This window comes from Triticum aestivum, chromosome 7B (assembly GCF_018294505.1).
Source record: "Triticum aestivum cultivar Chinese Spring chromosome 7B, IWGSC CS RefSeq v2.1, whole genome shotgun sequence".
In the NCBI taxonomy this organism is placed as follows: Eukaryota; Viridiplantae; Streptophyta; class Magnoliopsida; order Poales; family Poaceae; genus Triticum; species Triticum aestivum.
The window spans coordinates 633,897,347-633,969,435 of NC_057813.1; the positions used below are offsets into that span (position 1 = coordinate 633,897,347).

Consider the following 72,089-nt stretch of genomic DNA (forward strand, 5'->3'; position numbering starts at 1 on the left):
GAGGCAAACACTTTGATTGAGGGTGGATAAGTTGAGTAGGTTTTTAGGGGTACAATCGATGGCAATTCGATTGGTCGAGATCCAGCTCATCTTTAAAATGACGTCTGAGCCGGAAGGATGAATTCTAGGACCTGATTGAGGATTGCGAACATTCGCAACATATTGAATCAAGGGACCCAAGATGATAAAGGCAAAGAACGCCAATGGATATTGCTAGGCATTTGGAATTAACCATAATGCAGGCAGACAAAAATTTCAAGAGCCATAGTCTGCAGAGGATCCTCGAAAGATCGGATAGTATTTCAAAGAATTTTGTGAAACACCAGATCAACTAGGGATGGGCGGATCCCCGGTAAGTGCGAGGAATTTTTGTGTGGGTGTTAATGCGGAAAAGAGCTGCAAAGCAGTAGGCTCAAAGGATCCTCGGAATATCGGAGAATTTTTCAGGGTATCAAGTAATAACAAGGGCAATTGGGAACTAAGGTATGAACGACAAGCGTAAGTAATTATCCATAAGGATTTATCCATGGTCGGGAATAGCAGAAGCGGTGGGCACAAAGTCTTGAGAGAACATCAAAGAGTGTCTTTGGAATCTACTGGTGCAGCAGGCGATCATCTGAAGTGAGGGGCTCTCCGGGAGGAAGTATTTTCGAGAACCTAAAGTTAGTTTTGTTTTTAGCAAAATCATTTAACCCGAATATAAGAGAGATCAGAAACCCAGAGTATAGACGAGGAATAAAAGATCCTAATACCACCCAATGGCGACGTGGGCCCGTAAGGCACACAACCATGTTAGTAAAAGTTTTGCAATGACTAGACTCGACTTTGGCCAAGGAGTTTGGAAAGGGATTCCTACAGGCAGTCGGCTCTGATACCAACTTGTGACGCCCCCGATTAAATCGTACACTAATCATGCACGCAAACGTGTACGATCAAGATCAGGGACTCACGGGAAGATATCACAACACAACTCTAAAAACATAAATAAGTCATACAAGCAACATATTACAAGCCAGGGGCCTCGAGGGCTCGAATACAAGTGCTCGATCATAGACGAGTCAGCGGAAGCAACAATATCTGAGTACAGACATAAGTTAAACAAGTTTGCCTTAAGAAGGCTAGCACAAACTGGGATACAGATCGAAAGAGGCGCAGGCCTCCTGCCTGGGATCCTCCTAAACTACTCATGGTCGTCGTCAGCAGCCTGCACGTAGTAGTAGGCACCTCCAGTGTAGTAGTCGTCATCGACGGTGGCGTCTGGCTCCAGGGCTCCAGCATCTGGTTGCGACAACCAGGTAGAAGGGAAAGGGGAAAAGAGGGAGAAAAGCAACCGTGAATACTCATCCAAAGTACTCGCAAGCAAGGAGCTACACTACATATGCATGGGTATATGTGTAAAGGGCCATATCGGTGGACTGAACTGCAGAATGCCAGAATAAGAGGGGGATAGCTAATCGTGTCGAAGACTACGCTTCTGGCCACCTCCAACTTGCAGCATGTAGAAGAGAGTAGATTGAAGACCTCCAAGTAGCATCGCATAGCATAATCCTACCCGGCGATCCTCCCCTCGTCGCCCTGTGGAAAAGCGATCACCGGGTTGTCTGTGGAACTTGTCTGGGTGTGTTTTATTAAGTATCCGGTTCTAGTTGTCATAAGGTCAAGGTACAACTCCGGGTCGTCCTTTTACCGAGGGACACGGCTATTCGAATAGATAAACTTCCCTGCAGGGGTGCACCACATAACCCAACACGCTCGATCCCATTTGGTCGGACACACTTTCCTGGGTCATGCCCGGCCTCGGAAGATCAACACGTCGCAGCCCCACCTAGGCCTAACAGAGAGGTCAGCATGCCGGTCTAACTCCTATGGCGCAGGGTTCTGGGCCCATCGCCCATTGCACACCTGCACGTTGCGTGGGCGGCCGAAAGCAGAACTAGCCCCCTTAATACAAGAGTAGGCTTACGTTCCAATCCGGCGCGCGTCGCTCAGTCGCTGACATCTAGAAGGCTTCGGCTGATACCACGACATCGAGTGCCCATATCTTTCCCGCGTAGTTGGTTAGTGCGTATAGGCCAGTGGCCAGACTCAGATCAAATACCAAGATCTCGTTAAGCGTGTTATTATGAAGCAACCGCGAATGCCGACCAGGACCAGGCCCACCTCTCGCCTAGGTGGTCTCTACCTGCCCTGTCGCTCCGCCACATAGTAACAATTGGGGTCCGTCGGGAACCCAGGCCCACCTCTACCGGGATGGAGCCACCTGTCCTTTAAGCCCCCTTATCTGAATCACTTCCGGGTACTCAACGAGCTGACCCGACTTTAGTCACCATCTGTATAGTATGTATGTATAGTATATACCCGTGATCACCTCCCGAGTGATCACGACCCGATAGTATAGCAAGGCAGACTGACAAGAATGTAGGGCCACAGATGATAAACTAGCATCCTATACTAAGTATTTAGGATTGCAGGTAAGGTATCAACAGATGTAGAAACAATGTCAGGCTATGCATCAGAATAGGATTAACGGAAAGCAGTAACATGCTACACTACTCTAATGCAAGCAGTATAGAGGAGAATAGGCGATATCAGGTGATCAAGGGGGGGGGCTTGCCTGGTTGCTCTGGCAAGAAGGATGAGTCGTCAACACCGTAGTCGAACTGGGGGTCGCCGACACTCTCAGGGTCTACCGGAAAGAAGTAACGGTGAGGGAACACAATAAATAACAGAGCAATCAAAGCATCAGAAAGCGTAACAAGGCAATACGCGGTGTTCGGTGTGCCCTAACGCGGCAGTAGGTGGTACCTGCGAAAGGGGGAAACATCCGGGAAAGTATCCCCAGTGTTTCGCGTTTTCAGACAGATGAACCGGAGGTGAAATGTTGCAGGTTCACTATGCTATGGACGCGTGGCGGACGAACGGGCTGCGTATCTGGATTCGTCTCGTCGTTCTGAGTAACTTTCATGTATAAAACTTTTTCATCCGAGCTACGAATTATTTTATATGTTTTTTTGAAGATTAAAACAATATTCGGAAAACCCTGAAATTTTGCTAAGTCTGAGAATTCGACAGTTTTAAACATTACTTGGCTGTTTTCAAAACACTACAACTATTGATCTGTAACTCCTATGATTTTGTGCCTTATATCAATATGGAGCATTTTTCTGTGGTCTATAAGATAGTAGCACTTTCTTCTCTGTTAGACTCCATTTGATTGATCATTAACAGCTCTAAAGTAGCTATGAAATTAAAGCTGTTTTCAGCTTTTCTATTATCAGAACATTGGAATTTGTGATTTTTGTAGGAATTAAACCATACATCAAAAGGATTTGGTCGAGTGGGATAAAATGGAGTTTGTCATGTATGCTTTCTACTCATATTATTTTTACCCATGTTAACCGCTGGTTAGACGTTGTTTAGAGGCTGTACAGAGGGTCAGACAATGTCAAATTAGAAAAGCTAGCACTAGCTACAGTAACTAAATGTTATTGTACCCGTGTAGCATAGCAGCAGGCACCTGCGGGAGCAGGAAAGCAGCAGCGAAGCGAGCGACGTGCACGGGGCCGCGCATGTTGGGCACAGGGCGGGACGGATGCAGGGACTACGGGCACGACCAAGGGCAGGGCTGGTGCGTGCGGGCGTGGTGACGCGCGTGTGGCGGGTCGGCGAGCGCCGTACGGGGCGGCGTTGGAGCAGTTGCAGGCGAAGTAGCACTAGACCACGGCGAGGCCGGCGCGCGCGCATAGAAGCAGCCACAACACGCACGCACGTACGTGTACGCGGCAGCTCGGACGAGCTCGGGGACGGCGGCCTACGGCGCAAGAATGGGAGGGGAGAGGATGTGCTCACCGAGCAGGGACAAGGAGGCCCATCGAGTGGCTTAGGAGCAGCAGAGGTGGCCGGTGTTGGCGACGGCGGCGACGACCGAGACGGATGGAGGTTGAGGACGGGGAAGCAGCGGGCGTCCCGGTGGCTTCCGGCTCGATCTCGCCCATGTAGTCGAAGCAGTGGACGGCAATGAATCGCGGGGACAAATTCTCATGTGCCCAGGAGCTCGGTGAGCGCGAGAACAGTTAAGGCCATGGCGGTGCTGGTTCGGCCTGGCGGGGGCGGGGAGGTCGATGGCAGCGCGAGGAAGGGAGGGGAATGGAGCTAGGGTTCGATCCAGGGGACAAGGGCGTCTGGGGGCTCTTGTAGCCGTCGGGGAGGCGAGGATGGCCGCCACGGCGACATGCCCCGGCCACAGCCGGGGGATCTCTGCCACGATCCCCCCTCTGTGAACAGGAGAAAGGGGACGGTGGCTAGCTGGGCCGGCCGGTGGCTTGGATGCCCAGTTGGGCCGAACGGCCCAGGGGAAGGGGGGCTTGCCCCTTTTTTTAGTTTTTGTTTGTTTCCTTTTTATTTATTTATTTCTTTTCTGTTTTATTACATTCATCAATTTATTTTAGTTTTGTAAAATATATTATTAGTACCTAAATTAGTTTTACTAATTACACATGGCTACAAATGTTTAAACCCCAAATAAAATAGTTTAATATTTTATAATTAACAAAAGGCATTTATTTAATTGTTCAAGCTGTTGTTTTATTTATTTTAGTGTATTTCAATAATTTATTAAAATGTGGTTTCACCACAATAATCATCTATGATTTATTTTCTACATTTTGAACACTTTAGTTTTAATATTTAAAAACTTTTATTGTTTTTCTTGATTCTAGATTTGAATTTGAATCAGTTTCGAACTAACGGGAGATTAGCAACAGTACCCGAGGTGACGTGGCATCGTTAACGCGGGATTACTGTAGCCTAATTATTCGGGCGTCACATCGTCATACTGCTTACCACCAATGTCTTATTTTGATTCGGCGGTATTGTTGGATGAAGCGGCCCGGACCAACCTTACATGACCACGTTCATGAGACTGGTTCCACCAACAGACATGCAACTAGTTTTGCATAAAGGTGGCTGGCGGGTGTCTGTTTCTCCTACTTTAGTTGAATCAAATTTGACTGCGGCCGGTCCTTGTAGAAGGTTAAAACAGAAAACTTGATAAATCACCGTTGTGGTTTTTATGCCGTAGGTAAGAACGGTTCTTGCTAGAAGCCCGTAGCAGCCATGTTAAACTTGCAACAACAAAGTAGAGGACGTCTAACTTGTTTTTGCAGGGCATGTTGTGATGTGATATTGTCAATACATGATGTGATATACGTTGTTGTATGAGATGATCATGTTTTGTAAAGGTTATCGGCAACTAGCAGGAGCCTTATGGTTGTCGCTTTATGGTATGAAATGCAAACACCATCTAATTGCTTTACTTTATCACTAAGCAGTAGCGATAGTTGTAGAAGCAATAGTTGGTGAGACGACTATGACGCTACGATGGAGATCAAGGTGTCAAGCCGGTGACGATGGAGATCATGACGATGCTTTGGAGATGGAGATCAAAAGCACAAGATGATGATGGCCATATCATGTCACATATTTTGATTCCATGTGATGTTTATCTTTTATGCATCTTATTTTGCTTAGTACGACGGTAGCATTATAAGATGATCCCTTAACTAAAATTTCAAGGTATAAGTGTTCTCCCTGAGTATGCACCATGCGACAGTTCTTCGTGCTGAGACACCACATGATCATCGGGTGTGATAGGCTCTACGTTCACATACAACGGGTGCAAGACAATTTTGCACATGTGAAATACTCGGGTTAAACTTGTCGAGCCTAGCATGTACATACATGGCCTCGGAACACTGGAGATCGAAAGGTCGAATGTGAATCATATAGTAGAGATGTTCACCATTGATGACTACTCCATCTCACGTGATGATCGGACATGGTTTAGTTGATTTGGATCACGTATCATTTAAGTGACTTGAGGGATGTCTATCTAAGTGGGAGTTCTTAAGTGATTCAATTAATTGAACTTAATTTATCATGAACTTAGTCCTGATAGTATTTGCATATCTATGTCGTAGATCAATAGCTCGCGTTGTAGCTCCCCTACGTTTGTGATACGTTCCTAGAGAAAACTAAGTTTAAATATGATAGTAGCAATGATGCGGACTGGGTCCGTGACCTGCGGATTATCCTCCTTGCTGCATAGAACAATTATGTCCTTGATGCACCGCTAGGTCACAGACCTATTGCAGGAGCAGATGTAGACATTATGAACGTTTGGCAAGCTCAATATGATGACTACTTGATAGTTTAGTGTGCTATGCTTTACCGCTTAGAATTGGGGATTCAAAGACGTTTTAAATGCCATGGAGCATATGAGATGTTCCAAGAGTTGAAATTGGTATTTCAGACTCATGCCTGTGTCGAGAGGTATGGGACCTCTGGCAAGTACTTTGCCTACAAGATGAAGGAGAATAGCTCAGCTAGTGAGCATGGGCTCAGAATGTCGGGGCACTACAATCGCTTGAATCAAGTGGGAGTTAATCTTCCAGATAAGATAGCGATTGAAAAAAATTCTCTAGTCACTATCACCAAGCTACTAGAACTTCGTGATGAACTATAATATGCAAGGGATGACGGAAACGATTCCCAAGCTTTTCGCGATGCTAAAATTGGCGAAGGTAGGAATCAAGAAAGAGCATCAAGTGTTGATGGTTAACAAGACCACTAGTTTCAAGAAAAAAGGCAAGGGAAAGAAAGGGAACTTCAAGAAGAATGACAAGCAAGTTTTCACTCCCGTGAAGAAGCCCAAAGCTGGACCTAAGCCTGAAACCGAGTGCTTCTACTGCAAAGGAAATGGTCACTGGAAGCGGAACTGCCCCAAATACTTGGCAGATAAGAAGGATGGCAAAGTAAACAAACGTATATTTAATATATATATATATATATATATATATATATATATATATATATATATATATATATGCTATTGATGTGTACCTTACTTGTGCTCGTAGTAGCCCCTGGGTATTTGATACCGGTCCAGTTGCTAAGACTAGTAACTCGAAACAGGAGTTGCAGAATAAACAGAGACTAGTTAAGGGCGAGGTGACGATGTGTGTTGGAAGTGTTTCCAAGATTGATATGATCACCATCACACACTCCCTCTACTTCCGAGATTAGTGTTGATCCTAAATAAATGTTATGTGGTGTTTGCGTTGAGCATGAACATGATTAGATCATGTTTATTGCAATACGGTTATTCATTTAAGTCAGAGAATAATTGAGGCTCTATTTACATGAATAAAACCTTCTATGGTCATACACCCAATGTGAATGGTTTATTGGATCTCGATTGCAATGATACATATATTCATAATATTGATGCCAAAAGATGCAAAGTTTATAATGATAGTGCAACATACTTGTGGCACTGCCGTTTAGGTCATATTGGTGTAAAGCACATGAAGAAACTCCATGCTGATGGGCTTTTGGAATCACTTGATTATGAATCATTTCATACTTGCGAACCATGCCTCATGGGCAAGATGACTAAAACTCCGTTCTCTGGAACAATGGAGCGAGCCAATGACTTATTGGAAATAATACATACCGATGTATGCGGTCCGACGAGTGTTGAGGCACGCGGAAGGCATCGTTATTTTCTGACCTTCACAGATCATTTGAGCAAATATGGGTATATCTACTTAATGAAACACAAGCCTGAAACATTTGAAAAGTTCAATGCATTTCAGAGTGGAGTGGAGAATCATCGTAACAAGAAAATAAAAGTTTCTACGATCTGATCGCGGAGGTGAATATTTCAGTTACAAGTTTGGCCTTCATTTAAAACAATGTGGAATAGTTTCAAAACTCACCCCACATGAAACACCACAGCGTAATGGTTTATCCAAACATCATAACCGTACTTTATTAGATATGGTGCGATCTATGATGTCTCTTACCGATTTACCACTATCATTTTGGGGTTTTGCATTAGAGACAGCTGCATTCACGTTAAAAAGGGCACCGTCTAAATCTATTGAGATGACAGAGTATGAACTATGGTTTGACAAGAAACCTAAGCTGTCGTTTCTTAAAAGTTTGGGGATGCGACGCTTATGTCAAAAGGCTTCAGCCTGATAAGCTCAAACCCAAAGCGGAGAAGTGTGTCTTCATAGGATACCCGAAAGAAACTATTGGGTATACCTTCTACCACAGATTCGAAGGCAAAAATCATTATTGCTAAGAATAAGTCCTTTCTAGAGAAGGAGTTTCTCTCTAAAGAAGTGAGTGGTAGGAAAGTAGAACTTGATGAGGTAATTGTACCTTCTCTCAATTTGGAAAGTAGCTCATCCGAGAAATTCGTTCGTGTGATGCCTAATGATGATGATGATCATGAACCTTCAGATCAAGTTAATACTGAACCTCATAGGTCAACCAGAGCACGATCTGCACCCAAGTGGTATGGCAATCCTGTTATGGAAGTCATGTTACTTGAACATGATGAACCTACAAACTATGAAGAAGCTATGATGAGCCCAGATTCTGATAAATGGCTTGAGGCCATGAAATCTGAGATAGGATCCATGTATGAGAACAAAGTGTGGACTTTGGTGGATTTTCCCGATGGTCGGTGACCCATAGAGAACAAATGGATCTTTAAGAAGAAGACTGACGTTTATGGTAATGTTACTATCTACAAAGCTCGATTTGTTGCAAAAGGTTTTTTGACAAGTTCAAGGGGTTGACTACAATGAGACTTTCTCAACAGTAGCGATGCTTAAAGTCTGTTTAAATCATGTTAGCAATTGCCAAATTTTATGAAATATGGCAAATGGATGTCAAAACTGCATTCCTTAAATGGATATCTCTAAGAAGAGTTGTATATGATGCAACCAGAAGGTTTTGTTGATCCTAAAGGTGCTAACAAGGTGTGCAAGCTCCAGCGATCCATCTATGGACTGGTGTAAGCCTCTCGGAGTTGGAATGAATGCTTTGATAGTGTGATCAAAGCATATGGTTTTATACAGACTTTCGGAGAAGCATGTATTTACAAGCAAGTGAGTGGGAGCTCTGTAGCATTCTTAATATTATATGTGGATGACATATTGTTGATTGGAAATGATATAGAATTTCTGGATAGTATAAAAGGATACTTGGACAAGCTTTTTTTCAATGAAAGACCTCGGTGAAGCTGCTTACATATTCGGCATCAAGATCTATAGAGATAGATCAAGATGCTTGATAAGACTTTCAATGAGTACATACCTTGACAAGATTTTGAAAGAGTTCAAAGTGGATCAGTCAAAGAAGGAGTTCTTGCCTGTATTACAAGGTGTAAAGTTGACTAAGACACAAAGCCCGACCATGACAGAAGATAGAGAGAGAATGAAAGTCATTCCCTATGCCTCAGCCATAGGTTCTATAAAGTATGCCATGCTGTGTACTAGACTAGTTGTGTTCCTTGCTATGAGTTTGGCAAGGGGGTACAATAGTGATCCAGGAGTGGATCACTGGACAACGATCAAAATTATCCATAGCTAGGTACCTAAAGAGGACTAAGGAAATGTTTCTCGGTCATGGAGGTGATAAAGGGTTCATCATAAAAGGTTACGTCAATGCAAGGTTTAACACTGATCTAGATACATATTGAACGTGGGAGCAATTAGCTAGAGTAGCTCCATGCAGAGCATTGTAGACATAGAAATTTGCAAAATACATACGGATCTGAATGTGGAAGAACCGTTAACTAAACTTCTCTCACAAGCAAAACATGATCACACCTTAGTACTCTTTGGGTGTTAATCACATGGCAATGTGAACTAGATCATTGACTTTAGTAAACCCTTTGGGTGTTGGTCGCATGGGGATGTGAACTATGGGTGTGTTAATCACATGACAATGTGAAGTATTGGATTTAAATCACATGTCGATGTGAACTAGATTATTGACTCTAGTGCAAGTGGGAGACTAAAGAAAATATGCCCTATAGGCAATAATAAAGTTGTTATTTTATATTCCCTTATTTCATGATAAATGTTTATTATTCATGCTAGAATTTTATTAACCGGAAACTAGATACATGTGTGGATACATAGAAAAAATATTGTGTCCCTAGCAAGCCTCTACAAGACTAGCTCGTTAATCAAAGATGGTTAAGTTTCCTAACCATAGACATGTGTTGTCATTTGATGAACATGATCACATCATTAGAGAATGATGTGATGGACAAGACCCATCCGTAGCTGAGCATAATGATCGTTCAGTTTTATAGCTATTGCTTTCTTCATGTAAAATACAAATTCCTCCGACTATGAGATTATGCAACTCCCGGATACAGGAGGAATGCCTTGTGTGATATCAAATGTCACAATGTAACTGGGTGATTATAAAGATGCTCTACAGGTATCTCCTAATATGTCTCCAACATATCTATATTTTTTGATTGTTCCATGCTGTTATATTATCATTCTTGGATGTTTTACAATTGTTTTATATCATTTTAGGTACTAACCTATTAAAAGGTGTTTGTTGGGTTGGCATAGATCGCGATTAGGATTTGTCACTCCGAGTATCGGAGAGGTATCTCTGGGCCCTCTCGGTAATGCACATCATAAGAAGCCGAGCAAGCAAAGTGACTAATGAGTTAGTTGCAGGATTATGCATTACGAGACGAGTAAAGAGACTTGCCGGTAACAAGATTGAACTAGGTAATAAGATACCGACAATCGAATCTCGGGCAAGTAACATACCAATGACAATGGGAATAACGTATGTTGTCATGATGGTTCGACCGATAAAGATCTTCATAGAATATGTGGGAGCCAATATGATCATCCATATTCCACTATTGATTATTGACCGGAGAGGTGTCTCGGTCATGTCTACATAGTTCTCAAACCCGTAGGGTCCGCACGCTTAACGTTCAATGATGATATTGTATTATATGAGTTATGTGATTTGGTAACTGAATTGTTGGGGAACGTAGTGATTTCAAAAAAATCCTACGCACACGCAAGATCATGGTGATGCATATCAACGAGAGGGGAGAGTGTCGTTTATGTACCCTCGTAGACCAAAAGCGGAAGCGTTAGAACAACGCGGTTGATGTAGTCGTACGTCTTCACGGCCCGACCGATCAAGCACCGAAACTACGGCACCTCCGAGTTCTAGCACACGTTCAGCTCGATGACATCCCTCGAACTCTGATCCAGCCGAGTGTCGAGGGAGAGTTTCGTCATCACGACGATGTGGTGACGATCTTGATGTTCTACCGTCGCAGTGCTTCGCCTAAGCACCGCTACAATATTATCGAGGAGGACTATGGTGGAGGGGGCACCGCACACGGCTAAGAGATTAAGAGATCAATTGTTGTGTCTATGGGGTGCCCCCCTCCCCGTATATAAAGGAGTGGAGGAGGGGGCCGGCCAAGGGGGGTGGCGCGCCCTAGGGGGGGAGTCCAACTCCCACCGGGAGTAGGATTCCCCCCTTTCCTATTAGGAGAAGGAGAGGGAAGGAAGAGGAAGGAGGGAGGAAGCAAAGGGGGGGACGGCCCCCCTCCCAATTCAGATTGGGCTTGGGGGGCGCCCCCTCCCTTCCTCCTTTCCCGTCCTTTCCACTAAGGCCCAATAAGGCCCATATATCTCCCGGGGGGTTCTGATAACCTCCCGGAGCTCCGGTATTGTCCCAATCTCACCCGGAACCTTTCCGGTGTCCAAATATAGTCGTCCAATATATCGATCTTTATGTCTCGACCATTTCGAGACTCCTCGTCATGTCCGTGATCACATCCGGGACTGCGAACAACCTTCAGTACATCAAAACTCATAAACTCATAATAAAACTGTCAACAAAACCTTAAGCGTGCGGACCCTACGGGTTCGAGAACTATGTAGACATGTCCGAGACACGTTTCTGGCCAATAACCAATAGCAGAACCTGGATGCTCATATTGGCTCCTACATATTCTATGAAGATCTTTATCGGTCAAACCGCATAACAACATACGTTGTTCCCTTTGTCATCTATATGTTACTTGCCCGAGATTCGATCGTTGATATCCCAATACCTAGTTCAATCTCGTTACCGGCAAGTCTCTTTACTCGTTACATAATGCATCATTCCGTAACTAACTCATTAGCTACATTTCTTGCAAGGCTTATAGTGATGTGCATTACCGAGAGGGCCCAGAGATACCTCTCCGACAATCGAAGTGACAAAACCTAATCTCGAAATACGCCAACTCAATATGTACCTTTGGAGACACCTGTAGAGCTCCTTTATAATCACCCATTTACGTTGTGACGTTTGGTAGCACACAAAGTGTTCCTCCGGTAAATGGGAGTTGCATAATCTCATAGTTATAGGAACATGTATAAGTCATGAAGAAAGCAATAGCAACATACTAAATGATCAAGTGCTAAGCTAATGGAATGGGTCATGTCAATCACATCATTCTCCTAATGATGTGATCTCGTTAATCAAATGACAACTCATGTCTATGGTTAGGAAACATAACCATCTTTGATTAATGAGCTAGTCAAGTAGAGGCATACTAGTGACATTAAGTTTGTCTATGTATTCACACATGTATCATGTTTCCGGTTAATACAATTCTAGCATGAATAATAAACATTTACCATGATATAAGGAAATAAATAATAACTTTATTATTGTCTCTAGGGCATATTTACTTCATGAATGTTGGTCCGGGATGACATCAGAGACATGACGAGGAGTCTCGAAATGGTTGAGAGGTAAAGATCGATATATAGGACGATGTTATTCGGACACCAGAAGTGTTCCGGAGGGTACCGGGTACTTATCGGGTCACCGAAAAGGAATTTCGGGCATCCCCGACAAAGATATGGGCCTTATGGGCCAAGAGAGGGAACACACCAGCCCACAATGGGCTGGTGTGCCCCTATACAGGCCAGCCCTATGAGGAGGTGAAGGAAAGAGGGGAGGGCAAGGAAAGTGTGGAGTAGGACTCCCCCTTCCTTCCCTCTCTCCCCCTCTTTCCTTCCCCCTTGTTTATACAAAGTAAGGTGGGCGCCCCTTGGCTACCTCTCCTCCCCTCCCACCTATATATATGTGGGGAGGTGGGCGCCTAGAGCACACAATATCAACTGTTAGCCGTGTGCGGCGCCCCCTCCACAGTTTACGCCTACGGTCATATTCTCGTAGTGCTTAGGCGAAGCCCTGCGTGGATAACTTCACCATCACCGTCACCATGTCGTCGTGTTGCCGGAACTCATCTACTTCCTCGACACTCTGCTGGTGTTGGAAATATGCCCTAGAGGCAATAATAAAAGTATTATTATATTTCAATGTTCATGATAAATGTCTTTTATTCATGCTATAACTGTATTATCCGGAAATCGTAATACACGTGTGAATACATAGACCACAATATGTCCCTGGTGAGCCTCTAGTTGACTAGCTCGTTGTGATCAACGGATAGTCATGGTTTCCTGACTATGGACATTGGATGTCGTTGATAACGGGATCACATCATTAGGAGAATGATGTGATGGACAAGACCCAATCCTAAGCCTAGCACAAAAGGTCGTGTAGTTCATTTGCTAGAGCTTTGCCAATGTCAAGTATCTCTTCCTTTGACCATGAGAGCGTGTAACTCCTGGATACCGTAGGAGTGCTTTGGGTGTATCAAACGTCACAACGTAACTGGGTGACTATAAAGGTGCACTACAGGTATCTCCGAAAGTATCTATTGTTTTATGCGGATCGAGACTGGGATTTGTCACTCCGTGTAAACGGAGAGGTATCTCTGGGCCCACTCGGTAGGACATCATCACATGCGCAATGTGACCAAGGAGTTGATCACGGGATGATGTGTTACGGAACGAGTAAAGTGACTTGCCGGTAACAAGATTGAACAAGGTATTGGATACCGACGATCGAATCTCGGGCAAGTAACATACCGATAGACAAAGGGAATTGAATATGGGATTGATTAAGTCCTTGACATCATGGTTCATCCGATGAGATCATCGTGGAACATGTGGGAGCCATCATGGGTATCCAGATCCCGCTGTTGGTTATTGGCCGGAGAACGTCTTGGTCATGTCTACATGTCTCCCGAACCCGTAGGGTCTACACACTTAAGGTTCGATGACGCTAGGGTTATAAAGGAAGCTTGTATGTGGTTGCCGAATGTTGTTCGGAGTCCCGGATGAGATCCCGGACGTCACGAGGAGTTCCGGAATGGTCCAGAGGTAAAGATTTATATATGGGAAGTCCTGTTTTGGTCACCGGAAAAGTTTCGGGCGATATCGGTATTGTACCGGGACCATCGGGAGGGTCCCGGGGTCCACCAAGTGGGGCCACCTGCCCCAGAAGGCTGCGTGGGCCAAGTGTGGGAGGGGACCAGCCCCTAGGAGGGCTGGTGCGCCCCCCACAAGGAGTCCAAGGCGCAAGAGAGAGTGGGAGGGGGCAAACCCTAGTCCAGATGGGCCTTAAGGCCCATATTGGTGCGCCTCCCTCTCCTCTCCCCCCTTGGCCGCCTCCCCTTTGCCATCTAGGGCTGGCCGCACCCCTTGGGGGTGGGAAACCCTAAAGGGGGTGCAGCCCCCCCTTCCCCCTATATATAGATGAGTTTTGGGGCTGCCATACACATGAGTTCTCTCCTTCTACTCGTAGCTGGTTTCTCCATAGATAGATCTTGGTGACGCGTAGGAAAATTTTGAATTTTTGCTACGTTCCCCAACAGCTGGATCAAGAGTTCAAGGGACATCATCGAGCTGAACGTGTGCAGTACTCAGAGGTGACGTAAGTTCGGTAATTGATTGGTTGGAACAAGAAGAAGTTCGACTACATCAACCGCGTTGTGAAACGCTTCCGCTTTCAGTCTACGAGGGTACGTAGACACACTCTCCCCCTCTCGTTGCTATGCATCTCCTAGATAGATCTTGTGTGAGCGTAGGAATTTTTTGAAATTGCATGCTACGTTCCCCTACACTGGGTACCTGCAAGGTCGTAGAATGAGAAAGAGACAAGAGACTATTCCATAGCAATCAGACACATACATGACATCAATTATTCAAATTCATTCCATCAATCCCTCATGCAAATACATAGGGTTGCAAGTTATGCCTCAACCATGTATTACACTAGTTGCCGTGTGCGATACACGATTACAAGTATGGTTAACTTGGGGGGAGTTGCTCTGATGGTACTGATGTCGCCTACTATGGAGATGAGATGAAAATGGTGGTGGCTAGGGTTGGAGGATGGCTTCTGTTTCTTGAATGGTGTTCTCAATGCTCTCATGTTGTGGTTATGACGGGTCCCTTTATATTGTTGTTTAGTTGGACCCTCCCCCCCCCCCCCCCCCCCGGAGATGTCAACACTTGGTATGAGCGTGTGTGCTCATACTAGATGCCATCTTGCTCTATGGTGAGACTGTTGCGCCTCTAATTCTTTCCTTCCTTCTCCCACAAGTCTTGTTTCCTTGTAAGTGATGATTTCAATCTATGTTTGATCTCCTTTAATGTGAAAACAAACTAAACAAAGGATTTTGCGATCTCTCGCATAGTCATTGATGGCAATATTCGAGTGATTTTCTTGGAAATTCCAAGATTATCAAATTTAAACAAGGGTGTGATGAGCGTAAAAATATCACCCATCAATTGCTATGGCTCTTTGATAGACGTCAAGCGAAGCCGTGAAGGCGCAAGACCGGACAATGCGAAGACGCAGGCCGCAAGCCGTAGAGAAGCATGTCGCGAAGCCTTGAGGTCCACGATATCATGCGCTCCAGACCTTAGAGGGGCACTCCCCGGAAGCACGATGTAGGGCGGGGCTTTAAGCCTAGGGGGCCTGGTGGCATATCAGCTCAGGGAGGCAGCCCAGACTTTTGGCCTATAGGGAGAAGACCATCTTGGTGTACAAGCGAAGGAACCTTCAACGTGTGGTTGGTTTGAACTTTGTAAACCCTAGTTATAGTCTCATGTATAAAGCGAGGCGAGGGGCATCAATTCCATAGACCATATCCTTGATAGTCCCATCCATCATCATCTTGTAACCCCCTCGCACGAGATGCCCCCATATCAATAAAAAACAAAGCAAGACGTAGGGTATTACCTTGCCATGAGGGCCCAAACCTGGGTAAATCCCTTGTGTGAACTCCCTTTTGGTACTTCTAGCCACGCTCGTCACCCTACCGAGGATACTAATGGTTTTCCGTACTATCAACCAATGTCATTGTCCCTCCCTCACCGGAGATGGGCTAACCTTGTTGTAGTAGATAGTCGGGAAGTCGTCGTGCTAAGGCCCTAAAGGACCAGTGCACCAGAACAACAACCACCGCATATGAAGAGAAGTGTAGGTCGGAAGGTTCCAACCTGTAGACAAGAATGCAGACGAACGGAGACTGGATCCACGCAGATCCGACGAAGACAAGCACCGACTAAATCCCGCGAGATCCGTTGGAGACATACCTCTACAAGCCCTCCAATGACACGAGACGCACCGTCGGGACGAGGGGCAACATAGGGAATATTCCATTCAAGGAGCCGCCCCGCCTCGACTTCCTGAACAACACACAAATTCTAAACAGACTAAAAACATCTAAACCGAAGTATGAGCCCTCCTGCCCGCAATGGCCGGGATCCACATCGCATCCATGGCCCTAAGGCCATAAGAGACGAGGCAGATTGACGACGACGTTGGCGGGAGGCATGGAAACCCTAGACGACTGAGAGCCTTTCTTTGTTTCTCGGGAGTGTCTCTTCTCTCTTGTCCTCCCGTGCACTCTGGTTTACTTGAATCTATCGTGTATGGAGTCGCAAAGTTTCTAGGCAAAATCAAATGAAAATATTTAGGTAGAGATTCACTTCCCCCGATGATCATTAAGAGCAAGTAAATTGAGTGACATAGGTGGGCTATAAGAGATGGCACATTAGATTTGTGCCGGTTAGAGGAGAGAGGAGATGAGAGAGAAGAGAAGCGGACTATAAACCAGTTGTAGCACGAGCCCCAACATCCTTTGTGAGAGAAAGAGACGAGTCATATATTAATGTTATAAAATACTAGTATGACTAACTATTGTATGAGTAAGCTATTAGGTTGATTATAAATGACATGACAACCGGCTTTGGCTATACTATTAACCATGCTCTAATTTTATTTATCTCGATGAAGACTGAAGAGCACAGAGAAGCTCAGCAGCATTTGTACATTTGGAGGCATTTCGGTTCGGAAGTACACTCGACTTGCAGCAGACGCTCAACCGGCCGGCGAGGCGAAATCGCAACGCGCAACAGCTCACCTAACAACCGGTCGAGGCCATGGCGGCGGCGCAGAAGCCGGCGAAGCGGCTCGGTGGCATGGCAGAGGCGGTCGCCATCGCCGGGGACCTCGGCTTCCCGGCCCCTCCCGCGCAGGTTACCTCCACCCCTTGGCTGCGTCTTCTCGATTTACTTCTGTCCCCCCAAATCCTTCTCCTGTCAATTCGTCTCTTCCGCCGCCATTTTGTGAGATCCGAATCTCCCGGCCGAATTCTTGCTCCTTTCAGGTAATTTGTAGGGTTCCGTTCCTGGTAAATCGTGGCCGGGGATTGTGAAATGTAGGTTAGGAACCGAGTGCCGCTCCTGAATTAGACCCTATCACTGCAATTTCTGCATGGTTTGAACAGGCTAAGCGTGTAGGTTCAGGGGAGTCCCGTACGCTTTGCTAGCCCTGAGAGGAACATCTATGGGGGATTATCCCCTCTTAAGTTTGGTGACTATAACCTGTAAGGTTCTTTATCTAATGAAACCTATTGTGGAGCTAGTTTTAACCCATCTAAAACTGTTAGCTGTAAGATTGCTATGTATCCCTCTGTTTTTGTTATGCTTTCTAGCTCCATGAAATTTACAGTGCTCCGTGTCACTAATAGTGATGGTGATGAAATGACAGTTCTTTTTATGTCGCAGAATATGGTCATGTGTGCTTCTTAAGTCTTTACACTTTTTTGTTGTCACTTACCATTGCAGGAAGATCAGAACACCGACAAAAGTGATGACCTGGTGAGGGTATTACGGGAGCTGACAGTCGTGCAGCGGAACATTGCCAATTTGCAAGTCGAGCTACAAGGCAGAAAGGTAATGGATCGACGACCAGTTGCTACTGTTTGTATGTTTACACCAATTCTGTGCCATGCCAATGCTTATGAAGTTTTCATTCGTTGGTTACCTTTTCAGGTCCCTTACTACACGATATTACTTTGACTTTAGATCAACGCTTTTGTATTTCTTCACTTTGCTTTGCTGTAGTTAACATCCTTTTCATTCTGTTACAGTGGTGGCGAAATTATGAAATTCCCGTGAGGTTATTCATATTCTAGGTAGAAATGAGAACATCATGGAGAATTAGAGCATTTTGGAGATACATTTGCTTATTTCAATATGTCCACTTTGACTATTACGATTTGCTATCAAAGCATATGAATAACATTGATCATTTTTTTTTACAAGAATTCTATATCTGTCTATCAATCTGATGGGTGTTCACACTTGTTTTACCTAGGTTTTGATACTTGAAAAATGAATTGCAACACCCAAGTCAGTCTAAATGTGCAAGGTTAAAGCTTTCAACTGGTGATGTATAGAACTTAAAACTGTTTACACCCTATTAAATGTGATTACAAGCAGAATAGCAAGTGTCCAATTTATATTTCACTTGTAAACTTCGCTATATATCATCTCCATATGCTGGTGTATTCAGTTTTCTGGGCTTTTGATTTGTGCAGTTATCTTTGTTGATCATATTAATGAATTTTGATTACCGCAGGATGATAAAAACATTGCTCATTTGACTCATGTTAGTGAAATGGAAAAGAAGTGTGAATCTTTGGCCAGAATTACTGCTATTTTGAAAGATGTTATTCAAAACAAGGTACTGGAAGTCAGAAATCACTGATTTTATTTTAGTTGCTTTCTTTCTTTCCATCTTGGGACCACCTGTTACTCAGGTTACTGTGTGAAGAAAGTTCTGCCTGTGCTGTTGGCTGCTCCATATACCATATAAATCGACCAATTACAAGATCTGGATATCAAAATAACACCCCTTTTCTATCAGGACCGCATTATTGCCCGCCTGCAGCAACCTTACTCGCTTGATTGCATTCCCGTTGAAGCTGAATACCAGGTCGGGTTCTTGATCATTTTGATTTCAGTTTTTTTTATAGAAAATATATCATTCATTCATGAACTTCAAAATAAAAATAGTGTAAGAAAAAGCAACCTACAACCAGATTTCTGATTATTGGCATTCTTAACAATGTATTGATATGGAGGATAATCTTAGCTGCACCTGCTTAGGTGATTTCTTTACAGAGGAATGTGTGGTTTCTTGAGCAAATCGCAATTTTTCCTACTCACTGTACTTGCTTCTCCTCAGAAACAATTCTCGGAGCTACTTCTGAAAGCGGCAAGTGACTATGGGGCATTGACAGCATCAGTTGGAGATTTCCAGTGGAGTCAAAACTTCAGAGAGTCGCCTGCTGTATGGGGTGTAAGTTGAAAATACTCCTTCTAGTAATTAAATTAGGAGTCATAGCAAAACACCTTCCACTGCAGATGCAAATATTAATGCTACCACTGCCAAATCTATAGATGACAAATGATTCATCGTGTCAGTATGGAATGATTTTGTGCATTCTGATTGCATCGTCTTGTGGAAGCTCTTGTCTACGCATTATATCATGTCAGATAGGAAATATTAATGGCTATCTTTTATTTCTGTGAAGGAAATGCTACGACCGATACCTGCTGCGCTCGCATCCTGCACCCGGTTCTTCGAGGCCATGTCTGCGATGAGGGAATCCTTTTCTACTCTCCAAACACTACGTGTTGGTCCTTCTTCTCTGTCAATGACCCCAGGTGGCTCCAGTGATGATTCAAAGTTCTTGACGCCACCTCAGTGGAGAGAGGGTTCAATACTCAATAGCTGGAAGCAAGTGGACGACGTAAACCCTGAAAGTGGTGGACTCGACAGTGTAAACCAGAGGAGGCTGTCATGGCCATCCTCCATTAACAGGGACCTGTAGGTCACAGCTCACCAAGCAAATACCCACCGGTTTGCATTCTGTATAAATAGGATCACCGAGGCTTGCCTTGATTTTATTATGTGTGGTTTCTTTTGGTTGCTGGCAAAAGCTATTATGAAAGATCGGAACTAAGTAAATTACCAATAGGCTAATATCCAAGTTTGTTGTAAAATAACATTATCTTTCACATAAACATAAAACATCCTCCAAAACAATATAATAGTGGTGCGTTGCATGGTAACAAGACCATTATGTTTTTGTGCAAGACAGTCTTTTGATTGAGACAAAATTATCTTGAAGCAACCACCAATATTCGCGAATAAGTTCAAATGATCTTTATTAGAAGAGAAGATGAAAAAAGGAAACTAGGAGCTCTAGTCGACAGATCGTTGAGGCAACTAGCTTCGATCTTCGATCGTTGAGGTAACTTGAGAGGCGTCCCTCTGCCTTGGATCACATGAACTGCACCATCTTTCAGAAGGATGTAGACGTAGATGGTCCAGTGATGCGTATGCACCATCATCTGCACCCTGGAAGCATTCTTTCAGGAAAGCACATTGTTCATGCTTTTACATTCTCTCAGCCGGGTATCCAGCTGCATTGAGGACTCTCGGTCTACTCCAAACTTCTTCAGGTCTGCAGTGCTGCTATCTGGTTCCACGACTTCTTTTCTATGGGAAAACAGAATAACGTCTTGAACCCACGGTACTCTACTTGAAGAAGATCCCCTTTTTCCTTCCCTTGCTCTTCTCAAGAGCCTGCAGAAAACACACACAGGCACACATGTTCCATTACAATCCCACATTTCCATCGTGTACCACAAAACAGGAAACATAAGCTTATTACTCCAAACTACACATCAACAAATCGTGCAAAGACATGTTGCAGTGCACCCTGATTCGGCATAGCAGACACAAATTAAAGCACGTGCAAGAGACAAAATGCCTCACTAAAAAGAGACAGAATGCCCGAACCTTCATTCTGTACAGCCTCAGTATTAGAACGATGGCATCTCGTGATCTGCAAAAAAAATTCAGAGAGCCGTCATTCAGTACCTACAAGCTCGACACGGTTTGAACGTCTTGGGCTCTTGATTCGTTATTCTTCAAAAAACACCGCAAAGACAGAGACAATAACAACGACAACTGACCGACACCGACACTGGTATTCTTCCGATGCCAAGGTTTCGTGTTCATCACACGATGTGCAGCTAGCTACTACATGTGACTCAATGGACTGCAATGCAAATATGCTAGAAATTTAACTCACGGGGAACTTTTTGCAGGCTTGAGATTGTACTCAGCACCCTTAGCAGACTGGATTGAAAATTCAGTGGGACGCCCATATGGGATATTGATCTGTAAACATAGTACGAGATTATAGCTGTCACCTGTAAACTGATACATGCTGAACAAGCGATGCAATGGAAAATTCGGTCCATTGTTTGAGATCATTTTTTTTTACAAAATCCACAGAAGCAAAAGTAGCAAACAAACTACTGCCCTGATCACAACAGGAATTACGTTTTACTGTTGCGGCCTGCAGAATTCAACCCGTCATTTTATAAGATTTGCAAAAGCTATTAAATGTCCAGAATTGAATTATACCGTCAGGAAAGTAAAATTTATGAAAATATGCTAACATAAACTCCATGCAGCCAACTAATGCTTAGTTATTTACAAGGATACTGATAATGACATTTCAAAAGATTTTATCACAGGCATCACAATTTTTTTAGACTACGAGTCTACGAGGAGTATAATAGCAGCAAGGACAGAGTAATGTTAAGGAAAATGATTCAGAACCATACAGTCGTAGCTTGCCGGAATTTCTCTGTCATAACAACACCACGCTGTCCATTACACTTAATGCTGTAACCTTCCCTGTTTATTGCCAATAAGGCAGGATCCCACATATTTATAAATTTAACCTGCAAAATTAACTTTTCAATGGTTATATGAAATAGAAAAAGGTGCAGCAAGAATGCTTTGAGCCTTTGGCAGGCCACTAGAGAGAAGTATAGACCACATACAGGTAGCAGAACTTCATAAGACACATGCCCAATTGAAAGAATTTTCTCGATGAGCTCCTTCATTTCAGGATCTGCACAGATAAGAATCTTCTGTTGTTGTACTTAACAGCCAGCACAGAACTAGCATTATTTTATAAACACTTAGGGGAGGGGGGATGGATAGTGATGAGCTGTGCCCGACCGCCCCGCTTCGTATTTAAAATTAGAGAAATTACTTCTAATTGAGCGGTAGTGGAGTTAGTTTAATTTGTATGGACATATCACTTTTGTGGGCCTGTGTGGGACGCTGCGCTGCACCCCTACTCCCCTAGGGACGGACCTCAGGTACTTTATCAATACAAACACAAAAGGCATGCAAAAGTTTATGCTATCCACCAAAGATTAAAAAAATCTTCTCAACAAACTCACCGCAAGTAATTTTTCTCTGCTCATTAGCATAAACCTTCACGATCTCCCCCTACAAAATAAAAAAACAAATACTTCCGATAAAGTAAAATAATTTTGTCCGCATCGATGCAATAGGAGATAAGGGGGTATTTTGAGTTTAGTGGTTACGACACAATGCTGGGCTTTGTGTGTGTGTGTGTGGGGGGGGGGGGGGGGGGGGGGGGGGGGGGGGGGGGGGGGCTGTATGACGGTCGCCTCTTAGTCCTATATTAGGAGAAGACCGGAGGGATACGGGGTTGTACGACGACCTTATAGCAAAGGTAGTGTACACCGATAAGGTTACCACATTGATGTTTTTCAAATAGGTTTGGTTGCCTCGACAAAGCGCGTCTTAGTCCTATATTAGGGGAAGACCCGAGGGAGACTTGATTGACGACTTAAGTATGGGACTTCCCAATATCGCCTCCAAACTTCGGTTCCTAAACAACGGTCTGAGTCGCCCGGGAATCCTTGGATCCAAGACTAGAGCTCCCCGACCGAGTCTTGAAGCTCTAGCCCTCTCCCCTTGAGTTGATTCAAGTGAGAGTGAATGAGGGCACATTGACCATAGGGACCTATTTATAGGCTAGTGTTCCTTGAGACATGACCAGCCTAGCCTTGTGGTGGTAGGTGGGAGGAAGTATTAGTATTCGTTTAGGAGTCCTTATTAGTCTATGTTACCTTTCCTTGCACCTCAAGTCTTGTGTAATGTATATATGCCCCTTGGGCCTTCAATAGAGATAAGTTGCTTTCATAACATTGAGTTCAAGTCCGGACTTTCACAATTTGTCAAAAAAAATCTCTTGCCCCCCTTTGTCCATGTATAAGCCTCTTGAGCCATACCTTTGAGTCTATTCATGTGTTGATTTTCCGCGTCACACTTGAGCGTGTGTTGAAGTGTATGTGGATTGCCTAACCCTTTTCATCAGTTCATACTTTTGGTTAACATGGTATCAGAGCAGGGGACTCTTGCTTAGTTCTCTTGTCCTGGAGCTCATGTTCAGAATGGTGTGGCCGAGCGCAAGCATCGTCACCTTCTTGAGATGGCTCGTGTGTTGATGCCTCCTCTCTTCCGCCTCACTTTTGGGCTGAGGCTGTCTCCAATGCCACCTATCTCAGCAACCTTTACCTATCCGCCGCTCTACAGGGTGGCGTTCCTTTCGAGCGCCTCTTTGATCGTTCTCCTGATTATTCAGCGCTTCATTTGTTTGATTGTGTTTGCTATGTCCTTCTTACCCCTTGTGAACGCACCAAGCTGTCCGCTCAGCCTGTTGAGTGTGTCTTCTTAGGCTATAACGATGAACATAAGGGCTATTGTTGTTGGGATCCTGTCAGTCGTCGGATGCGTTTTTCTCAGGGTGTGACTTTGATGAGTTTTGTCCCCTCTACCCGCGTCCATCTTCCTTGACCTTTTCCGTGGAGGATATATCTTTCCTCACTTTTTCTGACACGCCTATCACTCCTGTTGAGCCCTTGTTCGCTCGTCCTACTACCCCTACTTCTCCAACGGTTGCAGATCCGCCGCCGCCATCTCCCATGGTTTCCTCATGTCGCTTGTCATAGGGTTCTACACCTTCATCACCGGTGTCTTCTCCGTCACCTTTGTGTATCTCGGTAATTCCTCCTCGTATTCTTCCATCTTTTCCTTAGTATTATACTCGTCGTCCACGTGTTGTGGATGTGTCTACTGATGTGCCATCTTCCTCGTCTCAGCCCACTTATGGTTTGCGTCCTCGTTCGCTTCCGCCTATTGACCACCTTGGTTTTCCAAGCACTGGCGCTGTTGTCCTTGAGCCGACTTCTTATCGTGATGTTGTTGTTCATCCTGAATGGCAGTTTGTGATGGCAGAGGAGATTTCTGCTCTTGAGTGAGTGCACCGGCACGTGGGATTTTGTTCTCTTTCTTCTCATGTTCATCCCATCACTTGTAAGTGGATCTACAAGGTTAAGACCCGCTATGATGGTTCCCTTGAGCATTAAAAAGCTCGTCTTGTGGCTCGTGGCTTTCAGCAGGAGCATGGTTGCAATTATGATGAGACTTTTGCTCCCATGGCCCATATGGCCACTGCTCGCACATTTGTCGTGGCCTCTGTTCGCCGCTGGTCTGTGTCTCAGCTTGATGTTAAGAATGTCTTTCTTAATGGTGAGCTGCGTGAGGAGGTTTACCTGCAGCCACCACCTGGGTATTTTGTTCCGGACGACATGGTTTATTGTTTTGTCGCTCTTTATATGGCCTTAAGCAAGCCCCTCGCACCTGGTTTGAGCGTTTTGCCTCTGTGCTGACTGCCGCTGGTTTTCTAGCGAGTGCTCATGATCCTGTGTTGTTTGTCCACCTTTCTGCTCGAGGTTGGACTCTTCTTCTATATGTTGATGACACGATCATCACTGGCGCTGACCCTGATTATGGCTTTTTATCTCTCCAAACTCAGTGTTGTTGATCCACCAGGAGTTTGAAGAGGGGTGTTAGAGTATTTTATATATAGCCATGTAGCCCTTTGTGTTTATGCCATTGTATAAGGGGTTTTCTGCATACTTCCTGCACCTGTACATGTATATATACTGGCCTATGGCCCCATGGAAATACAAGTTGCATAATTCCTAACAGTCTCACCATCTTGAGCTTCTTTCACTTGGGCCTTCATGGTGACATCTTTATATCTATTCTCCTCTTTTGACTGGTTGACCATGGCTAGGGGCTTGGACTTCTGTTGACTTGAATTGTGTTTGATAGTTTGGCATGTAGAAAAGGGTGAGACTGCCGGGTAAGTTTTACTATTCCCACAACAAACATTATGAGTGCTCTACTGAAAGTTAGCATGATCAACACATTTATCGTTTTCAAACAAACAACCATGTCTAGGCGCCTTATTCATGGATACAGAGATAAATCCTAACCAAATGCATACAGTATATTATTCCCAATCTATAGAATCTCCTCTGTAAACAAAACCAAACAAAGCTATTGGTTCGAACGTGCAAAAAATACAAAGTTCCAGTTAAGAATGGTCAGACAGAGGATTACCTTTCTTTTTCGGTCATCTAGAGGCTGGACCTCTATGGCTAGTAAAGAATCCACATCATCAGCAGTAACTAAATATGTGGGTTGCTTTGCACCTACATCAGGCAATGGCAATGTTAATTTTAATTCCCTCAGGTACGCCAAATAAAATGACGTAAAAATAAAATAAAAGTCTTCTAGCAGCATGTACAAAATACCTTCTATGTAATTTACCGATCCATCTTCCAAATGGCGTACCCACTGTGTGCACATTTTTTTGCAAACATTTAAATTGTAGTGGACTAGGAAGAAATTAAAATGACAGGAGTTTGATAGAAAATCAGAACATGTTGAACCATAACTACAAATCGCACCTCAAAATAACAACTTGTGGTCCCATTGCTGGAATACCCACTTGCTTGAAGTTCACTTCCAGGAAAAGCTTCACCTGTGATTCTTAGCCCATCTATGGCTGGTAGTGGGTCATCCTCCACAGCTGCATATTCATGAAAAATGGTGTTTATCATCGGAACTGAAGAAATAAGAAGGAAATTGCATAAATCAAAATATCTACCACCTTCAGAAAAAGAAGAACTAGGCTCCTCAAGGACAGTAGGAAGGTAAGGGTAAGACAGGTTCCCACCGTCAAGGACAGATGCCAAATTAGGTGGGCCTTGAGGACTCCACTCCGCAGGAGGTTCTCGTGAAGTTTGGGTTTCAGCTCCTTCTAGTTTTTTTGTTACATCACCCCCAACAGGGTCCTTGAATGATGGGTTTTGATCCTTGGATTCAAAGTTAAATCGTACAGCACGGGATCGTCCAGCACGAGAATCGCGCTCAGTTTCTTTTGCTACACCATACTTGGTAAATTGGTTGCTGCATAAACAAGAGAAGACAGGCCCAATAAGACAACCAAGTTTGTCTATCCGTATAATCGAAATTGTTCACTAACAAAATCATTTTGCTAAAAGTTCCCTGCATAAGTTAAACTGTATAAAAGAACACCATAAATTGAAAAGAATGGCGTGCCTTACGTTGGTGCATTGCAGCCATGGCCAAACTGGTGTTTCAAGGATATAAAGTTCTCCCATATTTGCAAATAGATGAGCTTAAGCAATAATGCAGATACTCTGCTTTCACTTCTTCAGTTGTCAATGCTTGAAAGGAACATATGTAATTTCAGGTAAACATGATATTTTTTAAAGAAAAATAGGAGCATCGCCCCCTGTTTCATTGCATCAAAGTAGAGATACTTTTTGATAGTACTAAATCTTTTCACGAGTGCTGCCAAGCCCTAGCGATCCATCAATGTTGTGAGAAGGCGAATGTTCTATGCAAAGGCTAGCGTTTAAGGATGTTGTGAAATGTAAACCTTGATAAAATATACTCAAGGAAATTATTTGTCTGAGCATTTAACAACCGATTTGCTTAAAAATGTTATTCATCGTGAGTTGTTCAAGAGGCACACTTTCTTTTCGATATGATTTCTACCGTATCTTCAGGTCCACTTGTGAGCTCATATTTTCTCCACTTATGCTTTTGCTAGACCAAGGTTAGGTTCCTACGTCTTCAATTTTTCCTTTCGTCCTACTACCGTGCAAAGGCTAGATGGATATGAACGACCTCTTACGCATATCTTTTTCCTTCTTGAAATCTTCACATATATACAACTGCACAATTATGTGTTTAAAATCCAAAGTGTGTGTGGCAGGCAGTGGAAGGGGGATTGTGACCAGATGAGCCATTGACATAGGTGGTAAGATTGGATTGGGGAAGCAAAGATAGTGGATGGAAGGTATATGTGTGACACAATTGATGTGAACCACTCAAATATGCATGTCCCCGTTGCAACACACAATTAGCTAGTAGTACAATAATAACCTTCTTGGAGGAGAGGTCCTTCCAACATTGTCGTGCTCAGTGTCTGTCAGAGCAGCCTTGGTTGGGAGGATCTGACGGTTCTCATTTGCCAATAAACCCCTATCCCGTCTAGCTCGAACGGGATAGGAAATTGGACGCTGTACATGAGGATATGCTTGCTGGGGCACAATGTCAAGGCCGGTTTGGCACTGGAAATGTGGGAAGTTAGAGTAAGCAAAGAGTAAAGGACAAAATAGGATAGCGTCGTACAGAAGCAACCAATGCATTTCCAGGAGGATCAGAAGGTGTCTGTGCCATAATATTGGAAGATTCAGCACGCCGAGCAATCTGGTACTGTAGTTCCTTCTGTTTCTCCTGCATCATCCAAGTTACACAAAAGGCAAATTCAAAGTTCAGTGAGAAAGTACCAGAACTAAGCTGTGAAGCATAACAAGGGCTACTTTATGAGGAACGAACTCCAGCCTAAGTTCAATGTGACTCACCTCAGTAATAGCGAGTTTCTCTTGCAAATGCGTAAACAAAACCTACAAAAAAATGTAGTCTCAATATAGAATTATACAATATAGGCTCAGCTTCAACGAAGCAAGGAACAAAAGGAGCTATAGAAATTGTTTTCGTAAGTTAAGCTACTTATGTTTCTTTCCAATGATATTCCAATAAAATGATAGAATGACCAAAAATACATAAATATTATTGTACGACAATAAACAAAGGAAAACATAAAGGAAAAGCGGTCTGGTTGAAGCAGCTCTAAGCCAAGTCATAAACCTCCATACTACAATCATAGGTGTTTGTTTTCTGCTAAATCACTTAAATGTGATATCCAAAAAGCCCCATCACATCACATAGAATCCCCGTCGAGAAGGTAGTTTATCTCCTTAGTAAAACTCAAATATCACAAGAGATTTCCTAGTCCACATTGTAAAAGATTATTTGGTAAAAACTTGTAGCTTAGTCCAAACAAGCATGAAAAGTTGTACATATGGAATCGGCTGCCAACCTTACCCTTCCCTGGTCCTTCTCCAAAGTGTTGTGGTTCAAGGGAAATGTCTGGCAGCCGAGAATCTCGGATGCTGCCTCTAATTCTCAGTGCCCAAAATGGTGGAGCAGAGTGTGCCTTGGGAAGAAGAATGACAAAAATAAACGAGATCTCGGCTGCTGCTTGTAAAGCTTGGCAGTTTTCAAAAAGAAAGATACAGATGAGTCTTTGAGGGGGAAAATGCAATGGGCAACAATGATTCTGAGCTTGCCTGTGATGATTTCAGCCTCATTTTGGAGGCAGCCAGGAGTGCTTCGTTAAGGAGTATTAGTGGTATTAGTATTGGTCTAGATCTCCATACGTAGTCATATTAGTCTAGATTTCCTTGCTTGCACTCCAAGTCTCTTGTAATATATATTTGCTCCTTGGGCTATGCAATATAGATAAGTTGCTCCTCTAATGTGAAATCAGAGCCAAGATGCCTCAAGTTCAAGACCCGGCCAACGCACTACTAACTAAAATATTGAAATATATTGTCCGGCTCTCTTCAGTTTGGACTTTTGAATGAATTGACTAGAGCATGAATTCAATATTTCAACGCAACCCCTCACGTCTAGGCTGCTCCAGGCCTTAGATGTTGGATCAATGTAGGCTGCAACTATTTTTATTTAATGGTGTAGACCGGGTCTTGAATTTGAGACCTCTTGGCTCTGATATCACACTGAATTCATGTTCCAAAGAGTTCATTCATGAGTCCAAACTAAAGGAGAGAGGCGGCAATGTATTTCAACATGCTTCATGTACAGCCAAATTGCTCTTTTGCATATTCAGACTTTTCCTATTCTTCTATGTTTTGTTTGTTTGGCCTTGCCTCGTATTTGTTTTCCACTAATTTGTTTTTCACTTAGTGAAAAAGCAGAACAGAGGCTACCTACCGTAAAAAAAAAGAGGCTGTACATACCTTTAGATTGCTAACAATTGATTGAGCATCGGGAACAGAAGGCCGCAGGTTATGTGCTGACAGAAGAGGCATCAAAGAAAGTACAAAATTTGATCTCCTTCGGCGTGCTGCCTATGTAGTACCAAAGGTTAAATTCAGTATTACATCATGAAACTAGATAAAAAAACAGCGCAAGAAGATAAGGAAACACATTGAACCATATACAATAAGCTTCTAGAGGAAACAACTAAGGTCTTGTTTGTTTGGCTTATGCTTCTGCTTTTGCAGCCTTTTCACTTTGGCTTAAAAGCCAAAAAAGCTCCTATAGGGGCTTTTGGCTTATGAATCAATATTGTTATATGATGGTATTAAAGCACCTAATTCTTTTGAATTGGCAACTTCTCCTATCTCCGGTGTGGTTCCCCCGACAGGTTCCAATATTACTTTGTTTATACAGAGGCCATAGGTAGTCAGCTACACTTGTTTGGATGCTTTGTGGAGCAGAAAGGAAATTCAGTCCCATAAATATTTCAGTTCACATAAGAACTAGAGTTCTATTCCAAACAAAATTCACTCAAATAGCTCCAAGTGTACAAAGATTAAATCAATCACATCAGTTCACCATCGAAAATGTTAGTTAGCTATCTGAATTTTAACAGAAAGTATAACAATGAAGAAAGTTACCTGTAGTGAGTATGCCAGATGGAGATTTTCCTCAATAATGTCTTGTCTGTAAGACAAAGCTTTTGATGCGGCATCAAGGGAATCTTGTTGGTGCTGATCAAATTCCTGAAAAAAAGTGTGTTATAGAATAGTCTGGTGTACACCAAGATAGTAATTTAACCTGATAGGATAAAGATACTTGCCCTTCGCATATGTGCAATACGTTTTTCCAAAACAAGTTTCTCATTAAGTATGTGGGATTCCTATCAAGAAACGTAGGGTATCAGATCATATACCAAAAACAGAGGAAGGGAAAGGAAAAAAGGTAACGATTCTTTGAATGCATAACCACCTTCACTGAATAGTCAACAAGGTGCATTCTTAAACGAGCAATTTGTTCTTCATGTTCTTTAACCTTAGCAAGAATATCCTGTGGAAGGAACTATCTTCATCAGGACATTAGATCACATATGTGCCAGATAGGCCAAACCAAATTTTATATACCTGCTTCAAGATGATGTTTGAGCTCATCACCGTGACTTCTCCAGGTAAGTTGAGCCCAGAAGCATGCTCTTCTTCGTGGTGCCTGAAAGGAAAGGATCATTTTTTTATGACAGTTCTTCAGGAAAAAGATTCATACAATGATGGGAAATTTTAAGTGGCGTTAAGCCATAGAGGTACCTTGCTGATGAGAGAGAACACGATGAGGGAGAAGAGACCTGAGAGTGCACACCAGTCTCAGCAGCAATTTGCTCCCCAGACTGGCTGCTATCCAGACACTCCTGTTCCATGGAGTCCGGCAACATCTGCTCTTCACGTTCAGTAGCTACCTGATGACTAACTTCAATGCTTTGCAAATTTGATGATGAAGAAGTGGTACTGAACAATTTTGCGTCCTCTGTCTTATTCCCAACTGAAGCACTTGAATGAGAGCTTTGCTGTTGGTTTTTCCTTTGTACATAATTTAGCGGGGTCTGTAGTTTTTGCTGCTCTTTCTTGTTTTCAGTTCGGTCAGTGCCACCCTTGGTGGTTGTGTAGCTTTGCCACATTTTGGTGGCCTTTCTTCTAATGCAAAAGAAGCGTGTTCTGACGCGCTTTTGAGGGAAAAAAGCGCTTGAACAAGAGGTTCTGTAGGCCTTGACATCGTGGTCCAGATCCAGCCCAGCGGAAGAAGTTTTACTGATGATAGCAAATTTATTTATTGTTAGAGCAGTACGAGAGAAGAGAAACTTGATTCCCTTCGATCCATATTAATTGTTGCTGATTTAGTACTACTAAATCAGCGACAACTAATATGAATCGGAGGGAGTAATATATTGTGTTAAGCTATGATTTGGCGCGACTTTATTTGCAATTGATTACAGTGCAGGAAAATGGCCAATAAATATTTGCTATAGCACTCAGATTTTCGGGTGGTAATCTCTTTATTTGAAAGATAATGGTAATACCGGAGGAGTAGAAATGAATGAAAAGGGCCAGGTTGCGAAGAATTGCTGCTAGAGTCAGGAAGATTCATACCCTCTCTTAGCATGTTTGATCGCATCTTCGGCTTTCTCTAGACCCCCATGCGTTTCATCTGATGAACCTCTTCCTCGCCTCAAATACTGTTTCTCTGAAGGACGGAATACTTTCTCAACTGGATCCACCCATTGTATGCTAGATCTAGAGGACATTGGATGCTTGCTAATGGCTTCCTTGAATGCTGATTCAGCAGCCCTTCTGTCAGATTCAGTAACTACCCCAATTTGTCCAGTGACGTCCTGGAGGTTTAAAAGGTGCTCGATTCCGGCAAGCATATTGCTGTACTTCTCCCTGATATCAGTATTGAAAGCTAGCTTGATCCTCCGAAGATTGGGCATTGCTCCTGCCATGAAAGCCAGACAAAGTACGTCACACCTAAACTCGAAATACTTGAGAACTGGGAGCGCCCCTTCGTTGAAGATGATTTCTCCCTCAGGGGCAGTCTGGACCCACAACGAGAGGACTGTGAGGGAGGGTAATCCTGTGAGGATATCAATATCATTCGTCAGCAGTTCTTTAACAGCAACTTTCAAAATGCAGATTTTGCGGAGTTGTCCAATCCACTTGGGAAATCTGGAAAAGATGCATATGGGCGGCAACAGCTCAAGCCTCTCAAGGAAGACTGGAGGAGAGGACATGCCGCTCGAGCCATCAAAGAGAACAACCATGCCTGCAGCACCAGGAGCCAGAGTGACAGATTTGAGGTTACAAAGTTTCTCAAGTGAAGAGGCCAGAGCTATCAGATTTCTCTTCAAATGTTCACTAGATGGTAATCTAGAATATGTGAAATGTAGATCCCGCAGGTTTGTCAGCTCGCCAAGGCTCCATAAATTGTCTTCGGAGTTATCACCAAGGTCAAAATACTTTAGTGTACGTAGAGATCTTATATGGCCAATCCTGTCAGGTAGATTTGTTCCACCTCGAAGACAGAGATGCAACAAGCTCGGAAGGCGAACAATGTCCGGAGGAATGGCGCATACTCTTGAATTTATTTCCAGTGTTTCCAAATGTTTCATAGCTTCAATCTGATCTGGTAACTTCACAATGGCACTACATGTGACCTGCAAATATCTCAGTCGAAACAGTTCACTAATTCTTGTAAGGTCCAAACTCATATTTCCAAGATCGCCCCCAAGACGAAGGTTTAGAACTCGAAGAAACTTAAACACCATTAATGAAGGCATGCAGTTAAACAGTCCAAAAAAGAAGAGTGATCGAACTTGTGATAATCTGGTACTTGCTGGTGTAGTTGCATATGTTGCACTGCCAAACTGGAGCGACAATCGGCGAACTTTATCAGGAAGTAGCATTGCTGTTTGAGAATAATCCACTACAGTGATGAAGTTCTCTTCAATAGACTTGCATGTGATAAAATCAAGAACCATATGGTGGACTGAATAAGACAATAGCTCATAACTGTAGTTGATATCCATAACTTGGATCAGGCCCATACTGACAAGCTCATCAAAATAGCTTCTAGCAACTTCCTCCATGTCTTTCCCTAATTGTGCACATATAAAATCCTCAGCTAGCCATTGCTTCACCAAATCATCCTTCAAGAATATGTAGCCCTCTGGACAAGTACTAAGATAAAGCAGGCAAGTCTTCAAATAATGTGGAAGACAATCGAACCTAATGTTCAATAATTGTTCCATAAACCTTTCCATGGCAGGATGTGCCTGCAACCGCATATTTGAACCAAGAGAACTCTGCACAAAGCCCAGTTGATCTAGTTTCTCAGGTCGGCTTGCTAAAAGGCTGGCTACCATAATGATTGCTAGTGGCAACCCACCACATTTTCTCAAAATATGAGGTAAAACGTGATCGAAATGTTGAGGACTTTGATTTTCTGAGAGAATTGTTTGGAGCAATAGTTTTTGTGAGTCATCCTCACTAAGAAATTCCATCTGAAAAATATGGTCAGGGAGATAACCACAGCATGCCCGAGCTACTTCTATAATTTCAGTTGTAGTTACTATTCTACTGCATGAACTACCCTCTGGAAAAGCACGACTAAGAACATCCCACACTGATGTAGCCCACAAGTCATCAATTACAATGAAGTACCTGGCAAATAATTTATGCATAATAAAAATGATTTGTCAGCCAAAATGAAAAGAAAATATAAAATGGAATTTAAGTTTATTGGATCATTAGTTTCTTTGGGATACAAAGGAATTCAGGATGTTACAGTAGAGAATACACAACCACCGCAATTTCAATATGATGACAGCAAACTTGCTTGATAGAACAACTTTTCATGAACCACAATTTTTATGGCACCCATTAAGAAGTATATGGTACGATTGCCCATGATTAGCTCTAGGAGGACAAGTTAAGCTGAAGTCCAAACAAACAGGGCTCAACTTGGAAAGAAAGCAAAGTTATGAACCAGGTATTCACTGGTTTTGCTTCTGACATAACAAGGGAAGCAGAGCTTAGCTATGTAGAGGCCAGATGTGTGCTCACTGAGTTATGCATCTTCCATTTTAAGCCAATAAAATTCACCCTTTGTCGAAAAGAAAAGCTTATTCTAAGCCCTTGCAGCAGCTGTAAGCCTAAAGCCTCTCTCACATTATCAAAGTGGGTGTAGTGAATTGGAATATTCAAAATAAATTTTTCTCTATGGATTTACATTCTGAAGAAGTAATTCCACGAACGTCGCGACACTAAAAGTGCAATTTAATTGTACAATGTTTCTCATATTGTAAATTCCTGAATAGGTGAAGTGAATCTGCCACTAAATGAAGCAGATATATGGACTCTGACCTCTTATCTTGTAGATGTTCACTGAGATCGCGGATGAGGTGGTGCATGTCGGCAGGGTCCGGCAGTTGGTGCGGACGAACTTGTGAGAGTATACTGCTGATGATCCCCCTCATATTGGGCTTTTGTGCTGTCCGCACAAAGGCGGCGCACTCGAACTGTCCCTGGAGCTTACCCAACAATTTCAGGGCAAGCGTGGTTTTACCAATGCCTGCAACACCGACGATTGCTACCACCTTGAGCTGCTCCTCTCCATCAGTCAGCCGCCGGTGGAGCTCACCTACAGGGCCTTCCATGCCTACATGATCACCAGGCTCCGCGCGCACAGCACGGCCAGCAGCAGGAGAGTATTCAGGACCGGAGGCGCAATCATCGAACTGGTACCTCCAGTACCTCTCGCTGGCCTCCTGCGCTCGGGCCCTGAACTCCAGGACCCTGCCGTTGATCCACGGGAGCCACCTCCGCCTCCTCGGAAGGCGGCTAATCTTCAGCCGAGCGACGCTGGCTTTACGCCGAGCAGGTCGCCTGCGTGTCTCGGCGGCGTGGACGAATCGGTCAGCGCAGTACTCCACGTCGTAGGACAGCTCGCGCACCTCCTTCGTCCAGCACCCCGCCGCCACGGGAGGGTCCTGCGCGTTCGAGAGGTTCAGCAGGAGGCTCTGCAGCTCGTGGAGGTCGGCGGCCAGGTGCTTGATCCCATCCATGACCACGGCCCCTCGCAGAGCCCAGTGGCCGGTCGCCAGGAGCTCGTCGAGCTTCCGTGGGAGCGAGCCCATGGTGCCCAGCGACGAACTGACTGGGCTCAGCTCCATGTCGCGCGCTGTCGCCAAAACCAAAACAAAGAGCGAGCATTACTTCATGGAAACAGATGCAGAGTATTTAGTGAGAGAGGGAATCTATCCACCCAAGAGGGAATACAGGGTGGGACGGGAGCTACATCAGCGGCGGAAACTCCCCGGTCCCCGCGCCCCGCAGGGCGGTGGCGGTGGCGCTCGAGCGCAACGTCCGCCGGCGCTCACCATCGACGGGGAGCACGGAGAGCAAACGAACAAAATGGAGCGACCGAGCGAGTCAGGCCATTCGGTGAGAGTGAAGCGTGCTGACCTGACCTGGGTGTATAAAAACTAAAAAAGATAAAGTAGTTTTCATCCTGTGGATTGATTAACTAAGACCGACCAGAATTAATGTAGCCCTACCCCTCCCACTAACGCATACGGCTGTCATCTTCAATGGAGGTCGCAGTACCCGGCCGGCGAGGGCAAGTAAACATTGGGTGAGACACCGACAGCAACTCCAACGATCCACTCCAACGATCCAAATGGACCCGTGTTTGTTTTGTCCGCTATTTGTCCCTTTGAATAGGTCAAGCGAGCGAAACAACCTTTGGTTAGATGGTTAGAGCCTTAGAGGGACTATGGTATCCCCAACTTATCAGGGTTCAAATCCTGTTGCTTGCATTTATTTCTGGATTTACTTCAGGATTTTGATGATATGTCGGCTCAGTCTTTCGGAGGCGCTCATAGGGGTAGGGTGTGCGTGTGTGCGTTCATAGGGATTAGTGTATGCGCGTGTATATGAGCGCTTGTGGATCGGCAGGTGTCGTGGTTCTAAGTCTGACAGTAATGTAGGGGGTACTAAGGAGATGCAAGATTCTAGCTATGGAGTAGTTGTACACACGAGGGTTTAACGAGTTCAGGCCCTTCTTGGAGGAAGTAACAGCCCTACGTCTCGGTGCCCGGAGGCGGTCGACTGAATTATATGTGTGAGAGTTACAGAGGTGCGAACCCTTCTGCCTGTGGAGGGGGTGGCTTATATAGAGTGCGCCAGGACCCCAGCCAGCCCACGTAGCAGAGAGTTCAATCTCTACTCCTAATGGAGCAGTTGGTAGTCTCGCTTCCAGGTTTTTTTCGTCCCACCATTTTCGTCCGGTTTTTTTCCGTAGGTTAACCGTCGTAGATTTTTTTCGATGATGGTTTCTTATTCACCGGTTTATTTACCCCTCAGCTCTTTCCTTGCAAATCAGGACTTTCCAAACGTACACGCAATCACGGATCTAAATTTACTAACTTATCCAAATCAACCGATACCTTCCATTATTGCAAATTTCTTTAGGAAACAAATAATAGATTTTAAGGAAACAAATAAAAGATTTTAAAGACACATCATACTTTACTAATAATCACTAAAAATCAAATCTAAATTAATTAACCTTACCTTAAATCACTCAATCACTTTAATTAGAAAACATTTTCTTTCCTAACTGCACCTCGCTTAGTGTGCACATAACAATCCGAAGTAATTAGAGTCACATGATTGAATCCATTTATTTAGAGCGACATGATTGCGTTCCGGGATGGAGGCCATGATTTTGTCGAGGTCGTTGCTGCCTCCTACACTCAGGGTGTGTCGCCGAGATCGAGGCGAGCATGAGGAGCTGTGGCCACCGCCATGGTCACCTCATCGCAGGGGATTGAGCACGCCGTCGGCCTACAGCTTGTGGAGATCAGCACTTTCTAAACGTGCACGCAATCACGGATTTAAATTTACTAACTTATTCAAATCAACCGATATCTTCCATTATTGCAAATTTCTTTAGGAAACAAATAATATATTTTAAGGAAACAAATAAAAGATTTTAAAGACGCATCATACTTTACTAACAATCACTAAAAATCAAATCTAAATTAATTAACCTTACCTTAAATCACTCAATCACTTTAATTAGAGAACATTTTCTTTCCTAACTGCACCCCGCTTAGTGTGCACATAACAATCCGAAGTAATTAGAGTCACATGATTGAATCCATTTATTTAGAGCGACATGATTGCGTTCCGGGATGGAGGCCATGATTTCGTCGAGGTCGTTGCTGCCTCCTACACTCAGGGTGTGTCGCCAAGATCGAGGCGAGCATGAGGAGTTGTGGCCACCGCCATGGTCACCCCATCGCAGGGGATGGAGCACGCCGTCGGCCTACAGCTTGTGGAGATCACTGTTGCTCTTCAGGTCGCGTGGTGACCGGATCTTGCCGATGTGTCCCTCCCCGACGACCTCCTCTTCGCCCGGTTGGCCGGCATGGATCTCGCCACTACTGCCCTCAACTTCTCTGCCTCGAGCTCGACGGTCAGCCACCATGGATCCCCCAGCTGGAGGGTCACGTGAACCAGCCGTCCTCCCATGCTGCAGCGGCGAGAAGGTGACATGGCTCTCCGTACACGAAGAGTGGAGTGTGGAGTTCGGTCAAGTACTTATATACTTGGCCTCTACTGCTGATCCATGTACATGGAGAAAAACAGACAACCGCTCATTCATGCTTCGTTCCACTCCTTTGCGCTACATTACTGGAGATGACATTTTCCTATCTCTCTATGTTGTAACAAGCCTGTTGCATGCATAGTTAATGGATTTTTTATTTAAATTTATCGCTGCTTAGTGCTTTGTTGCAATTGTTCACGCAAGATTCTTATATATAATCTGAGCGTATGTAGGCATACTTAGCTTTGCTATTCCATTTTTTTTGGCGCATAGAAATAAGAGTATTGTCCAGGTTAGGTATTCAATTGAGTATGGTATTTGGATTGCTATCAGAATGTCTTTTCTATGCATGTGATTTCTCACATCGGGTTATAATATTTGTGAAGACATGCATTGCACGTGCACTTGGAAGCGGGCCCGTGGCCCGCGCTGGACGGCGCCAACGCCGACCCGAGCCACCTCGTCCGCGTATTCTTGAAGCTGTGGCTGGTCGATTTACATGAAATTAATTTCCTCAGTTCTGGTGGCAAATATAATACACATAATCCATATTGTTATGCACTAGCGTGTATGTGTGAAATAGATGGATTATGGTCCCGTACCCAATAAGATGGATATGTGTGTGTTAGAGAGAGAGGGAGAGGGGGATAGAGAGTGAGGAAGACGGAGGGAGAGTGTGTGTCTGTGTGTGTGAGAGGATTTAATGATAAAAAAGGTCGCCAATGTCGTAATATTGAACTCTTAAAGTTAATGTGGCCCCGTTGCAACGCACGGGCGTTCTTCTAGTGTACATAAAGGCTAGGCGTTACTGGTAACGCCTTACATAAAGTGATATCATGGCAATAAAGACTACTTAATAACGGACCGTTTGGATGTAGAGTGATCTTAGATCTTCTGGTGGTCGAGTGAGTCTTCATGGTCGACTGTCTTCGAGTCCGTCGAGTGGAATCCTTCCAGGTCGACTGAAAGGTAGTTTCTTCAAGAGATGTCCTTGGGGAGGGTATTTTGGACAGGTCCATGACCCTACCCTAGGTACATGGCTTCATCATTAGCCCCCGAATAGATCGAGGTTTGAGTGAGGAAGGAGTTGATAATTCTTCCGACCCCTCTTTTTATGCTATGAGTATGTCTCGTTCCGAATCAAATGACCGTAGGTGGCGGCACCAACTTCTTTTTCAGTCGCCTTGATCCATTCTTAATATCGGTCGAGTGACTTTTCTATACTTGGAGATCTCCGAGCACCAGATCAGGGGAAATCTTCAGTCTGACAAGTTGCTCTGTTGTTCGCGGATTTAGCGGGATCTGAATTTCGGGAAGTGCGCGGGGTGGAGGAAGCCGCAGTACTCGGATGGGATAAGGCAGGGACGCATCGATTTCCGCGTCACCTTTTTCGGCACGTATCGCGCACGCGACTGTTGCGGGATTTGACAGGATCGCCCGGGCCTACCAGTCAGCCACTCGGATGAGACTTCATATAAGGCGCCGGACGGGGAGTTTTCAAACGGTGCGCCCTCAATCCCCTCTCCCTCTTCCTCGAGCTCGCTCGCCGCGCTCGCCTCCACCTCCGCCTCGCTGCTCCTCGCGCGCCTCACCGGTGACGATGGTGAAGGAAAAGACGGCGTCTTTGGAGCGAGCGAAGAAGGCGACGGTGAAGGCGAAGGGAAGAGCGCCCAGTCGGGGCGGATCCTCATCGCGGTCCGGCCTGCCGCAAGGCTGGATCCAGGGAGACTGGATCCGCTCGACCATCACGCAGAAGGATCTCGACGACCTGGCCAACGAGAGACTGATCCCCCATGGGTCAGCGAGGCTTCCGGGGAAGGAGTGGCAGCCGCAGCCTCAGGAGGGTGAGTGCGTCCTCTTAGCCACCCATGTAGATCGCGGTTTTTCTCTGCCACCGAATCTTTTCTTCCGGGTTTTTTTGAACTTCTTTGGTGCGCAACTCCACCACTTCACGCCCAACTCCATTGCCTACCTCGCCGCTTTCGTGTCTTTGTGCGAAAATTTCATGGGTTGCCGGCCGCACTGGGGCCTTTTCAAACACATTTTCACCTGTCGCTCCCAGACGGTAAAAAAGGCTAGCCCGAATGACGAGAGAACCCAAGTTATCCAGATGTGCGGGGGTCTCGGGGTTCAGATGAGGAGTAAGAGTGCCTTTCCATCCATGACCCTTCCCGAGTCAGTTCGAGGGTGGCAGTCGACCTGGTTCTACTGCCAAGACCAGTCGACTGGCCTCCCCCCGTTCTCCATGGACCGAGTGAACAAGCCATCTTCTCTGAAGGTGCTCCCGGAGGAGAAGGCTCAGGTTAAGATGTTGATGGAGCGGGTGGTTCAGCTCATTCGCGACGGAGTGATGAGCATGGATCTTCTAGAGGTTTTCCTTCGACGGCGCATCCAGCCACTTCAGTATCGGGGGCATCCAATGTGGTTGTACTCTAGTACCGAAGACACCTCTCGGGTCCACCCGGAGGAGGTCGATGATGCCACTTTGGAGAGGTGGATGACCACCATCACAGGGAACAGGGACAATCCTCGTGGAGCCAGGAGGATCCCGCCACTCGACCAGTCCTACGAACCAGACAAGGTTTGACCAGATTCTTCTGACTGTGCCTCTTGTTTTCTTCATTCCGATTTGTTGTGATCCGGTTGACTGAATTTTGTTTGTTGTCTTCCAGATCACTACCGAGATGTACTCGATGCCCAACGGGGCGCAGGAACAGACTAAAGAAGAAGAAGGAAGCGGAGGAGAAAGCCAGGAGGAGTGGGAGTCGAACGGCGACGAGGGTGATGAAGATGCTGGCTCTGAGGAGGAAGAGGAGGAGGAAAAGGAGGAGGTAGTCGAGCCTCCTCGCACTGAAAGACGGTCCAAGCTCGCCCACGATCCTGCGGTCGAGCGTGGCAAGGGAGTCGTGCCTGTTGGGCAATCGACCAAACGCCCTCGGACGACTTCTCCGGCGCCGACTGAGAAAGCGTCGAAGCAACCCCGAGCGGCACCGACAAAACCGGCGAAGGCCCTACCAAAGATGAGGATGGAGATTCCGACTGTTTCTGGGTAATGGCATAACTCATGGTTTCTCTTTTAACATGGATATATTCTTGGTCGACTCGATCGCTGACCGACTGATTTCTGAAATCGCAGTGCAGCTACTTCTGAGGCTTTAGCCAGGCATGAGGATCAAGAAATGGAGGATGCTGCCACTTCCCATCCTGGTATGATCTGCACAGTTTCACTTTCGGTCGATCGGATCTTCATTTTTGACTTTGAACTTTCTCTGTAGCTCCACCTAGCATTATCATTGATCTCCCTGACGATGACGATGAGGCGCCACTGAGGCAAAGGAGGAACAGGAAGGCGTCTGCTGGCAAGACTGCTCAAGTTGCGTCAGCACCTGAATCATTGGTTTCGGAGGGGAGCAACGTTACTCAGGCTACCATGTCCTTTGCGGAGCCGTTGACGAGTGCCCGTCCTCCGTCGTCGAGTGCTGAACCACCTTCTCTCTTCTCCACACACCACGTCCTAGAGGACCAAGCAGGTGCTGCCAAGGAAGCCATACGCCAGGCGAGGGTCATGATGGAGCAGGTGAAGGCGATCCGAGCCGCCAGCCAAGCAGCTTATGATGCAAGTTCAGCTCTTCAGAGCAACGTCCAGGTTAGTTGAACACCGCCTGTTCTGTTAGGATATGATACTTGACAATTTTTCTTTCTAAAAATCTTAATGTTTGTCATACACCCACTGGGTGTTTGTCATACACCCACTGGGTGCGTCGATTGAAATGTCTGGACTAGTGGGGGCACGCTGAGTGCACCCACTGGGTGTAGTCCCCGAGACTACGGTCGACTGCTGGCAGTCGACTGTAGTCTTTATGTCTAGAATTGTGTTCTCTTTTACTTTCTTCACTCGATCTGGTCGAATGGAATCATGGAACCAGTGGGGGCACGCTGAGTGCACCCACTGGGTGTAGTCCCCGAGACCGTGGTCTAAAGGATCCTTCTCTTTTTTTTGAAACCACGTCTAACTGCTGACAGTTAGCTGCTTTCGGTCGACTGATCGATCCGAGCTGGTAGAACCAGTGGGGGCACTCTGAGTGCACCAACTGGGTGTAGTCTCTGAGACTACAGTTGAATATTTTGATTCGGCTGTAGTCTTAGAAATGTTACGATTTTTCTCTTAGTCACTCGGAAGTGACCTGTCTTTGATGTTCATCGACTAATCTTTCGCAGAAATCTTGCGAGCTTGTTTCTCGTTATACTGAGTTGGAGAACAAGCATATCCAGCTCGAACTTGATCTGAAGCTTGTCCAGGAGAACTTCACGAAGGCGAAGGAGGAAGCAAAAGGTATGTTTGGTGAGAACCTTGACGACTGCCCTTATTTTTTTTCCATTCTTGAGCCTGATCCCATTGTCATTTTGCAGATAAACTAAGGGATGCTCTGAAGAAGAAGGACCTTGACCTCGCCGAGGCGCAGAAAGCGGCTTCGGACAAGACGAAACTTGCAGAAGAAAAGTTGGCTTCAATCAGCAAACTTGAGGAGGAGAATACCAATCTGAAAGCTGCTCTCGACGCAGCCAACAAGGAGGTCACCCAACAGAAGTGTGAGAAGATAGCCCTGAGTGACAAGGCTAGCAAACTGGCGGGAAAGAAGAACGACTTAGAGGCTTATCTGGGAGGGCTCGCCAAGAAGTTATTCCTCATGCTCGAAGGTAACCCCTTATATCCGACTGGTAATCACTGACTTTGTAGGAACATTAGCTTATCCCTGAATCATATCCACAGAATTGTGCCAAAAGTTTGAAGAGGAAACTAGTCGAGTGGAGACTGGCTTAGATCCCATCAACTCTCCTGTGAAGGATGAAGCTGCTATGAACGTGCTCCGTCTCGAGTCTCACGTTGCCGCTGTGGTCGACTATCTGGCGAGACTGAAGGCTGCAACATCGCGCATCGACACGGCACTCTGGCAAGAAGAAACACTTCAGAACGACCTTGAGTCTTTGATGACTCGACTGAACGAAGTTCCAAGTCGAGTGCAAGAATGGAAGAAGTCTTCCGCCAGGTGTGGTGCCGACGTTGCCCTGTCTCTAGTCCGTGTTCACTGCAAGGAAGCGCGAGAGGAAAAGTTGGTGTCTCTCAAGGTGGCCAATACCAGGAAGCATGACTTCCGCTCTTTCATGGAGACCTTCATTGCCGCTGAGGGGTTTCTCCAACGATCGGAGTGTGAAGCGCATCCATGTTCCGGCGGTGAAGTTCTTCCCTCTGTAGCGAATTGAGGGGCTCGAGGAGGTATTCTTCATGGACGTGTGACGGATCACCACCGCCGACACCTCCCTCGACACCTTGAAAGCCGGCGGGACCGTGTGGTCCATTGACCATCAGGACCTCTGCCACTGGATCACTGCTGTCGCACTCGGATGCAGTCTCTGCGGAGCCAGTCGACAGGTCGAACAGGCCGTAGAGAGATTCGTCGGGCTCGATTGCCGCGACTTGGGCGGTGGTCGACTGGCGAGCCACCGCGTGCCTCACCCACCACTGAAGCCTCGACCGAGCGGAGCGCTTGCGCCGGCGGGAAGCCGGGAGGGAGGATGACACAGAAACCGGCCGATACTGGGTCGACGGTTGCCGCAGAAGAACGCCGCGGACGCACACTCGAAAGTGCGTAGCTCCGCGGACTGGGAGCGCGTCGACTTCGAGCGGAGCCTCCTGCAGCCAGGCAGAGTCGTCGGCGACGAACGTGAGCGCGCCGAGACAGATCTCGCGGCCCTCCACCAAAACTCCACCTGAAATCATGATGATGGGAATCGGAGAAATTGCAACTTCCCTAATAAGTCGCTAAGACACCTGCCCCAAGGTGGGCGCCAACTGTCGTGGTTCTAAGTCTGACAGTAATGTAGGGGGGTACTAAGGAGAGGCAAGATCCTAGCTATGGAGTAGTTGTACACACGAGGGTTTAACGAGTTCAGGCCCTTCTCGGAGGATGTAACAGCCCTACGTCTCGGTGCCCGGAGGCGGTCGACTGGATTATATGTGTGAGAGTTACAGGGGTGCGAACCCTTCTGCCTGTGGAGGGGGGTGGCTTATATAGAGTGTGCCAGGACCCCAGCCAGCCCACGTAGCAGAGAGTTCAATGTACATAAAGGCTAGGCGTTACTGGTAACGCCTTACATAAAGTGATATCATGGCCATAAAAACTACTTAATAACGGACCGTTTGGATGTAGAGTGATCTTAGATCTTCTGGTGGTCGAGTGAGTCTTCATGGTCGACTGTCTTCGAGTCCGTCGAGTGGAATCCTTCCAGGTCGACTGAAAGGTAGTTTCTTCAAGAGATGTCCTTGGGGAGGGTATTTTGGACAGGTCCATGACCCTACCCTAGGTACATGGCTTCATCAGCAGGTGCGTTGAGTCGCAGACCCATCTTTGCGTGTATTACAAAAGACTTTAGAAACACGCGGTCGAAATAAACATAATTAAACATAAATGACCGGTCAACCGGGCATCAAAGTCCACATAAACATTAAAAAAACTCTGCACATGCACGCTTCCCTAGGCCTCGCCATTGCCCTTGCCCTTGCCATCATAGCCGTCGCCAGTGAGGTCGATGAAGACGGCCGACGGCCCGGCCCACCCGAACGCGCTCTGCCACGCTGCCAAGGCAGCCTCCTCCGGCGTCAACGCCAGCGGCGACACGGCGGGCGCGCTCCTCCTGCTCCTCCTCGCGCGCCCAGAGCATCTGCCGCTCACCGTTGGCCCGCTCCTCGGCGAGCCAATGCGCATTCCAGCGCTCCAGGTGGGCCACCTCCTCCTCAGGTGCAGCGACATAGTAGACGGGAGGCACGCTCACCCACTCCCACTCGCGGAGCTCGCTGGTCCATGAGTACGACTCCTCGGGCCGCGGCGGCGACCGCTTATGCGTGGGCGTGGGCTCGGCCTTGGGCTTGACGACGGGTGGCGGCGAGACGTAGAGGGGAGTGTGGATGGAGTCCCCTGCAGCCGACAAGGCGAGGGCCTGCTCTAGGCCGCCTCACTTCGTGTCCTCCTCCGGCCGGCTCTCCTAAAGCGCGCGCTGCAAGGCCGCCTCGAGCGCGGCTTGGTACGCGGCCTCCGCCACCTCCTCCTCCGGCCAGATCTCTGGGGGTGGCTGGGGAACGGCATGGTCAATGTGGGTGTCGCCGTGACGCTCCTCGTTGTGCTCTAGCGCAAACCAGCGCTCGCAGTTGGGGGAGTTTGGCGCATAGGCACGCAACGGGCGCTACTCCAGCGTAAGGAGATCATGGCGTCGACGAACCTCCTTGGCGTGCGCGACATTGCCGGGATAGGGATGCGATGCGGATCCAGATGCCAACCATGCGGCAGGCTCACATCTGGATATTAGAGGGGCGGCGGTACTGCCAGTGCCACCGCCCCTGGTGATCTGGATGTACTAATGGAAATATGCCCTAGAGGCAATAATAAAATGGTTATTATTATATTTATTTGATCATGATAAAGGTTTATTATTCATGCTAGAATTGTATTGTCTGGAAACTTAAATACATGTGTGGTTACATAAACAAATACCGTGTCCCTAGCGAGCCTCTACTAGACTAGCTCGTTGATCAAAAGATGGTTAAGGTTTTCTAACCATAGACATGAGTTGTCATTTGATAACAGGGTCATATTATTAGGAGAATGATGTGATGGACATGACCCATCTATTAGTTTAGCACATGATCGTTCAATTTATTGATACTGCTTAATGTCAAATACATATTCCTTCGACCATGAGATCATACAACTCCCGGATACCGGAGGAATACCTTGCACTACTAGGGAAAAGCTTATACACATACATTACTAGGGAAAAGGCTAGCAGTAGCTCCGCTTTTAGGTATATCAGTAGCGCGGTGTGGCGCGCTACTGATACAGTGCTACAGCTAAAGTTTATCAGTAGCGTGTGCTTGCCCGCGCTACTGCTATACGTGCTTAGCAGTAGCACTTTTGTCACACAGCGCTACTGGTAGTTACTAGTAGCGCGCCTCCCTACCCGCGCTACTACTATTGTTGGGTATTTCTTTTTCGTTTTATTTTGTATTCATACGCCATTATACAAGTTTTCATACATAGCAATTTAGAGATTGTTTTTCCATCAAAATGAGTTACTACATCATTGGGTGAAAGAACCGTGGATTAGTTTAAGTGCATGGATCCAAAGTGACCAATGTGAAAGAACCGTGGATTAGTTTAAGTGCATGGATCCAAAGTGACCAATGGTCACTTTGGATCCATGCACTTAAACTAATCCACGGTTCTTTCACCCAATGTCATAATGACTCATCATCATCATCATCATCATCATCATCATCATCATCATCATCATCATCATCATCATCATATCATTAACAACTTATCATCATAATACATCATTGTCATATAACACCTCCTCATGATCATCATTTTTATCAATGAGACATCATACAACAAGTTGGTCAGTAGTCATAATCACAACTCCTCCTCATCATCAACTCTAACACATTGTACCACATAATAACACATTGTACCTAGGACCTACTTCTCTCTCATAGGACCTACTACCTTCTCTTGGGTAAAATAGCATAAAACAAGATAGTCCCTGACTCTCCATTATGGAGAATGGAGATTATGCTGTCTCCAATTCTTGCCTTTCGCACAATGTTGCTTCCAAGAACCTCCCTACGACCGTCCATACATTTTTTCCATTTTTTGATTACCATGTCCTCATTGGTTTTAGAAATCCGATATGGACATGTGTGATTCGTAGGTTAAGGAAATATGCCCTAGAGGCAATAATAAAGTTATTATTTATTTCCTTATTTCATGATACATGTTTATTATTCATGCTAGAATTGTATTAACCGAAAACTTAGTACATGTGTGAATACATAGACAAATAGAGTGTCACTAGTATGCCTCTATTTGACTAGCTCGTTGAATCAAAGATGTTTAAGTTTCCTAGCCACAGACATGAGTTGTCATTTGATTAACGGGATCACATCATTAGAGAATGATATGATTGACTTGACCCATTCCGTTAGCTTAGCACTTGATCGTTTAGTATGTTGCTATTGCTTTCTTCATGACTTATACATGTTCCTATGACTATGAGATTATGCAACTCCTGAATACCAGAGGAACACTTTGTGTGCTACCAAATGTCACAACGTAACTGGGTGATTATAAAGGTGCTCTACAGGTGTCTCCGATGGTGTTTGTTGAGTTGGCATAGATCGAGATTAGGATTTGTCACTCCGATTGTCAGAGAGGTATCTCTGGGCCCTCTCGGTAATGCACATCACTATAAGCCTTGCAAGCAATATGACTAATGAGTTAGTTATGGGATGATGCATTACGGAACGAGTAAAGAGACTTGCCGGTAACGAGATTGAACTAGGTATTGAGATACCAATGATCGAATCTCGGGCAAGTAACATACCGATGACAAAGGGAACAACATATGTTGTTATGCGGTTTGACCGATAAAGATCTTCTTAGAATATGTAGGAGCCAACATGAGCATCCAGGTTCCGCTATTGGTTATTGACTAGAAATGATTCTCGGTCATGTCTACATAGTTCTTGGACCCGTAGGGTCCGCACGCTTAACGTTTTGTGACAATTTGTATTATGAGTTATGTGATTTGATGACCGGAGTTTTTTCGGAGTCCCAAATGAGATCGGGGACATGACGAGGAGTCTTGAAATGGTCTAGCCGTAAAGATCGATATATTGGAAGGCTATATTCGGACATCAGAAAGGTTCTGAGTTGTTCGGGTATTTACCGGAGTACCAAAGAGTTACGGGAATTCGCCGGGAGAAGTATTGGGCCTTATTGGGCCATACGGGAAAGAGAGAGGGGCTGCCTAGGGCAGGCCATGCGCCCCCAAAGGCCTAGTCCGATTTGGACTAGGGGGAGGGGCAGCGCCCCCTCCTTCCTTCTCTTCTCTCTTCCCTTTCCTTCTCTCCTACTCCTACTACTTGGAAGGGGGGAATCCTACTCCCGGTGGGAGTAGGACTCCCCAGGGCGCGCCATAGTTGAGGACCGGCCCTCCCCCTCCCCCACTCCTTTATATATGTGGCCAGGGGGCACCCCATAGACACAAGTTGATCATTGATCTCTTAGCCGTGTGCGGTGCCCCCCTCCACTATAATCCACCTCGGTCATATCGTCATAGTGCTTAGGCGAAGCCCTGCGCCGGTAGCTTCATCATCACTGTTATCACACCGTCGTGCTGACGAAGCTCTCCCTCAACACTCTGCTGGATCGTGAGTTCGTGGGACGTCACCGAGCTGAACGTGTGCAGATCGTGGAGGTGCCGTACGTTCGGTACTAGGATCGGTCTATCGTGAAGACGTACGACTACATCAATCGCGTTGTCATAATGCTTCCGCTTACGGTCTACGAGGGTACGTGCACGACACTCTCCCCTCTCGTTGCTATCACTAGTATAAAAAGGACCTAATGTGAGACACATTAGTCCCGCTTTGATTTCGGCCCGATACTAATGGTACCATTAGTGCCGGTTCGAACGGCTATGCATTAATGCCGGTTCGTTTTGACCCTTTAGTACCGGTTCGTGCCCCGAACCGGTACTAAAGGGGTGGTGGCAGGCTGGCGTCAGGCCGGGGCCCCGCGATCACCTTTAGTACCGGTTCGTGGCACAAACCGGTACTAAAGGGATAACCTTTAGTACCGGTTCATGCTACGAACCGGTACTAAAGGGGTTTGACCTATAGTCCCGGTTGGAGACACAAACTGGGACTATAGGGCAATTTTCAAATTCTACCCCCGGGTGTATCGCCATTTCAGTTTTGAAAAATACAAAAGAAAATAATAAAAAATTCAAAAAATAAAATTCTTCGAGATGTAGTTATATTACTACATCTACTAGTTAGGAAAATTAAAAAACTTAAATTTGGACATGTTTTGCAAAAAATGTAGGGAAAATGTAAAACGGCTATAACTTTTGCATACGATGTCGGAAAAAAACGTATAATATATCAAAAAATTCAGCACAAAAATCCGCATCCGATTTTGACGGCCTATGGCCTGTTTGCAATTTTTTAGAATCCTCAAATTCCAAAAGGAAAAAAAGATATGCTCAAATTTCATTTTTTTAAATTTTGGTTAAATCTGGTCAAACTATGGTCAAACTAATTATTCAAGAAGTATTAATGTTGCTACATAATTATTCAGGAATATTAGTGTTACTAAATAATTATTTCAAATTTTTGAATTTTGGTCAAATCTGGTCAAACTATGATCAAATCTGATTAAACTATGGTCAAACTGTGGTCAAACTTATTCAAGAAATATTAGTGTTACTAACTGTTTTTTAGAATAATAGTTCCAAACTCAAATGGTAAAACGTGTGACCTAATGCTCAAGCTAAACTGCTGAGGGTTAATAGGATTGACAACTTACATTTGTCAGGAAAACAACAAGTACAGGCTTGGAAAGTAGGGGGAATAGAATTCCGAAGTTAAGCGTGCTCAGGCTGGGGGAGTGAGAGGATGGGTGATCGACCGGGAAGTTAGATGATTTGAAATGAGTGATGCACACTTGAGCAGTTAAGAGGGGTGATTAGAGACTAAATCATCAAATAATTCAGCAAGCTGAAAATTGAAAATCGAAAAAAGTAAATATTTTTTACAAAATTTTCAAAAAAAAATCAAAAAATAAATAAATATCTTTAGTACCGGTTGGTAACACCAACCGGTACTAAAGGCCCCCCATACCACGATGCGAGCTCACGCCACGTGGTGGGCCTTTAGTGGCGGTTCGTGCCGAACCGGTACTAAAGGGGGGGGGGGCTTTAGTCTCCACCCTTTAGTGCCGGTTGCAGAACCGGCACTAAAGGCCCTTACGAACCGGTTTTAAAGCTTCGTTTTCTACTAGTGTATGCATCACCATGATCTTGCGTCTGCATAGGAATTTTTTTTGAAATTACTACATTCCCCAACAGTGGCATCCGAGCCAGGTTTATGCACAGATGTTATATGCACGAGTAGAACACAAAGAGTTGTGGGCGATAATAGTCATACTGCTTACCAGCATGTCATACTTTGACTCGGCGGTATTGTTGGATGAAGCGGCCCGGACCGACATTACGCGTCCGCTTACGCGAGACTGGTTCTACCGACGTGCTTCGCACACAGGTGGCTGGCGGGTGTCAGTTTCTCCAACTTTAGTTGAATCGAGTGTGGCTACGCCCAGTCCTTGTTGAAGGTTAAAACAGCACATACTTGACGAAAAATCGTTGTGGTTTTGATGCGTAGGTAAGAACGATTCTTGCTCAGCCCGTATGTAGCCACGTAAAACTTGCAGCAACAAAGTAGAGGATGTCTAACTTGTTTTTGCAGGGCATGTTGTGATGTGATATGGTCAAGACGTGATGAGATATAAGTTGTTGTATGAGATGATCATGTTTTGTTCAAGTTATCGGCAACTCGCAGGAGCCTTATGGTTGTCTCTTTATTGCATAAGATGCAAGCGCCATATAATTGCTTTACTTTATCGCTATGCGCTAGCAATAGTTGCAAAAGCAATAGTTGGCGAGACGACCATGCGACGACACATTGATAAAGATCAAGATGATGGAGATCATGGTGTCATGCCAGTGACAATGGAGATCATAACGGTACTTTGCAGATGGAGATCAAAGGCACAAGATGATGATGGCCATATCATGTCACATATTTTGATTGCATGTGATGTTTATCTTTTATACATCTTATTTTGCTTAGTTCGGCGGTAGCTTTATAAGATGATCCCTTACTAAAATTTCAAGGTATAAGTATTCTCCCTGAGTATGCACCATTGCGACAGTTCTTCGTGCCGAGACACCACGTGATGATCGGATGTGATAAGCTCTACGGTCACATACAACGGGTGCAAGCCAGTTTTGCACACGCAGAATACTCGGGTTAAACTTGACGAGCCTAGCATATGCAGATATGGCCTCGGAACACTGGAGACCAAAAGGTCGAGCGTGAATCCTATAGTAGATATGATCAACATAGTGATGTTCACCATTGAAAACTACTCCATCTCACGTGATGATCGGACATGGTTTAGTTAATTTGGATCACGTGATTATAGATGATTAGAGGGATGTCCATCTAAGTGGGAGTTCTTAAGTAATATGATCAATTGAACTTTAATTTATCATGAACTTAGTCCTGATAGTATTTTGCAAATTATGTTGTAGATCAATAGCTTGCGTTATAGCTTCCCTATGTTTTTATATGTTCCTAGAGAAAACTAAGTTGAAAGATGATAGTAGCAATGATGTGGACTGGGTCCGTGATCTGAGGTTTATCCTCATTGCTGCACAGAAGAATTATGTCCTTGATGCACCCCTAGGTGACAGACCTATTGCAGGAGCAGATGCAGACGTTATGAACGTTTGGCTAGCTCAATATGATGACTACTTGATAGTTTAGTGCACCATGCTTTACGGATTAGAATCGGGACTTCAAAGACGTTTTGAACGTCATGGACCATATGAGATGATCCAGGAGTTAAAGTTAATATTTCAAGCAAATACCCGAGTTGAGAGATATTAAGTCTCCAACAAGTTCTATAGCTAAAAGATGGAGGAGAATAGCTCAAGCAGTGAGCATGTGCTCAGATTGTCTGGGTACTACAATCGCTTAAATCAAGTGGGAGTTAATCTTCCAGATAAGATAGTGATTGACAGAGTTCTCTAGTCACCATCACCAAGTTACTGGAACTTCGTGATGAACTATAGTATGCAAGGGATGACGAAAACGATTCCCGAGCTCTTCGTGATGCTGAAATCGACGAAGGTAGAAATCAAGAAAAGAGCATCAAGTGTTGATGATTGATAAGACCACTAGTTTGAAGAAAAGGGCAAAGGAAAAGAAAGGAAACTTCAAGTAGAATGGCAAGCAAGTTGTCACTCCCGTGAAGAAGTCCAAAGCTGGACCAAAGCCTGAAACTAAGTGCTTCTACTGCAAAGGAAATGGTCAATGGAAACGGAAATGTCCTGAATATTTGGTGGATAAGAAGGATGGCAAAGTGAACAAGGGTATATTTGATATACATGTTATTGATGTGTACCTTACCAGTGTTTATTGTAGCCCCTGGGTATTTGATACTTGTTCGATTGCTAATATTAGTAACTCAAAACAGGAGTTACAAAATAAACAGAGACTAGTTGAGGGTGTAGTAATGATGTGTGTTGGAAGTGGTTCCAAGATTGATATGATCATCATCGCACACTCCCTGTACTTTCGAGATTAGTGTTGAACCTAAATAAATGTTTTTTGGTGTTTGCATTGAGCATAAATATGATTAGATCATGTTTATTGCGATACGATTATTCATCTAAGGCAGAGAATAAATTGTTATTCTGTTTACATGAATAAAACCTTCTATGGTCATACACCCAATGTTGATGGTTTATTGAATCTTGATCGTAGTGATACACATATTCATAATATTGATGCCAAAAGATGCAAAGTTGATAATGATAGTGCAACATATTTGTGGCACTGCTGTTTGGGTCATATCGGTGTAAAGCACATGAACTAACTGTTGGAAATATGCCCTAGAGGCAATAATAAAATGATTATTATTATATTTCCTTGTTCATGATAATTGTCTATTATTCATGCTATAATTGTATTAACCGGAAACAGTGATACATGTGTGAATTCATAGACCACAACATGTCCCTAGTGAGCCTCTAGTTTACTAGCTCGTTGATCAACAGATGGTCATGGTTTCCTGACTATGGACATTGGATGCCATTGATAACGAGATCACATCATTAGGAGAATGATGTGATGGACAAGACCCAATCCTAAGCATAGCACAAGATATTGTAGTTCGTTTGCTAAAGCTTTTCTAATGTCAAGTATCAGTTCCTTAGACCATGAGATTGTGTAACTCCCGGATATCGTAGGAGTGCTTTGGGTGTACCAAACGTCACAACGTAACTGGGTGACTATAAAGGTGCACTACAGGTATCTCTGAAAGTATCTGTTGGGTTGGCACGAATCGAGACTGGGATTTGTCACTCCGTATGACGGAGAGGTATCTCTGGGCCCACTCGGTAATGCATCATCATAATGAGCTCAATGTGACTAAGTGGTTAGTCATGGGATCATGCATTATGTAACGAGTAAAGTGACTTGCCGGTAACGAGATTGAACGAGGTATTGGGATACCGACGATCGAATCTCGGGCAAGTAACGTACCGATTGATAAAGGGAATTGTATACGGGATTGCTTGAATCCTAGACATTGTTGTTCATCCGATGAAATCATCGTGGAACACGTGGGAACCAACATGGGTATCCAGATCCCGCTGTTGGTTATTGGCCGGAGAACTGTCTCGGTCATGTCTACGTGATTCCCGACCCCGTAGGGTCTACACACTTAAGGTTCGATGACACTAGGGTTATTAGGAAGACTTGTATGTGATTACCTAATGTTGGTCGGAGTCCCGGATGAGATCCCCAGATGTCACGAGGAGTTCCGGAATGGTCCGGTGGTGAAGATTTATATACAGGAACTTGGCATACGGTCACCGGAAAAGTTCGGGGGCATACCGGTATTGTACTGGGGCCACCGGGAGGGGCCACCTCTCCTGGAGGGCCTCATGGGCCGTAGTGGGAAGGTAACCAGCCCTTGGAGGGCTGGGCGCATCCCCCCTTGGGCCCATGCGCCTAGGGTTGGGGGGAAACCCTAAAGGGGGCGCCCCCTTGCTTGGGGAGCAAGTCCCCCCCTTGCCCCCCCTCTAGATCTCATCTAGAGGGGGCCGGCCCCCTTCCCCTCCTCCTATAAATAGAGGGGCAAGGGGAGGGCTGCAACACCACATCAAGGCGCAGCCCCTCCCCTCCCCAACACCTCTCCTCCTCCGCAAAAGCTTGGCGAAGCCCTGCCGGAGTACTGCCGCTCCATCACCACCACGCCGTCGTGCTGCTGTTGGAGCTCTCTTCCTCAACCTCTCCCTCCTCCTTGCTGGATCAATGCGCGGGAGACGTCTCCGCTCCGTACGTGTGTTGAACGTGGAAGTGCCATCCGTTCGGCGCTAGGATCATCGGTGATTTGGATCACGACAAGTTCGAGTCCATCAACCCCGTTCTCTTGAATGCTTCCGCTCGTGATCTATAAGGGTATGTAGATGCACTCATCTCTCTCTCGTTGCTAGATGACTCCATAGATTGATCTTGGTGATGTGTAGAATTTTTTTATTTTCTGCAACGATCTCCAACAGTGGCATCATGAGCTAGGTCTATGCGTAGTTTCTATGCACGAGTAGAACACAATTTTGTTGTGGGCGTAGATTTTGTCAATTTACTTGCCACTAATAGTCTTATCTTGTTTCGGTGGCATCATGGGATGAAGCGGCCCGGACCGACCTTACACATACACTTATGTGAGACAGGTTCCACCAACTGACATGCACTAGTTGCATAAGGTGGCTAGCGGGTGTCTGTCTCTCCTACCTTAGTCGGATCAGATTCGATGAGAAGGGTCCTTATGAAGGGTAAATAGAAATTGGCATATCACGTTGTGGTTTTGGCGTAGGTAAGAAACGTTCTTGCTAGAACCGTATAGCAGCCATGTAAAAACATGCAACAACAATTAGAGGACATCTAACTTGTTTTTGCAGCATATGCCTTGTGATGTGATATGGCCAAAAAGGATGTGATAAATGAAATATATGTGATGTATGAGAATGATCATGTTCTTGTAATAGGAATCACGACTTGCATGTCGATGAGTATGACAACCGGCAGGAGCCATAGGAGTTGTCTTTATTTATTGTATGACCTGCGTGTCACTGAATAACGCCATGTAATTACTTTACTTCTTTGCTAAACTGTTAGCCATAGTAGTAGAAGTAATAGTTGGCGAGACAACTTCATGGAGACACGATGATGGAGATCATGGTGTCATGCCGGTGACGATGATGATCATGGCGCCCCGAAGATGGAGATCAAATGAGCAAAATGATATTGGCCATATCATGTCACTATTTGATTGTATGTGATGTTTATCATGTTTTTGCATCTTATTTGCTTAGAACGACGGTAGTAAATAAGATGATCCCTCATAACAATTTCAAGAAAGTGTTCCCCCTAACTGTGCGCCGTTGCGAAAGTTCGTTGTTTCGAAGCACCACGTGATGATCGGGTGTGATAGATCCTAACGTTCACATACAACGGGTGTAAGCCAGATTTACACATGCAAAACACTTAGGTTGACTTGACGAGCCTAGCATGTACAGACATGGCCTCGGAACACAAGAGACCGAAAGGTCGAAGCATGAGTCGTATAGAAGATACGATCAACATGGAGATGTTCACCGATGATGACTAGTCCGTCTCACGTGATGATCGGACATAGCCTAGTTGACTCGGATCATGTATCACTTAGATGACTAGAGGGATGTCTATATGAGTGGGAGTTCATTAAATAATTTGATAAGATGAACTTAATTATCATGAACTTAGTCTAAAAACTTTTGCAAAATGTCTTGTGGATCAAATGGCCCACGCTCATGTCAACCTCAACTTCAATGTGTTCCTAGAGAAAACCAAGCTGAAAGATGATGGCAGCAACTATACGGACTGGGTCCGGAACCTGAGGATCATCCTCATAGCTGCCAAGAAAGCATATGTCCTAGAAGCATCACTAGGTGAATCACCCGTCCCAGCGAACCAAGACGTTATGAACACTTGGAAGTCGCATGTTGATGATTACTCCCTCGTTCAGTGCGACATGCTTTATAGCTTAGAACCGGGGCTCCAAAAGCGTTTTGAGTAGCACAGAGCATATGAGATGTTCCAAGAGCTGAAAATGGTTTTCCAAGCTCATGCCTGGATCGAGAGATATGAAGTCTCCAACAAGTTCTAGAGTTGTAAGATGGAGAAAAATAGTTCTGTCAGCGAGCACATACTCAAAATGTCTAGGTTGCACAACCACTTGTCCCAGCTGGACATTAACCTCCCGGATGAGGCGGTCATTGATAGAATCCTTCAGTCGCTCCCACCTAGCTACAAGAGCTTTGTGATGAACTACAATATGCAGGGGATGGTGAAAACTATTCCTGAGGTATTTTCAATGCTGAAATCAGCAGAGGTAGAAATCAAAAAGGAACATCAAGTGTTGATGGTCAATAAAACTATTAGTTTCAAGAAAGGCAAGGGTAAGAAGAACTTCAAGAAGGACGGAAAGGGAGTTTCCGCGCCCGGTAAGCCAGTTGCCGGGAAGAAGCCAAAGCACGGACCCAAACCTGAGACTGAGTGCTTTTATTGCAAGGGGAACGGTCACTGGAAGCGGAACTGCCCCAAGTACTTAGCGAGTAAGAAGGCCGGCAACACCAAAGGTATATGTGATATACATGTTATTGATGTGTACCTTACCAGTACTCGTAGTAGCTCCTAGGTATTTGATACCGGTGCGGTTGCTCATATTTGTAACTCAAAACAGGAGCTGCGGAATAAGCGGAGACTGGCGAAGGACGAGGTGACGATGCGCCTCGGGAATGGTTCCAAGGTAGATGTGATCACCGTCGGCATGCTACCTCTACATTTACCTACGGGATTAGTTCTAAACCTCAATAATTGTTATTTAGTGCCCGCTTTGAGCATGAACATTGTATCAGGATCTCGTTTAATGCGAGATGGCTACTCATTTAAATCCGAGAATAATGGTTGTTCTATTTATATGAGAGATATGTTTTATGGTCATGCCCCGCTGGTCAATGGTTTATTCTTAATGAATCTCGAACGTGATGTTACACATATTCATAGTGTGAATACCAAAAGATGTAAGATTGATAATGATAGTCCCACATATCTGTGGCACTCCGCCTTGGTCACATTGGTGTCAAACGCATGAAGAAGCTCCATACAGATGGACTTTTGGAGTCTCTTGATTTCGAATCATTTGACACGTGCGAACCATGCCTCATGGGCAAAATGACCAAGACTCCGTTCTCCGGAACAATGGAGCGAGCAACCAACTTATTGGAAATTATACATACTGATGTGTGCGGTCCAATGAGCGTTGAGGCTCACGGTGGCTATCGTTATGTTCTCACCCTCACTGATGACTTAAGTAGATATGGGTATGTCTACTTAATGAAACACAAGTCTGAGACCTTTGAAAAGTTCAAGGAATTTCAGAATGAGGTAGAGAATCAACGTGACAGAAAAATAAAGTTCTTACGATCAGATCGTGGGGGAGAATATTTAAGTCACGAGTTTGGTACGCACTTAAGGAAATGTGGAATTGTTTCACAACTCACGCCGCCTGGAACACCTCAGCGTAACGGTGTGTCCGAACGTTGTAATCGCACTCTATTGGATATGGTGCGGTCTATGATGTCTCTTACCGATTTACCGCTATCATTTTGGGGATATGCTTTAGAGACAGCTACATTCACTTTAAATAGGGCACCGTCTAAATCCGTTGAGATGACACCGTATGAATTATGGTTTGGAAAGAAACCTAAGCTGTCGTTTCTAAAAGTTTGGGGATGCGATGCTTATGTCAAGAAACTTCAACCTGAAAAGCTCGAACCCAAGTCGGAAAAATGCGTCTTCATAGGATACCCTAAGGAAACCATTGGGTATACCTTCTACCTCAGATCCGAAGGAAAGATTTTTGTTGCCAAGAACGGGTCCTTTCTAGAGAAAGAGTTTCTCTCAAAAGAAGTAAGTGGGAGGAAAGTGGAACTTGATGAAGTACTACCTCTTGAACCGGTAAGTATCGCAGCTCAGGAAGATGTTCCTGTGGTGCCTGCACCGACTAGAGAGGAAGTTAATGATGATGATCAAGGTACTTCGGATCAAGTTACTACTGAACTTCGTAGGTCCACAAGGACATGTTCCACACCAGAATGGTATGGCAACCCTGTCCTAGAAATCATGTTGTTAGACAATGGTGAACCTTCGAACTATGAAGAAACGTTGGCGGGCCCAGATTCCAACAAATGGCTTGAAGCCATGCAATCCGAGATAGGATCCATGTATGAAAACAAAGTATGGACTTTGACAGACTTGCCCGATGATCGGCGAGCGATAGAAAATAAATGGATCTTTAAGAAGAAGACGGACGCGAATGGTAATGTTACCATCTATAAAGCTCGACTTGTCGCTAAGGGTTATCGGCAAGTTCAAGGAGTTGACTACGATGAGACTTTCTCTCCCGTAGCGAAGCTGAAGTCCGTCCGAATCATGTTAGCAATTGCTGCATACAATGATTATGAGATATGGCAAATGGACGTCAAAACGACATTCCTTAATGGCTATCTTAAGGAAGAGTTGTATATGATGCATACGGAAGGTTTTCTCGATCCTAAGAATGCTAACAAGGTATGCAAGCTCCAGTGATCCATTTATGGGCTGGTGCAAGCATCTCGGAGTTGGAACATTCACTTTGATGAGATGATCAAAGCGTTTGGGTTTATGCAGACTTATGGAGAAGCCTGCATTTACAAGAAAGTGAGTGGGAGCTCTGTAGAATTTCTCATATTATATGTGGATGACATACTTTTGTTGGAAATAATATAGAACTTTTGGACAACATAAAGGCCTACTTGAATAAGTGTTTTTCAATGAAGGACCTTGGAGAAGCTGCTTATATATTAGGCATCAAGATCTATAGAGATAGATCAAGACGCCTCATAGGTCTTTCACAAAGCACACCTTGATAAGATATTGAAGAAGTTCAATATGGATCAGTCCAAGAAGGGGTTCTTGCCTGTGTTGCAAGGTGTGAAATTGAGCTCGGCTCAATCCCCGACCACGGCAGAAGATAAAGAAAAGATGAGTGTCATCCCCTATGCCTCATCCATAGGGTCTATTATTTATGCCATGCTATGTACCAGACCTGATGTAAACCTTGCCGTGAGTTTGGTAGCTAGGCACCAAAGTAATCCTGGCATGGAACACTAGACAGCGGTCAAGAATATCCTGAAGTACCTGAAAAGGACTAAGGATATGTTTCTCGTTTATGGAGGTGACGAAGAGCTCGTCGTAAAGGGTTACATCGATGCTAGCTTCAACACAGATCTAGATGACTCCAAGTCACAAACCGGATACGTGTATATTTTGAATGGTGGGGCAGTAAGCTGGTGCAGCAGCAAGCAGAGCGTGGTGGCAGGATCTACATGTGAAGAAGAGTACATGGCAGCCTCAGAGGCAGCGCATGAAGCAATCTGGATGAAGGAGTTCATCACCGACCTAGGAGTTATTCCCAATGCATCAGGGACGATCACTCTCTTCTGTGACAACACTAGAGCTATTGACCTTGCTAAGGAGCCCAGGTTTCACAAGAAGACCAGGCACATCAAGGGTCGCTTCAACTCCATTCTTGAAAATGTTCAAGATGGAGACATAGATATTTGCAAAGTGCATACGGATCTGAATGTCGCAGATCCGTTGACTAAACCTCTTCCGCGAGCAAAACATGATCAACACCAGAACTCTATGGGTGTTCGACTCATCACAGTGTAACTAGATTATTGACTCTAGTGCAAGTGGGAGACTATTGGAAATATGCCCTAGAGGCAATAATAAAATGATTATTATTATATTTCCTTGTTCATGATAATTGTCTATTATTCATGCTATAATTGTATTAACCGGAAACAGTGATACATGTGTGAATTCATAGACCACAACATGTCCCTAGTGAGCCTCTAGTTGACTAGCTCGTTGATCAATAGATGGTCATGGTTTCCTGACTATGGACATTGGATGTCATTGATAACAAGATCACATCATTAGGAGAATGATGTGATGGACAAGACCCAATCCTAAGCATACCACACGATATTGTAGTTCATTTGCTAAAGCTTTTCTAATGTCAAGTATCAGTTCCTTAGACCATGAGATTGTGTAACTCCCGGATACCGTAGGAGTGCTTTGGGTGTACCAAACATCACAACGTAACTGGGTGACTATAAAGGTGCACTACAAGTATCTCCGAAAGTATCTGTTGGGTTGGCATGAATCGAGATTGGGATTTGTCACTCCATATGACGGAGAGGTATCTCTAGGCCCACTCAGTAATGCATCATCATAATGAGCTCAATGTGACTAAGTGGTTAGTCACGGGATCGTGCATTATGTAACGAGTAAAGTGACTTACCGGTAACGAGATTGAATGAGGTATTGGGATACCGATGATCGAATCTCGGGCAAGTAACGTACCGATTGATAAAGGGAATTGTATACGGGATTGCTTGAATCCTAGACATCGTGGTTCATCCGATGAAATCATCGTGGAACACGTGGGAGCCAACATGGGTATCCAGATCCCGCTGTTGGTTATTGGCCGGAGAACTGTCTCAGTCATGTCTACGTGATTCCCGAACCCGTAGGGTCTTCACACTTAAGGTTCGATGATGCTAGGGTTATTAGGAAGACTTGTATGTGATTACCGAATGTTGTTTGGAGTCCCGGATGGGATCCCGGACATCACAAGGAGTTCCGGAATGGTCCGGAGGTGAAGATTTATATATGGGAAGTTGCCATACGGTCACCGGAAAAGTTCGGGGGCATACCGGTATTGTACCGGGGCCACCGGAATGGTTCCGGGGGTCCATCGGGAGGGGACACCTCTCCCGGAGGGCCTCATGGGCCGTAGTGGGAAGGGAACCAACCCTTGGAGGACTGGGCGCATCCCCCCCTTGGGCCCATGCGCCTAGGGTTGGGGGGGGGGAACCCTAAAGGGGGCGCCCCTGTTGCTTGGGGGGCAAGTCCCCCCCTTGGCTGCCGCCCTCCATCTAGATCTCATATAAAGGGGGCTGCCCCCTTCCCCTCCTCCTATAAATAGAGGGGCGAGGGGAGGGCTGCAACACCACATCAAGGCGCAGCCCCTCCCCTCCCCAACACCTCTCCTCCTCCGCAAAAGCTTGGTGAAGCCGTGCCGGAATACTGCCGCTCCATCACCACCACGCTGTCGTGCTGCTGTTGGAGCTCTCTTCCTCAACCTTTCCCTCCTCCTTGCTGGATCAAGGCGTGGGAGACGTCTCCGCTCCATACGTGTGTTGAACGCGGAGGTTCCGTTCGTTCAGCGCTAGGATCATCGGTGATTTGGATCACGATGAGTTCGACTCCATCAACCCTGTTCTCTTGAACGCTTCCGCTCGCGATCAACAAGGTTATGTAGATGCACTCATCTCTCTCTCATTGCTATATGACTCCATAGATTGATCTTGGTGATGCGTAGAATTTTTTTTATTTTCTGCAACGATCTCCAACAGAAACTCCATAAAGATGGACTTTTGGAATCACTTGATTATGAGTCGTTTGATGCTTGCGAACCGTGCCTTATGGGCAAGATGACTAAAACTCCGTTCTCTGGAACAATGGAATGAGCTAATAACTTATTGGAAATAATACATACCAATGTATGCGGTCCGATGAGTGTTGATGCTCGTGGCGGGTGTCGTTATTTTCTGACCTTCACAGATGATTTGAGCAGATATGGGTATATCTACTTAATGAAACTCAAGTCTGTAATTGAACATATAAAGCCTCAAGAAGTCATTGTTGGAAATATGCCCTAGAGGCAATAATAAATTAATTATTATTATATTTCCTTGTTCATGATAATCGTTTATTATCCATGCTATAATTGTATTGATAGGAAACTCAGATACATGTGTGGGTACATAGACAACACCATGTCCCTAGTAAGCCTCTAGTTGACTAGCTCGTTGATCAATAGATGGTTACAGTTTCCTGACCATGGACATTGGATGCCGTTGATAACGGGATCACATCATTAGCAGAATGATGTGATGGACAAGACCCAATCCTAAGCCTAGCACAAAGATCGTGTAGTTCGTATGCTAAAGCTTTTCTAATGTCAAGTATCTTTTCCTTAGACCATGAGATTGTGCAACTCCCGGATACCGTAGGAATGCTTTGGGTGTACCAAACGTCACAACGTAACTGGGTGGCTATAAAGGTGCACTACAGGTATCTCCGAAAGTGTCTGTTGGGTTGGCACGAATCGAGACTGGGATTTGTCACTCCGTGTAAACGGAGAGGTATCTCTAGGCCCACTCGGTAGGACACCATCATAATGTGCACAATGTGACCAAGGCGTTGATCATGAGATGATGTGTTACGGAACGAGTAAAGAGACTTGCCGGTAATGAGATTGAACAAGGTATCGGTATACCGACGATCGAATCTTGGGCAAGTACAATACAGTTAGACAAAGGGAATTGAATACGGGATTGATTGAATCCTCGACATCGTGGTTCATCCGATGAGATCATCATGGAACATGTGGGAGCCAACATGGGTATCCAGATCCCGCTGTTGGTTATTGGCCGGAGAGTTGTCTCGGTCATGTCTGCATGGTTCCCGAACCCGTAGGGTCTACACACTTAAGGTTCGATGACGCTAGGATTATAAAGGAAGTTTGTATGTGGTTACAGAATGTTGTTTGGAGTCCTGGATGAGATTCCAGACGTCACGAGGAGTTCCGGAATGGTCCGGAGGTAAAGATTTATATATGGGAAGTCCTATTTTGGCCACCGAAAAATGTTCGGGATTTTTTGGTATTGTACCGGGAAGGTTCTAGAAGGTTCCGGAGTGGGGCCCACCTACATGGGGGGACCCACATGAACGTGGGTAGTGGGGGCAAGGCCCCACACCCCTGGTCAAGGCGCACCAAGATCCCCCCTTAGAAGGAATAAGATCATATCCCGAAGGGATAAGATCAAGATCCCTAAAAAGGGGGGATAACAATCGGTGGGGAAGGAAATGATGTGATTTCTTTCCTCCCACCTTTGCCAACGCCCCAATGGACTTGGAGGGCAAGAAACCAGCCCCCTCCACCCCTATATATAGTGGGGAGGTGCATGGGAGCTTCACCCTTGCCCCTGGCGCAGCCCTCCCCCTCTCCCAAGTGCTCCTCCTCTCTCGCGGTGCTTGGCGAAGCCCTGCAGGATTGCCACGCTCCTCCACCACCACCACGCCGTCGTGTTGTTGCTGGACGGAGTCTTCCTCAACTTATCCCTCTCTCCTTGCTGGATCAAGGCATGGGAGACGTCACCGGGCTGTACGTGTGTTGAACGCGGAGGTGCCGTCCGTTCGGCACTAGGATCTCCGGTGATTTGGATCATGACGAGTACGACTCCTTCAACCCCGTTCTCTTGAACGCTTCCGCTTAACGATCTACAAGGGTATGTAGATGCACTCTTCTTTCCCTCGTTGCTAGTCTCTCCATAGATAGATCTTGGTGACTCGTAGGAAAATTTTGAATTTCTGCTACGTTCCCCAACAGTCATAGGCAGGATGAAGGTGGCCACGTCGCCTTTAATTCGCCATGAACAATACTCATGCCACCACCTGTAAATTCTGTGCCCCACCAGGGGAATTTTAGTTATTTCACACATAGGCATATAAAATGCAGCCCGCCCATGGAGAAACCTAGCCGCTGCCTCCACTTGCATTCGCGCCCGCACTCCCCGTCCCCCGAACTCTAGCCGCCGCCTCCTCCTCGTCCCGCCTCAGCCACCTCCCCCTCCCCCCTTACCCTCTCCCCCACCCCCTCCCGCATCTCGTCCGCCCAGAGTGTGGAGGTGAGCTTCCCGGCTACGGTGGCGCTGGCTCGAGGCCGGGGAGTGGCCGATGCGGGGTCGTTTGGATCAAGGCGTGGGAGCGGCAGATGTGGCATCGACGGCGGCAAGAGAAGAGTAACGGTGGTGGCGTCGACCTCCGAAGAGGCAACGGGAGCGGTGGTGGCGGTGGTGGGAGAGAGGATGAGACGGAGAGAGAGAAGGGCAGCTCTGCCCAACCCTTTCATGGAGCTCGCTCAGCCGTCGGTCGGCCGTGGTGGAGAAGATGGCGACGGCAGACGATGGTTCCCCATGATGAGGTGATCTCTCCCATACCCTCCTTCCTCTCACCTCTCCCTCAAGATCCCGATCTTGAGGGAGAGGTGAGAGGAAGGAGGGTATGGGAGAGATCACCTCATCATGGGGAACCATCGTCTGCCGTCGCCATCTTCTCCACCACGGCCGACCGACGGCTGAGCGAGCTCCGTGAAAGGGTTGGGCAGAGCTCCTCCTTGCCTTCTCTCGCCGGCTCCTCCTCGCCCTAGAGGCAATAATAAAGTTATTATTTATTTCCTTATTTCATGATAAATGTTTATTATTCATGCTAGAATTGTATTAACCGGAAACATGATACATGTGTGAATACATAGACAAACTAAGTGTCACTAGTATGCCTCTACTTGACTAGCTTGTTTATCAAAGATGGTTATGTTTCCTAGCCATGGACAAAAGAGTTGTCATTTGATTAACATGATCACATCATTAGAGAATGATATGATTGACTTGACCCATTCTGTTAGCTTAGCACTTGATCATTTAGTATGTTGCTATTGCTCTCTTCATGACTTATACATGTTCCTATGACTATGAGATTATGCAACTCCCGAATACCGGAGGAACACTTTGTGTGCTACCAAACATCACAACGTAACTGGGTGATTATAAAGGTGCTCTACAGGTGTCTCCGATGGTGTTTGTTGAGTTGGCAGAGATCAAGATTAGGATTTGTCACTCTGATTGTTGGAGAGGTATCCCTGGGCCCTCTCGGTAATGCACATCACTATAAGCCTTGCAAGCAATATGATTAATGAGTTAGTTATAGGATGATGCATTACGGAACGAGTAAAGAGACTTGCCGGTAACGAGATTGAACTAGGTATTGAGATACCGACGATCGAATCTCAAGCAAGTAACATACCGATGACAAAGGGAACAACGTATGTTGTCATGAGGTTTGATCGATAAAGATGTTTCTAGAATGTGTAGGAGCCAATATGAGCATCGAGGTTCCGCTATTGGTTATAGACCGGAAATGAGTCTCGGTCATGTCTACATAGTTCTCAAACCCGTAGGGTCCGCACGCTTAATGTTCTGTGACGATTTGTATTATGATTTATGTGATTTGATGACCAAAGTTTGTTCGGAGTCCTGGATGAGATCGGGGACATGACGAGGAGTCTCGAAATGGTCGAGCCATAAAAATAAATATATTGGAAGGCTATATTCGGACATCGGAAAGGTCCTGAGTGGTTCGGGTATTTATCGGAGTACCGGAGAGTTACTGGAATTCGCCGGGAGAAGTATTGGGCCTTATTGGGCCATACGAGAAAGAGAGAGAGGCTGCCTAGGGCAGGCCGCGTGCCCCCAAAGGCCTAGTCTGAATTGGACTAGGGGGAGGGGCAGCGCCCCCTCCTTCCTTCTCTTCTCTCTTCCCTTTCCTTCTCTCCTACTCCTACTACTTGGAAGGGGGGGGGATCCTACTCGCGGTGGGAGCAGGACTCCCCAGGGCGCGCCATAGTTGAGGGCCGAGCCTCCCCTCCTCCACTCCTTTATATAAGTGGCCAGGGGGCACCCCATAGACACAAGTTGATCATTGATCTCTTAGCCGTGTGCGGTGCCCCCCTCCACTACAATCCACCTCGGTCATATTGTCATAGTGCTTAGGCGAAGCCCTGGGCCGGTAGCTTCATCATCACCGTCATTACACTGTCATGCTGACGAAGCTCTCCCTCGACACTCTACTGGATTGTGAGTTCGTGGGACATCACCTAGCTGAACGTGTGTAGATTGTGGAGGTGTCGTACGTTCGGTACTAGGATTGGTCGATCGTGAAGACGTACGACTACATCAACCGCGTTGTCATAACACTTCCGCTTATGGTCTACGAGGGTACGTGGACGACACTCTCCCCTTTCGTTGCTATGCATCACCATGATCTTGCGTGTGTGTAGGATTTTTTTTTTGAAATTACCACGTTCCCCAACAGTAGGAGACCTGGTTGTATGTCCAAAACATCAAGGCGACCATTCTGTTACATCGGATGAGGCACACAATCATTGGGGACTTTCTGTTGAAAAACATAGTAATAACTTCGTAGTTAGCAATGTAGTTCAATTTTAGAAGAATTTATGCGAAAGATGCACGGATGTTGTAATACTAAAAAAAATCTTACCATGGCATCTCCATGGATGTTACCATAGTTCAATACATGCACTAGTGGCACATATTGACCATAATGTGGAGGAGTTTAATAATAGACATTGTAATTCTCAAGATCAGTACAAAATGTGACCGGATGATTTTTCTCCTGATAACTTAACTCAGAGCCATCGGTGTAGTAGGTTCTATCTACCATCTTCCGCACATTCTTTGAAGAATGAAAATAAGCTATCAATGGAAATAAGCTGTCAACTATTTTGAAATAAACAATATAAATTACTTAATAACTATGTTTGAGAAACTCACATAGCGGTAGAATTTGAAGCGTATCAACAAGGACACAGATGTCCAAATTGTCTACCTTGATGTCAGGATCACCAAGATCCATGGTGACACACATACCCTCTTGAAAATCATACATCTTGCAAAGTGCTTCCCAATCCGGGCAACGAAAATTGGATACGCTCTCAGAATTGTATAGATTTACCTCAAAATCCATACCATGATGGGTCCTTAGGTTAATTTTCTTTGTTTCATTCCTCTCATGATCTTCAAAACCCATCCTCTCCAAGACATAGCGTTTTGCATGGCATGGGATAAGCTAGTCTAATTGTAAAAGACGAAAATTACATGTTGAAGTAGTAGAAGTCGAGCTTAATTACGAAAAAACACTTTTGTGTCATAGCGTTCCGTTTCACAATCGAAGGCCTCCTCGAGCTTAATGCTGAAGTGTCGACATTCTACCAAGTGAGGCCTGTCGCAGAAACCCTGGTTGTCACCGCACCAGGAGCACTCCCCAGGACTTTCTTTGACGACATTTCCTGTGTTCATAATTCAAAGATTAAACTTCTAAAATTCAATATATGTACTACAAAAACTAAATTAGATCATTATTATTCAGCACGGGTTGACTATCGGTCCGTCGAGTCTTGTTTTTGAAAACTCTCAGCTCACATGGTGTATATATATCGACCGTTGGTGATGGTCGCTCCTCCCTTCATCCCCAAGTGCATTAAACCAAAATGTCTAGCACACAGGAACGAAGGAGAAGCGACCCCCACGACAACAGTCGGCATTCCTCTTCTCTCATATATGGTGGACACCCTCCCTCACTGATTTTTCGACCGTCGGTGATGGTCATTACTCCTCCTTCCCCTAGTGCCTAACAAAGGTCTAGCACAAGGAGAAGAAAGAGAAACGACCCCCACAACAACAGTCGGGTTTCTTCCTCTCTCATATATGGTGCAGACTTTCTCCCTCACTCATTTTTTGATTTTCTTGTATGGAGCCTCGATAGAGTTAAAGTCAACCCAAAATGTCGTTTAATTATCTTTCTAGAAAATTCAGGCCACTCGATATTTCCTAAATATTCTAGCACAAGTCATGCCAAAATTCACGAAAAAATCCGGCATGACCTTTGCTAAAAAAGGACATATCGAGCGCCTGAAATTTGCCGGAACGGAAATTAATCAACACTCCGGCAAAACATAGGCCACTCGGAGGTGTTACCTGCAAACATGGCCACTTGGGCAAGCACATATCCTATTTGCATTTAAACTTGATGGTCATTGCATCTCAATGGTTGAAAATATGAACAAAAACATTTCAAAATATCTTATAGGACTCATATTGACATGGAGATTTGGCTAGTCTCAACTCGAGGTCGGAGGGGGGCTGTGACGGGGATAACAACGGCGACGACATGGAGATTTGGCTGCACAAACAAAATAGCATTCAAAATAGTGCTCTCCAATTTGAGCATTCAAAATAGGAGTAGGTCTCCAATTTGAGCATTCAATAAGCAAAACTAAATCATAAAATAAATTAGTATTCAAATTAGCATGCATTCAATAAGCAAAACTAAATCATCTCTTGCGTCCGTACATCGTCGAATATTATCACTAATACATCTCGAATAGTCTCATACATTTAACCTCACTAATACAACTAAAACCATAGCGAGCGATGGGTACCGGCCCGGGCGGTGGACACCCAAAGAGAAGGAACCATCACAGGATCATAGCTCCAGTGAGATCCCTGAAGAACCTGCCAGGTATTGGAGAACCTGCCCTCCAACGCAACCATGTAGTGACGGACGTGCTCGTCCTCCTTGCTGACACGATGACGTACCACCTCCACGGGTTCCTCAAGCCTCCGCACCATCACTGGCCCACGCGACCGCCACCAAAGAAGGTTCGGGTCAACGACGGGCTGGATCATCACCAAGCTGCGCCTTTCGGAAGGTAGCACATCCCATTACCAACCCGGCGGAGCCCAGTCCCGGACATGGCCCCTCTGATCAAGCAGGCTTCCTCTGCCGAGTCGACAACGAGGATGCAGGATAGGCATCGTCGACGTTGATGTGGGAATAATTGCTTTAACTAAAAAAGTAAACTAGTACTATTAATTTTCGTACTAAAAATAAAATAGTTATATTAATTCAACTAGTTCAATTAAGCACTTACTATAAATAAAAATAAAGTAGTTCTTACTAAAAATAAACTAGTTCAACTAGTTCTATTAATTTTCTTACTAAAAATAAACTAGTTCTATTAATTCAACTAGTTCTTACTAAAAATAAACTACTTCAACTAGTTCTATTAATTTTCTTACTAATTCTATTAAACACTTACTAAAAAATAGTAAAAAAACTAGTTAGATGAACTCTAAAGTTTAACCCTAACTAATTTGATGAACTCTAAAATTTAATGAACCCTAACTAATTTGATGAACTCTAAAATTTAACCCTAACTAATTTGATGAACTCTAAAACTAATTCTATTTAACAACTATTGCCCTAATTAGCATCTAATTTGATGAACACTAACTAATATGATGAACTCTAAAATTTAACCTTAAGAACCCTAGCTAGGAAGAGGTAGGGGAGGAGGAGGAGGAGGGCGTGCTCACCTCGGGCGTCGGTGGAGTTAGGGAGAGGGGCATGCAGCGTCGAGGTCGGGGACGGGGTCGGGGCGGCGAGCGCACGGTGGAGGGCGGCGATGTAGGGGGCGTCAGGGTCGGGGGAGGGGGCGGCGTCAAGGTCGGGGTCGGCGTCGACGGCATGCGGAGGGCGAAGGGAGAGCGCGCGCGGCAGCCGGGCGACGACAGCGGTGACACCAGACGCGCGAGTTCAATTTGGGGGAAGTGGCTGTGGGGAGAAGAACCGCGCGTGGTTAAGTTAAAAGTAGCAGTAGCGCATTCCAGGAAAAGCGCTACTGCTATGTTAGCTATAGCTAAATTAGCTATAGCGCTGGATAGCAACAAGCGCTACTTCTAAGAGAGCTATAGTGCGTGTCTAGAAAGCCCGCTGCTGCTACGCCTTTCTCCTTTATTTTTCTTTTTCGTTTATTTTCATTCACATTTTCTTTTTTTCCTTTCCCGTTTTCTATTTCTTTCATTTTCATTTACTTTTCTATGTGTTTTTCATTTTATTTTCCTTTCCTTAGCTGTAGCGCTTTCTGCGTAAAACATGCTGCTACAATAGTCTTAGCAGCAGCGTGCTTTTCCTAAGCACGCTACTACTATTGCTAGCCTGTCGAGAACAGTAAGGGAATTGTAGTAGTAGCGCTTCTTTCACGAGACGCGCTACTGCTACAAACTTAGCTGCAGCGCATTTATTTCTCACGCGCTAGTGGTAAATTGTAGTAGCGCTTCTTTTTAGCCCGCGTTACTGCTAAGTTTCTTTGTATAAGGTTTTCCCTAGTAGTGATAACGTTAGCAGCAATGCTTGATAAAATGAGGCTCTACTGCTACTTAGCAGTAGCGCGTGTCCACAGCCGGCGCTACTGCTATAGACATAGCAGTAATGCGGCAAGGACAAAGAGCGCTACTACTAAAATTGCCCCACTTTTGCCGCCAGGCTAAGTGTAGTAGTAGCGCTTTCCCCTGAAACGTGCTACTGCTAGGTAGTTTAGAAGTAGCGCTTTCCCCTAACACACGCTACTACTCAACCTATCCTATCTTCTCCACCGGCCGCCCCTCACTCTTCCCATCTCCACTCCCACTCTCACTCTCCCACGCACCCCGTCGTCCGCCACCGCCGACGTTCGGCCCTCCCCGACCACCGTCATCACCCTCCGCCGCTGACGCTCCAGCTCCTCCTCCACCGTGGTAGTTCCTCCATCCCTCCTCCTTCCACCTCCCTCCCCTCCTCATCCCTCTCCTGATCCCTCTCTCCCCCTCCTCACTCTTGCCTCCTCCCTCCCACCTCCCTCCCTGCCTCGTCAGTCCTCTCCTCCCTGCCTCATCCATCCTCCTCCTCCCTACCTCGTCCGTCCACCTCCTATCTTCCACCCTCACTCACCCCTCCCTTCGTTCCTACTCTCTCCACCTCGCTTTGTTTTTGAAATTTTAAGAATATAAATTTTTAGTATTAAATTTAGTAATAGAAGTTTCTAGTGAGAAAAAATTAGGGTAGAACTAGGGTAATAGAAATTTTAGTAAGTGTTCAATAGAGTAGAACACTTACATTGCATTGTTTTTAGTAAGTGTTTATTAGTAAGTGGTTAATAGAACTAGTTTATTTAGTAAGTGGTTCATAGAACTAGTTTATTTAGTAAGTGGTTAATAGAACTAGTTTAGAGAGAGATACCTATATTGGAAAATTTAGTTATGTTAGGATTATATATAAGATATATTGAAATGTTTTTATTCATATTTTCAACCATTGAAATGCAATGACCATCAAGTTTGAATGCTCATATGATGTAGATATAAACATGTATATCTAGTGTTGCTAAAATAGGATATGTGCTTGCCCAAGTGGTCATGTTTACAGGGAACACCTCCGAGTGGCCTATGTTTTGCTGTAGTGTTGATTAATTTCCGTTTCGACAAATTTCAGGCGCTCGATATGTCCCTTTTTAGCAAAGGTAATGCCGGATTTTTCCGTGAATTTTGGTATGGCTTGTGTTATAATATAGGAAATATCGAGTGCGTTGGAAATGCCGGAAAGAGCACTAAATGACATTTTGGGTTGATGATACGTCTCCAATGTATCTATAATTTTTGATTGTTCCATGCTATTATATTACCTGTTTTGGATGTTTATGGGCTTTACTTTATTCTTTTATATCATTTTTGGGACTAACCTACTAAACGGAGGCCCAGCCCAAATTGCTGTTTTTTTTGCCTATTTCAGTATATTGAAGAAAAGGAATATCAAACGGAGTCCAAACGCGATGAAACCTTTGGGAACGATCTTTCTGGAACAAATGCAAACTAGGAGACTTGGAGTGGACGTCAAGAAGTGGACGATGCAGCCACGAGGGTGGTCGGCACGCCCAGTAACGGTGGGCGCCCCTGCCTCGTGGGCCCCTCATGGCTCCACCGACCTACTTCTTCCTCCTATATATATCTACGTACCCCGAAACCATCCAGGAGCACCACGAAAACCTAATTCCACCGTCGCAACCTTCTGTATCTGCGAGATCCCATCTTGGAGCCTTCATCGGCGCTCCACCGAAGGGGAAATCGACCACGGAGGGCCTCTCCATCACAACCAAGGCCTCTCCGATAAGTTGTGAGTAGTTTACCACAGACCTTCGGTTCATAGTTATTAGCTAGATGACTTCTTCTCTCTCTTTGATTCTCAATACAAAGTTCTCCTTCCTCTTCTTGGAGATCTATTCGATGTAACTCTTTTTGCGGTGTGTTTGTCGAGACTCGATGAATTGTGGGTTTATGATCAAGTTTATCTATGAGAAATATATGAATCTCCTCTAAATTCTTTTATGTATGATTGGTTATCTTTGCAAGTCTCTTTGAATTATCAGTTTGGTTTGGCCTACTAGATTGATCTTTCGTGCCATGGGAGAAGTGCTTAGCTTTGGGTTCAATCTTGCGGTGCTCGATCCCAGTGACAGTAAGGGAAATGACACGTATTGTATTGTTGCCATCGAGGATAAAAAGATGGGGTTTATATCATATTGCATGAGTTTATCCATCTACATCATGTCATCTTTCTTAGTGCGTTACTCTGTTCTTTATGAACTTAATACTCTAGATGCAGGTAGGAGTTGGTCGATGTGTGGAGTAATAGCAGTAGATGCTGGCAGGAGTCGGTCTACTTGTTGCGGACGTGATGCCTATAGACATGATCATGCCTAGATAATCTCATAACTATGCACTTTTTTATCAATTGCTCGACAGTAATTTGTTCACCCACCGTAATAATTATGATATCTTGAGAGAAGTCACTAGTGAAACCTATGGCCCCCGGGTCTATCTTTTATCTTATAGGTTTTCCATATACTTTTATTTGCATCTTTTACTTTCCAATCTATATCATAAAAATACCAAAAATATTTATCTTATCCTATTATCTCTATCAAATCTCACTTTCGCGAGTTTCCGTGAAGGGATTGACAACCCCTTTATCGCGTTGGTTGCGAGGTTCTTGTTTGTTTGTGTAGGTGTGTGGGACTTTTGAGGAGCCTCCTACTGGATTGATACCTTGGTTCTCAAAAACTGAGGGAAATACTTACGCTACTGTGCTGCATCACCCTTTCCTCTTCAAGGAAAACCAATGCAAGCTCAAGACGTAGGAAGAAGGATTTCTGGCGTTGTTGCCGGGGAGGTCTTCGCTCAAGTCAAGGCATACCAAGTACCCATCACAAACTCATCTCCCTTGCATTACATTATTTGCCATTTGCCTCTCATTTTCC

General features: G+C 45.1%; 2 protein-coding genes across 10 annotated transcripts; one reads left to right on the forward strand and one right to left on the reverse strand.

The window, feature by feature from the left end:
* Window positions 1-17,056: 17,056 nt before the first annotated feature.
* LOC123156847 (AUGMIN subunit 2) lies at window positions 17,057-20,171 on the forward strand. Its single transcript, XM_044575035.1, has 6 exons — window positions 17,057-17,309; window positions 17,901-18,008; window positions 18,697-18,801; window positions 18,985-19,053; window positions 19,306-19,419; window positions 19,655-20,171. Exons 1-6 carry the CDS (start codon window positions 17,214-17,216, stop codon window positions 19,952-19,954), a joined length of 792 nt encoding a protein of 263 aa, XP_044430970.1. The 5' UTR covers window positions 17,057-17,213; the 3' UTR covers window positions 19,955-20,171.
* Window positions 20,157-35,320, reverse strand: LOC123156845 (disease resistance protein RGA5). 9 transcript variants are annotated; one of them, XM_044575033.1, is made up of 22 exons: window positions 35,079-35,320; window positions 34,164-34,980; window positions 31,392-33,461; window positions 30,555-31,052; window positions 30,378-30,459; window positions 30,226-30,303; window positions 30,077-30,136; window positions 29,895-29,999; window positions 29,232-29,342; window positions 27,774-27,815; window positions 27,541-27,645; window positions 27,292-27,479; window positions 26,054-26,286; window positions 25,785-25,906; window positions 25,629-25,671; window positions 25,435-25,526; window positions 22,395-22,443; window positions 21,987-22,057; window positions 21,765-21,884; window positions 21,224-21,312; window positions 20,929-20,974; window positions 20,157-20,712 (listed from the first exon to the last, which is right to left on the reverse strand). In XM_044575033.1, the coding sequence occupies exons 2-22, from the start codon at window positions 34,970-34,972 to the stop codon at window positions 20,665-20,667; spliced, it is 5,061 nt and encodes a 1,686-aa protein (XP_044430968.1). In that variant the 5' UTR covers window positions 34,973-34,980; window positions 35,079-35,320; the 3' UTR covers window positions 20,157-20,664. The 9 variants fall into 9 exon arrangements, 5 of the variants coding, with proteins under 5 accessions (XP_044430968.1, XP_044430966.1, XP_044430967.1 ...); XM_044575031.1 differs by having other exon boundaries at window positions 25,988-26,286; window positions 35,098-35,319; XM_044575032.1 differs by having other exon boundaries at window positions 25,988-26,286; window positions 27,550-27,645; window positions 35,079-35,319.
* Between the last annotated feature and the right edge of the window lie 36,769 nt (window positions 35,321-72,089).

What these genes read in the sequence shown, in the direction of transcription:
- LOC123156847 (XM_044575035.1), top strand. Translation starts at nt 17,214, where the DNA reads ATGGCGGCGGCGCAGAAGCCGGCGAAGCGGCTCGGTGGCATGGCAGAG. An exon ending in TCGAGCTACAAGGCAGAAAG is followed by an intron (nt 18,009 to 18,696) that starts GTAATGGATCGA and finishes TGATTACCGCAG; the next exon opens with GATGATAAAAACATTGCTCA. An exon ending in AGTCGCCTGCTGTATGGGGT is followed by an intron (nt 19,420 to 19,654) that starts GTAAGTTGAAAA and finishes ATTTCTGTGAAG; the next exon opens with GAAATGCTACGACCGATACC.
- LOC123156845 (XM_044575031.1), bottom strand. Translation starts at nt 34,972, where the DNA reads ATGGAGCTGAGCCCAGTCAGTTCGTCGCTGGGCACCATGGGCTCGCTC. An exon ending in CAATTGTTAGCAATCTAAAG is followed by an intron (nt 27,816 to 29,231) that starts GTATGTACAGCC and finishes ATTTTTTTGTAG; the next exon opens with GTTTTGTTTACGCATTTGCA. An exon ending in TAGTTCTTCTTTTTCTGAAG is followed by an intron (nt 25,907 to 25,987) that starts GTGGTAGATATT and finishes ATGAATATGCAG; the next exon opens with CTGTGGAGGATGACCCACTA.